The 61,999-nt window shown below is 34.5% G+C and overlaps 1 protein-coding gene across 1 annotated transcript; it reads left to right on the top strand.

The window, feature by feature from the left end:
- Positions 1-17,498: 17,498 nt before the first annotated feature.
- On the top strand, positions 17,499-42,065 carry LOC108367977 (alpha-tocopherol transfer protein-like). The gene is made up of 3 exons (XM_017622699.1): positions 17,499-17,693; positions 40,636-40,940; positions 41,027-42,065. Exons 2-3 carry the CDS (start codon positions 40,636-40,638, stop codon positions 41,646-41,648), a joined length of 927 nt encoding a protein of 308 aa, XP_017478188.1. The 5' UTR covers positions 17,499-17,693; the 3' UTR covers positions 41,649-42,065.
- The last annotated feature ends 19,934 nt before the right edge of the window (positions 42,066-61,999 follow it).

Genomic DNA, 61,999 nt, shown 5'->3' with positions numbered 1-61,999 from the left:
TTTCCATCTGTCTTTTTGTATACATATCAACTGCATGAATTGATTGCGTTATCTCACAAAATTGAAATTTTGAAATACTTCATTATATTATTAAACGTGCGATATTGTGCATAGAGAAAAATTACTGGGTAGTTAAAAAGCGTCATTTTTTACACAAGAAACGTCCAAACGTCAACAGGATACAAAAAACGTCCAAATGGCGTTAAAAACGTCAACCTGGCAACGCTGCCCCCAACTTTTGCTGATGGGCTTACTCTCTTGCATATCAGGGTATCTCTTATTACCCCATATGACGTGTTGTCAAAAGCCCTTGAAATGTCAATGAAGGCGCAAATGTTTTTAGACTCCAGAACCTTTTCAATTTTCCTCATAAGGCTATGAATGGCAGTCTCAGCGCATTTGCCTGGTTGATGGGCAAATTGGTTATTATTCAGTGGTTGTTCCGTTAGGTTGACTTCTGTGATGTGTTTATCCAAGAATTTTTCCACGCCTTTAGGATGAAGGCTTCTGCCCAAGTTTACCTGACTTCAGTAAAAATAAGACTTTAACATCTGTCCATCTACTGGGAATAGCATAGTAAAAATTAAAAAAACAAAATGGAATACAAATTTCCAAGTCACTTTTCTCGAAAAGCCCTGTATGTATGGTTTTAATTTTTGAGTTTTTAGAAACTAGGAACAACCCTATAAACATTTTGGCATATCGAACTGAGAACGAACTCATAACCAACTTTGGTTTTCCAACGTTCAGAGTAAATTTGAAATACACTCGAAATGGGTTCGAAAAAAATTAAAACCGTAGTAAAAATGAAATCTAGCTCATTCTCGAAAGAAAACATAAGACAATCGCTCTAAAAATAAAATTTCAATTCGAAAAGGAAAATACATTGGATAACGAAGGTGCCGTTTTGCTGGAGAATGGCTTAGTTCTTGAATCGAATACTAACCTATTGCACATTCGTTATCGAAGGTTAGACTCGAAAAAAAGATTGGTTTTCCAATCACTTTCGAATTGCTAACCAAGCCCAATGTTAACTGGGAATATACTTTAAAAATTTTAACTTTCATTTAACCTTGTTTCAGACGCGCTGCTACAGCTTGGGCTGAAGCAATGAGCATAAAGTGTTATGCGAAAAGACTCACACCTGTGTACCGGCTAGGTGCTCTAACAACTTAGTATTTGTGGATTCTGAACAACATCTGATGAAGCATCCTTCTTAATTGCCGCACTGATTCCAGTAGATTGTATACGCGTGTATCTGTGGGAAAAATCATCGGAAAGAGTAGATGGATGCACAAACTCATTCATTAAAAATTGGCTGGAAAGAGCTCCCGTGGACTCAAACAACTACCTAACACANCCAACTTTTGCTGATGGGCTTACTCTCTTGCATATCAGGGTATCTCTTATTACCCCATATGACGTGTTGTCAAAAGCCCTTGAAATGTCAATGAAGGCGCAAATGTTTTTAGACTCCAGAACCTTTTCAATTTTCCTCATAAGGCTATGAATGGCAGTCTCAGCGTATTTGCCTGGTTGATGGGCAAATTGGTTATTATTCAGTGGTTGTTCCGTTAGGTTGACTTCTCTGATGTGTTTATCCAAGAATTTTTCCACGCCTTTAGGATGAAGGCTTCTGCCCAAGTTTACCTGACTTCAGTAAAAATAAGACTTTAACATCTGTCCATCTACTGGGAATAGCATAGTAAAAATTAAAAAAACAAAATGGAATACAAATTTCCAAGTCACTTTTCTCGAAAAGCCCTGTATGTATGGTTTTAATTTTTGAGTTTTTAGAAACTAGGAACAACCCTATAAACATTTTGGCATATCGAACTGAGAACGAACTCATAACCAACTTTGGTTTTCCAACGTTCAGAGTAAATTTGAAATACACTCGAAATGGGTTCGAAAAAAATTAAAACCGTAGTAAAAATGAAATCTAGCTCATTCTCGAAAGAAAACATAAGACAATCGCTCTAAAAATAAAATTTCAATTCGAAAAGGAAAATACATTGGATAACGAAGGTGCCGTTTTGCTGGAGAATGGCTTAGTTCTTGAATCGAATACTAACCTATTGCACATTCGTTATCGAAGGTTAGACTCGAAAAAAAGATTGGTTTTCCAATCACTTTCGAATTGCTAACCAAGCCCAATGTTAACTGGGAATATACTTTAAAAATTTTAACTTTCATTTAACCTTGTTTCAGACGCGCTGCTACAGCTTGGGCTGAAGCAATGAGCATAAAGTGTTATGCGAAAAGACTCACACCTGTGTACCGGCTAGGTGCTCTAACAACTTAGTATTTGTGGATTCTGAACAACATCTGATGAAGCATCCTTCTTAATTGCCGCACTGATTCCAGTAGATTGTATACGCGTGTATCTGTGGGAAAAATCATCGGAAAGAGTAGATGGATGCACAAACTCATTCATTAAAAATTGGCTGGAAAGAGCTCCCGTGGACTCAAACAACTACCTAACACAGTTTCTTTTGGGACATAGCTTTAAACGGAGATATCTAAGAAGATTTGAGCACACTACCCGACTTGCGCTTACACAGATTATGGAGCTCAAGTGACCTGGAACTCGTACAAAAGAGCTGATTATCAACATTCGCTGGTGTGAACTAATAGGCTTTTTTGCCCGAGTGCCCGGTCATTACCATAACGATGTAGCATTCTTTTGTACTCGCTATGCCCCTGTAACGCGAAACAAACTGCAAGTTAGCAGCATTGTAGACTACACGTTGACATCACCAGACAAGTAGCATGAAATACCACGAATTTTTAAAGATTAAAGACGGTCTGAGCAATCTTGAACCGGTTAAATAACGTAGCGAGAATATTGTCCAACGAGGCCCGTGAGGCAGTAGCTGGAATAGCAGAGCCACGGGGAGGGTAGTTTGTGGAGAGACTTTAGTACGGAGGTGTAGATGTGAGGCTGCAAGTCGTGAATACTACATACTACATATAAGAGTTTCCTATTCACAGGCGTCAACCAAAAAACAAACAAGTGATTGCGCCTGGGCCACACTGTAGAAGTGAAACTTACGTTACATACATATCTTTTTTTCCTCTCATAACCAATATAGGTACATACATCTGCTTTTGCATAGGGTTATATATATTTTTTTTTCAATCTAGATCCCTACCTCTGCCTCTGTTCGTTCTAATTACATTTAAGTTGTTCTGTTTTCCTTTATCTTCATTTTTATCTTTATACAAAATCGATAACAAAATCGGTAAATAATCCGTAACAAAAATCGATAAATATATCGATTACAAAATCGATAAATATATCGATTAGAAAATCGATAATATATCGATTAGAAAATCGATAATATATCGACAAAAAATCTATAAAAATATCGATAACAAAATCGATAAATATCGGTAAAAAAATCTATAAAAATATCGATAACAAAATCGAGAAAAATATCGATAAAATAATCGATAAATACCGATAACAAAATCGACAAAAATGTCGCTAACAAAATCGATAAATGTCGATAACAATATCGATAACAAAATCGATAAAAATATCGATAGCAAAATAGATAAAAATATTGACAACAAAATTTGCAAAAAATATCGCTAACAAAATAGTTAAAAATATCGACTACAAAATCGATACTACAAAACCCATAAAAATATCGATTATTTCATCGATAATTCCCGAGAATCCCGAAAATTTCTAAAATCCCAAAATATTTCCCAGATTGAGTCTCTGTGCCTCTATCTATATCCTTTTCTCTACAACTACCTTTATTTTAATCATTCTTCCCATATCTTCATCTTTACTTTAATCGGTATCCTCATCCTCATCTTGGTTTTTACTTTTATGTTTATCATTTTCTTCATCTACATAATCCCCTTCACCTTTGCCTTTATATACATATATAAGAAAACTGTTTAAATTTACCTAGGTCTTCATTTTTGCCTTTATCTTTACGCATCTTTGTTTTTGGTTTTATTTTCACTTTTGCTTTTATCCTTTTCTTTATCTACATATGTACGTACATACTCACCTTTCCTTTTATTCTTGTATTGGTCTTTTTTTACGTGTTATTCTTTAACCTTTTACTGGCAAATTTTTGTTAAATTAATACCATATGCATAATTACAAGAAGCAATTGCACCATTTCCGTTGCACCATGTGCAATTTCCGTTGAATTTTCCAATTTACTCCCAACCAACCAACCGCCGCTAAAGAAGTTTCACTTCAAAAATTTTCGGTGTGGGTGATTGCTTTACGTTTTTGGTACGAGTGAATCGCTTTTAAACAGAAGTGCGGTTTGTGCCTGCTGCACTTTGATTTATGACGCTCAAACACAAGGAGTGCACTTCTTTTCATAAACAACGAAATTCGGCTATATTTATGTATTTCAAAAACTGTTCTACATACTTTTTTATTTTCTTATTATATTTCGCATGCAGATTCCGTGGAAAATTTTACATTAGGATGTACATACATATATAACTACAAATTACGCAGGTGAGGCAATTTTTTTTCTGTAAGCTGTTATTTGAANTATTTTCTTATTATATTTCGCATGCAGATTCCGTGGAAAATTTTACTTTAGGATGTACATACATATATACAAATTACGCAGGTGAGGCAATTTTTTTTCTGTAAGCTGTTATTTGAAGCGCGTTTATCTTCGCGTAAATCTTTTTTATGTGTATTAAATTTTGTTAATAATCAATTTCTTACGAGTAAACATACAATGCATTTCAATATCGACACGCTGTTGTAGTTTTTGAGTTTAATGTCTGCGCGTACAATTTTTTTCTGCACCACACATGCATGAAGGATGCTTCTGTAAAGCATCGGCATCACTTTTTTTTACTTCTTTGTCTTTTTATTTACGTATTGCAGTTTTGGCTTTTGCTTCCAGCCAGCAGGTAATTAATTAATGCATAATCGTACGTTTGCCAATTTACGCGGTTGAAAGTGAGTCACTACTTTGATCCGACTTGTCTTGGATGGTTTGCTTTGTGCGTTTGTGTGTACATATGTTTGTGTTGGTTAGTTTGTGGTTAATATAGTGTTGCCAATGAACTTGGCGTTAATCATTCACGTTTCTCTTTTCAGCACGATTTCTTCAGTGTTTCTGCAGCATGCATATATACATAGATTTCATTATCATCTGTGCATTTGTTTGTATATTTACCGTTTTCTAGTTCAATGCAATTTTATTATACTTAATTATTTCTGCATAATAATAACAAAAATAAAAAATTTAAGAAATCGCATAAAAAAATGTATAACTAATATTTTAAAATCTTGTATAACAAACAATTAACGAGCTTGGCAATGCAACGTTGTGCCGCCGCAGCCGCTTAACATAGTTAAATTTCTTCAATGGTCTCAAACCGTTTTAATGCCAATTAAGCTTTTAAAGTTAACCTACATAAGTATGTAGTTATATTCTTAATATAAACGTGTTGAGATTACATTTTCCAAATAAAATATAGGGTGTGTGCATTAGGGTGGTACAAAAACGCACGTGGGGGAGGTGGGAGTAAAGTCCGAATATCAATGCTCCCACTCTGAATAAGTCAGTGAGAGGGGAGACCAGTATATTTGCATGTATGTATTAATAAAAAAAATATTTATAATGTGGACAATGGTAGCTTATAGGTAACAAAAAACTCCGGAACAATGTCCGGAGGATGCATCAGACTAGGCCGAGCATAATTTGAACTACATACCATCAACTTATAACTTAAGAAAGTTTTATTACATGGCAGTTGAGAAGTGCGTGTGCAAAAATTTCATTAATGTAATGAAGGAAATTTTTGCACATGCAGCAGTGCATAGAATGTATTTAGGCGCCTGGTGTTAACAGTCGCGCCTAAACACACTCCCTTGAACTGTTCTATGTATATCGAACAAAATATACAACTATTTTTGACGAAATCAAGAATTATTTAGAGGTGGCTGCGCTCAAAGTTTTCCATGTACTTTATATAGCAAAAACCAATTTTCATAGAAATGCTATAGAATTTGTGAAAATTAGTACGTTTATTTTACCATTTTTTAATACTAGCGATTTTTTATCGATCCGTCATTGTATTTTTTTTTTAGGGTTTTAGATTACCTATAAAAATAATTAAATTTTAAAATGGTTTTATAGACAATTGGTTATTATTAACTATGGAAAACCTTCTAAGGAGAAACAAAGTTTCCTGATTGAAAAATATTGATTTTCAAATTCCCACTTCACTTTCTTTTTTGCCACCCTAACCCGTAGTTTGTTTATAATTAAAAATTCACGAGTAATCACAATCTACTCAATAAAGTCAATATTTCATTCGTACTTTTATAGTTAGTTAGCTTCTAAAAAAAATCTGTTATCTTAGATTTTAGTAGGTCATTCGCTCGATTGTAGTTCAACTACCGGAAGCTAGCTATTAAAAGCTTAGTGAACAATTAAACGCATTCGTAGCGCTGTAGTGTTTGAAAAGTGAAACCCCTCAGACTTTAGGTACAAAGAACTCTTGTTAAATGAAATTCAACAACTTTTGGTAATCAGTGGAATTATCAAAACGGTTTGAGGTGCGCATACGTCTCTGCCGCAAAAAAAAAAAAAAAAAAAAAAAAAAAAAAAAAAAANAATTCGCTGTTTCAATAAGCAAACATTTTTAATGCGCATTGCACAACGGAGAGATATAAGTAATTTCATCTAAAAAAATAAGCAATTGCAAAACAAAAGTATGTAAACACAATAATCAAAATGATATATTGAAACTTTGCACTTTAGACAAAAGGCATTTTTGTATTTTAAAAGAAAGTGAATATGGGCAGGATATGATAATGTGCTCAAATAAAATTTTTAATTCTTTTTTTTCACCTCCAAGATATTAAACTGGAAATGTTGGGTCTTTGTTCTAAACTGGTTGCGATTGTATGTAACTAATATACAATTTCAATTATAAACAATTGAACAAAAGCTAAATTATCTGAATAAAAAAGTATGAGTTTCATTTCTAACAAGTTTAACTTTCACCAGGGCCGCCTGTAGGGCGGGGCAAGCGAGGTTGTCGCTCTGGTTCCCAAATTCGGGGGAGGGCGGCGCAAAATTTTAATGCACTTGTTCGGCTTATATATATATATCGATTTAGCAAGAGTCTCCAGATTCAATCGAAGACAGTCATCTTTTTTTGCACTGTCGAAATGTCGAGAGTTGAGCACCGCTCTCACAACTGAAGAGGATTCGGACATAAATGGTTTGGAGCTTTATGAAGAGTTGAAACAATCACGGCGTATTAAACCTACAGCCATCAAACGGCCATTGGAGATTCTTCAATTTGTTGTCAAGTAAAACGTCATCGATGTATTTCCAAATGTTTTGCATTTTCCTCAGCATTTTGTTGTCTTTGCCAGTGATATGTTGAGCCGATACTTCTAAGATTTGATCGATACTCGGTACCGATTTAAACAGTATCCAATACTGTCAATACTCGGTACCGAAATGTTAAGGCTTCGAATGAAAACGAATGTAGACCAAAAAGAAAAACGGTTCAGGAGAGCCTAGCCCATCAAAAGCCAAGTGTAGGGGCTAATAAAGATTTTAGTGCTCATATAAATGAAAAATATACACTTAGGTGCAAAATTTAGTCAATAATAAAAAAAAATCACAATTTATGAGTTCTTCGGTGGTTCTTTGGCAAAATTGTAATGCATTGTTGTGATATATGTGTGTTAGAGTATAGTTTTAAGCACTAGAGTCCACCATAAAAATATTAAATTTCGCTAACGGGCATGCACTCCATCATTCTTTGTGAATTAACACATTGATTAAATTTTGCACCCATAAAATTTATAAAGATATTGCCACCCTGCAACTCGCTGCAACCCGTTTTACTCCGTCGAAGGGTCGGATTTTGCTATAAATTAGTAAGTAAGTTGATTATTGATTATTAAAATACCATGAAACGCGTATTGCAAATAAAAATATTACTCAAAAAGCTATGAATGGGATTTCAAGCCCTGAAATAGCGAGAATAACGCATGTGAGTCAATCGACTGTTAGCCGTGTTATTGGAGGCACTACTGACATGCAGATTGCAAAAAAAAACGGTGGAAGTAGACCGAAAATATTCGAGGTAGAAGGACAAAAAACGAGCCGTTTAATAGCGTCAGACAGAATATCTATCGCTAAGGAAGCTGTGGGGTGCGTTAGTGCAGATGCTAGTGTATGAACCGTGATGAGAATGCTTCATAAAGTAGAGGTCCGACGCCATTCACTGTAATGCAGCCCCAGCCCCTCATCGCCCCACCTTCATGCTTTACTGCCGGTTGAATGTGTGAAGGCTTAATCGTTTTTCCACTCTTATCCCTAAACCAAGATCTTCCATTGTTTGGAAGCGGTTAATTTTAGTTTCATTTGATCTTTAATTTTGTATAACATTAAGGCAAAGCTTGTAATGACGGACATTACAAAAATACCTGGACCTTTTCGATTGGATCAGTCCAACTTCAAAAAGTTAAACTCTTAATAGCTATATTAGCTTTATGACACTCTTGACCATCTTATATATAAAAGTATTAAGCCCGTTTCTTTAGCTTTAAAATGACGTTAAGATTAAGTCTCTACGATGGGCAGAACCCGAGACATAACTATTTGAAGAAGTACATGATTAGTCAGGATCACGAAAAATTGCAAACTTTGACAGATCATATCTCCGAAGAAAAACAATAAAAATAAATTTCCTCGAATACGTATTAGCTTATTTCATGTATATAACCCATAAAAAAATTTTAAGCCAATCGAAACTGTGACACCAAATTTAGTGTCCGATATGAAAAAGAATGTCTCATGTACATTTTCCGTCGCCACAATGCAAGAAACTTTTCCTTATTTGAAACTTTTTTTCTAGATGAATCGGACGATAGAGATTATCTTTGTTGGCCTGAAAGACTTCTCCATCTGTCGAAGCATTTTTCATTAATTTTAGATCTACGAAGATAACGAAAGAGGCGATGAGTGTGTTGTTTGCGACATCAATATTTTCGATATGTGGTTTCCTCATTATTCAGTACAAATTGCTCAACTTTTGGGAAAGTATCGTCTTATTCGTACTAATTGTAAAGTATATTCATATAGTCCAAATAAAGTTGATGCAGTTCCCAAAAAGCTCCAACTAATTTTAGTGTTGACTTTATTTTGACTTTGAATACGCCATGTTGTTTTTTAAGCGATATATATCAAAAATCAAATATCAATAAATTTTTTATTTTCTTTCCATTTTAATTCAAAGCGAAGCAGATTGATATTTACTCGGAAGTGAACTGCAGGATCTGCCAGATTATGGCGAAGGTTTAATATATGTATAGAATCGGTGTTGGGTACCGAAAAGAAAGTATTGGGAACCGAAATCTTTCTGAAGTATTGGGTACCGAGTGTTGAGCAGCGTAGAGCGCAGTTTTCCGCAGTGGAAGCTCATCAAGACGCACTTAAGATCTACTATGTCCCAATAAATGTTAAACGCTTTAGACATATTATCGAATTCGAAATTGCCATTCAGATTGAATTGCCCAAAACCATCAGGCCAAACCACGCAAAGTAAATTTTTTGTGATTAATATTTGAAAATTTTGATTACAAAAAAAATTTAAAATTCTTAAATTTCGACTACCTTGCAATACATTGATTATCCTATAAACAAATAAACCGAGGTGATAAACATTAGTATCAAAGGGCGCCTGGTTCCATTTACGCCCCGGGCGCCGACTTTCACTCAAAATGATTCTTTTTTTTTTTGTTTAATAAGTATAAACTGAGACAAATATGAAAAGCAAAGCACAGTGGTTCAGCCGAGATCAAAACTCAAAAATATGCATATTGTCTAACCTGCGATTGATTGACAGCCAATCATTCATTATTGGTGTTAAGTACTTCATTGTAGTGTAAATACTTTTGCACTAAAAATTGTTTAAATTAAATTGAAACTTCTTAATCAAGTTCGGAGATCTGTGCATTAAATATTTAGCACCACTTCATCAGATATGTAGCGTTCGTTCGGTTTTCAAAAATTAATGTGTAAAGTTAAAGGACATAGGACATAAAGGATTTATTTTGTGAAAAACGTGGATTTTTTTCAAGATAAACACTCTGTAATGTAATTTAAAGATTAAATTTGTATTATTTATACGCGTGCTAAGCAAAACTTAATTCTTCAACAAAGCTCGTCAGTCGTTTCTCTTCTGTGTCAACTGACGCCAATTGGAAATTCCAAGTGAAGCCAAGCCTTTCTCCACCTGAACCGATATTAAGAAAAACCTTGTTGCTTTGACCACGGATCGAACCCACCACAGCGGCCGCCGTAAAGCTCGTACAACGTATCGTTAAATCGTCTGCGGTATTCGCCATCGCCAACGCGTAAAGGCCTGTAAATCTTTCGCAGAATCTTTCTCTCGAAAACTTTAAGAGCCGCTTCATCAGATGCAGTGTTACCGTTGTGCGACTAAAGTGTCAAATTGACACTTTTTGGAGATCGATGCCCCCTGACACCGACTTTTTAGAAATAGGCTTATTTTGAAACTTAACTAACTGAAATCATGCGATGTTTGCCCCTTTTCTTTGATTAAAAATTGTATATACACATTTTGATAACTTTTTCATAAAATATGTTCTTACGTATTTGAAAAGGCTTTTAGTATTTGCCTACTTTTCAAAGGCGCTTAAAATTTACATCTCCGGCAAAATTTTGACTGATTTCATCCTTTTTATTATGTCAAAATTTCTCCGCAAAAATGTCCAGAAATAGCAACAATTATGTAGTTGTAGTTTATTTTCGTAGCTCTCGGTACAGACAAATAATCAGCAATAATTTATATACAAGCTTAAAAGGCTAAACTTTGTTATAATAATTGTGATCTACTAATTCTGCTTTTGAGTTATATTGATGTAAGTACATACTTTTTCAACTGCAATTTTCTTTTCATAATTAATGCAAAATATGCATATTGCGTATTTTTAATATATCCCTCATCAACAGTTTATTATTTTAAGAGAATTTTTTGCCAGAAAATGATCTCTGCTGGCAATTTATTAAAAATAATGCGGCATACTCATAGATAAAATGTAGTCGAGTCTAATATAAGGTGCAGCTTTTTTGACAGATTCCATTGACAATAATGACAAAAAGCTGTAATTAGCCTAAGAGTCGGTTTTATTTCGACTATTAATATGCCCCAATAAGTTTCGAGAGATAAAATAATGAACGTGAACATGGTATAAAAGATTTGAATTACTTGAAGACCCTTTTTTTCGGCTGTGACACTTTTTTTTGCGACTTTCGAAAAATTTTCAGCGGCAACACTGATCAGATGGTTATAGTGTCCATGCATCCGCGCCATACACCAGCACGGCCATGATCATTGACTTATAGAGTGTGATTTTTGTACGACATAGTTCAAAGTAGCACTTATTGGCAAAAGCGATTATCCGTACGATTTCAAGGCTAACGTTAATATTGGTGTTAATGCTGGTTCCCAAATAAACGAAGTGGTCTACTTTTTCAAACTTGTAACTGTCAACAGTGACGTAGGCACCAAGACCAGCGCTGCAGATTTTTAACAAAAATTGGTAATTTTTTTCTTTATTTATCAAGTTTGGAAATTTGGTAATCAATTTTTCAATTTATTAACTTTTTCGATTCGGTTTTACATGTCAATTAGGTCAATATTGGTTCTGATTCCACATTAGTAAGTGGCCCGTAAGCGTTTCCTTTTATAGAAATACCAGGTAATCCTGAAAGTTTCGCAAGGTGATCTTTAAAAACCTGCTTGAAAGTAGCTATTGGTATATCCACCATGTCCTTTCCTGGAAGGTTTCGGATGGTCCTACCTTTCCCTGTCAGTTCGTCAGCTTTGCAATAACCATCAATTTTCCGGTGTACCCGGCAACCTTATACATATATGAGTAGAATTCTACGTAAATATGTATGTTCTCATTCAAAAAGCTACGGCATTCATATGTCTATGTGCGAGTCGAAAGCTTTCCTTCAAGCGTTGAATTTTTGATATATTTTTTTGTAACTTGTTTGGGGTCGAGAAAATATTTTGACAAGTTTTTACATATATATTCTTTTTTTGTAATATAATTTTGGTTATTTTTTATTAAAATATTGTCCTTTAACAGGACTCAAAAAATTCTACTTTCAAACTTTATTCAATATTTAAAAAAAATCAACAAACTTTCTTAAAAATTTTAGGTGAATGGAGCGCTAAGTACCTAAAAAGCTTGGTATCTTCGGACATGGGCAAATCTAAGAAACGGTAACCTTTGTGTTATTTAGCTTTATTTTCACTGTTGTAAACTATATCAAACCAAATTTTAGTAAAATAACTTCAAAACTGAGGGAGTTATTTATATAATATTTAAAATTTAATCAACTTTTCAAGTACCGATATCTCGAAAACGGGAGCCAATCTGGTAAAACGGGGTATGCCATTGAATTTGAAACATCCCAATTAAGAGAGCTCAACTTTTAAAATCTTTGCTCAAAATTTACAACTTGAACAGCGTTATGTGAATCCAGCTTATTCTTTTGTTTTCTATTTCATGTTTATTCCTCGTCTAACTTTTGAAGCACTTGATGAAATTGAATAACACTTATATTAATCGATTTACTAAGAGATATATAAGTGATATATAAAACATAGGTGTGCTCACAAATTTAAAAATTCAATTTTTTTTTTTTTTTGGAAAGTGTACCTATCTTTTAGATTTGCCCAAAGCCCTAGCTGCCAAAATAACGTTGTCGACAATTTTTCAAAATGCATTTGCTCTAGGAATACTTCTGCATCAAAAAGAAAATTTTGGGGAAATGTCGTTTACGTTATTTTGGCGGTTAGGGCTCGATATGTTTCTTTGTACAGTTGTGCCCATAAAATAAGTTTGGTAATTTTTTGTTCAATTTGGTAATTTTTTCCGGTGACTTTGGTAAAAAATAAAAAAATTATGTGGCCACACTGGCCAAGACGCGTATGCTCGTCTGACTGTTTGTGTGATGATAGGAGATACTTTGTTAGTGCCAAAGCATTTCAAATTTCACTACCACTACTCGAATAGTGGTAATGAAGTGCATTAAAAATTTAGTGCAGCGTGCCCAACCCTGGTAACAACACAAAGATACTTTCAAGGGACAGTGAAGCATGCCGGGTATTTGCTAGCTAAAAATAAAAGTATTTAAGAACAATGAGAGTTAAAAATTTTGAAGTTATAAGGAAATGGCATATTACATACAAAAGTCTTCCTGTTATAGAGGTTTCTAATTGTAGCACCGAAAAAGCGGTACGAAAATTTTTTCACTTTGACTTTTTGATTTTAAAGCCCAGCAGGAACTTTTATTAACAGTCTCTGATCGCCATGCCTAACAGAACAACAATTATTTAGCAATTATGACAGTGGGTAATTTTTTTAAAATCGTTCCACATAATAGTTTTCACTTCCTGCTTCTCGCCCACTTCCTCACTCTCTCTCGCTCCGTGCGTTAACTGAAAATAACTCGTACCAACGAATTACCTTACCTGGAAGTCTAGCACCCGAAATTGTCTACTTGTCATTTACAGACGTTCACTAAAATTAAGAAATAAAAATCAATTTTCCAAAAGCAAATCAAATTTCCGTATCAAATATAATTACCAAAGCTAATATCGGCGCTTGCATGACTTGTGCGCTTGCTTTACTCGAGATTGATTGTAGACATATGTACATATGTATGTATGTATGTGCATATGTTTGTATGGCTCTACTAACCACCATATGTTTATGTACATATACATATGTATGATTTTTCTAATTGTATATGAAATTATTTTACAAAATTACATATGTATGTATATCGCTGCATATCTGGACGTATGTAGTCCTAATTGTAACTTTGCGCGCATTGCAATAACAAAATAACTAACTACATTTTTCAGCCATGACTCAAATACGATCAATGACAAAAACAATACCGGCAGAAGCTTCATAGCGTACAGATGTAGACAAGGAAAAAAGAGGAAAATATGAAAAATTCAAGCAAAAATATCTATGCTCTACCAAATTGTTAAAAATTATAAAATCATGGGTGCATGAAGGAAAATCGCAGACATGTTTTCGTAGACTACTTCGATAATGGGAAGAGGGGAGGGAGGTGAGCATTGCAGCCACACGCAAGCTACTTCAAGCATTATGGCTATATCTAAGCCAGCAAGCGCTTCTTACTAAAGTAGAAAGAAGTTAGTACATTCGTATATATTAACATTCATAAGTACACAAATTTCTATATAAAATATATATCTATGTATGTACATATCTATAACAAGCGGCGTTCACATTTGGCTGGCGGCTATTGACTTTCGCGTTTGGGCTCGTTATGCTGCTCCGGGCGCCGCACAATGGGGCCAAAGCGGCCAATAGTAGATACTAAAAACTGACTAGCGTAATCTGAAAAAGCAATTACGCAGATACATAGCAAAGTGTCCAGCAAAAAAGTTTTAATAAAAGACGCATATTCGCAGTATATGACGTACTCTAATGTGATTTCATGCCATGTGATGTTGTATAATGTGATATCATTTTTTTTAGAGTTGGTGAACAATAAGATTACCGCTTTTCTGGTTAAAATCAGCAACTACTCTGAATTTCATCAAAATCGGATAACATTTATCATTTCCGCCCACAAGAGCGTTTTAGTGTTTTCCACATTTCTTCATTTTTAAATGCGGAATAGAGCTTAAACGAAATTTCAGCGAATTTTTAGTACGGTTACTGCTTTTGGTGGTAGCCTATGTGGGGAACTCTGACTGTGCGCTGAATAGTGGTGCAAATCCAGAATTGAGTTAAGAGTCTATATCCTACAATTATGCACCGATTTGATGCTATTTTTTACATGACCCGATTGTTTAATATTTATTTGCATACACTAAATGTTTTAGTAAAAAGTAGCAGTCAGAGAAGGTATAAATTTTGAAGAAAATCGATTCTGCTGTTCTTGTGACACAATCATAGGGTTCAACTAAAAAAAAACGCAAAAAAATCACAAAAATTAACTCTTTACTTAAAAAAAAAAAAAAAATTGTGTATTGGCTGACATTTCGAGCACACTTTTCATATGTGCCTAGCACGTTCATAAAAAAATATACATATATATAGATCGAAAAATGTTGTTTTCTTTTTTGGGGAACCCCATAATTGTTTTCAAATAGTTTTTATTATGTAACATTCATTAACAGGAATAGGAGAATAAATTTTCTTAAAAATAGCTGCTTCCCATGATCCAATAATACAAGGTTATGTAAACCTAAAACCTAGCTGATCAATTTTTTGTCAAACCTGTACCAAAACAATAAATAAAACAACTTGGTTATAGTGGAAACTCTATCGAGAAAAAAACGCTTTTATTGCTTTTTGAACACAAAATCACATTCATATTTGCATAAGAATTTGTTAAAGAAGATATCTGCAAATAGATATAAAATCAATAAATTAATTATAAGCATATAACGATTAATACAAACATATATGTATTTAATTAATTACAAGTTTTATATTTTGAAAGCTTTATAAAATTTTTTACGACGAAAAAAGCTTACTTGAAAAAAATGGACTTCCGATTAAAAAGTTGTTTTTTGTTACTCAGCGTTGGTTCAGTCCTTTTCTTCGCATGTTTTTGTTCAAATGCTTGATGCGGAAGTGCATTCGGCATTTGACAAAAAAAATTTTCACATCTTCACCGAGACCAATGTTTTCAGTGCAGAAGAGAAGAGTTTTTTTTATATGGCTTAATTATAAAAAAATCTTTACAATACAAAAATTTACGAAAAATGTTTATGTAAATATATGTATAAGAAGGCTGGTGTTGTGTTGTTGAAGGAAATTCGATTAAAATTGTAGTGGGGTAGTCTACGCGGTTGTGGCGATTATATGAATAGTATTGGTTACAGTTGTGTAGAAAAAAGTACATATGTGCATAAAGTAAGCACTTGAGAAAGGGCGCTGCTGCACTTGGACAGGCAAAACCAAAAGCGAATAGGAACCTGTAAGCGAAAAGGTTCACTTATAAGAATCTTGCAGAATAATCACTATTTTATAAGTAAATAAATACACGAAGCTTACGTGTGTGTGTGCGTTTGGAACCAGTGGCGTATCGATCTACACTTATCCCTTTTCTTCTCATTAGCTTTCTTTAAAAAAACAAGTATGAAATTGGTTCATAATTGTAGACTGTAGGCCCATTTTAAACACAATTTCTGGATTTGAACCACTGTGCGCCGGCTATTGCTTTTTAGAGCGCATGGATCATACACAACTATACGTATGCACGCACATCTAAACGTATGTACATATGTGTGTTGTTATTGTAACGCCAACTGCCTATGCATTCAAGTTAGTACACTTTAAATGTGCAGCAGCGACATGTTGTTGTTGTTGTTTTCAACTATTATTATCTTAGTGAACACAGTTCATTCGCATCTTCTACGGTCTTATTCGCTTATTCTTCCTCTTCTTTTTCCTAAGCAACAACAAGTATAGACTGACGAAAACCCAAAATCAAAACGCTCATTGCTTTGGCAATTTCGTGCATTCGTCAATGGCTCGCTTCAAATTCGTCTATTCGTCAATTCGTCGATTAGTTTATTTCGTGAATGTTTCGGCTTTGAGTTAGTGATGTGGAACTGAACGATACCGTGGAACACCGTTTAAAAGCTGCGCAGCACGCAGCGCACTACCCTGCAAAAATCATTGGACCATCTAGTATATTTTTGGCATATTGGAGTACTTGCAAAGTGCTCCTCTGTCATGCTGTAGCGGACCAACTCGAGGGTTCGAATGCCATCAGAGGCAACATGTAATTTTTTTATTTTTATTTTTGTTTTCAGTTTTTATTAATTACTAAGAGGCATCTGTGAAGTGAAGAGCAAAATCAAACGGCGAGAAAATTCATTCAAGTTGAAATTTTTAAACCAAAAATTACAGAACAGCTGTAGCTGAGTGTGCAGAAATTCTCGCTGTTATTTACTAACTTCCAGAAGGTGAATCTCGTTAGAGACATCGCGTTAAAATGATAATAAAAATTTTGTTTTGTGTATTCGAACAATGAAAAAGTATCTGTGAAGTGCAGGACGAAAGCGTGTACAAACGAAAAAATATATAGCGTTATGCTACTCTGATGTGATGCAGATATGGAGTATATGGTCCTGCTCTAGGATATCGCAATGTTAATTGGACCACATTTTATATATGCATTGCGGTTAATTTTGGAGCACTCCTTGACCCTTAGGGAGTAATCGCGATTTTTGCTGGGTAACAACAAGACACATACTCACAATTTTACAGGTGTACGTCTGTATGAATTCAACAACAAAGTGGCGCGATGTGGTGCTTAGATGGCCGAATTGATGTGGATGTCCCAATACAAATACATGGCAACAGCAACTACGGCAGCAGACCGCATCTAGACCGGACTTATATAGCGGCAAAACATGTTTGGCAGTGTTCAGTTGCAGATTTAGCCACCAACGAAGCGGTTGTGGTCGTTGTTGCTAGCGGTCGTGACATTTTCAATTCTTGCCAAAAATTTAACAAAGCCAAATACATAAAATACGACGCGCGGCTACTCGAGTGACGTGACGTTATTAAAAGGATTAAAAACTCAATTTTTTGGATTAAATTAAAAATAATAATCAAGGTAAGAAAACGCTGGAAGATTATTAATGTATATATTTCGACACAAACACATTAATATAATAGAGGCAAAAGGAATTTATAAAGAAATGCAATTGTAAACACAATGAATGACTGAAAACAAAAGACTTAAGCAGAGAACTCGCCGGTGAATACTGAAAGGATACATTCAAGCAAAAATAAGTTTCGATTATTCAAATCTAAAGGACATGAACTGAAAATATTTATGCAAAAACAAGCTAATTTTTTTCAAAAAAAAAAAATCAAGTTTTATGAATGGCTAATCACTGCGAGAGATAAAAACTGTGACATTTGTGCTTAGCAAGCGAATACTTCAATGCTATAATGAAAAAATTAAACGTTAAAACAAAACAGGATTTCTCTACAAAATAAAAAAAAAAATAAAAATAAATAAAAAATAGATAAACAAATTGAATACGTAAAAACTGTTGCTGGTGAAGAATACAAATTACACAAAGTTTAAAATAAATTTATTTAAAAAAATTAAAAGGTGAAATATCTATTGAAAATTAAGTCAACTTGAAAATTTTTTCCTATTTTATATCGTTAACATTTGAAAAGACTTTGAGATACAATTATTCAACAAAAATTAAAAACAAATAAAAAAGAGATTAAAATAAATAAATATTTTCCGCTTACACATTTGCAAGCGCTTGCCACACTGCATTTGCCATTACTGCATGGCGGAAATATACTATTACAAAAAAAGACATGTTTATATTTTTTTAATGAAAACGTTAAAAAAAAATGTTTGAAAATTCAATTTTCTTTTTTTTTACCATGGCATGGCATGCTGTCATAGACATCCATGTAAAATTTTACTAAAGACATGTTTATGTTTTTTAATGAAAACGTAAAAAAAATTTTTGAAAATTAATTTTTTTTTTTTTAACGTGGCATGCTGTCATAGACATCCATGTAAAATTTTACTCTAAAATTTAAACACAACTTAAAATTTTATTGAAAAAATATAAATAAAACATTTTAACGGAAGGTTACAATTTAGCTTAAGAATAAATAAAAACTAAGGGATGAAATTCAAAAATAGAAGTATTCTTTTAATTAGCAAGAAGTAGATTTTTAAAGATTTTTTTGTTTAACTTTTCATGATTCCTGTTATAATAGTTTGCAGACAATAAGTAAAACTTTACCATTTTGAAAGAGCGAAAATTGCACTTAGTTGTGTTGACAAATGACTTAGCGAATTTAAGTAAAATACTTTGGAAATTTTAAAAATGTGAATTTTTCTGAAGGGTAAACAATAAGAGGAATTGAAAAAATAAAAATATTTGAAAAATTATCGGAAAGCAAAAAAAAAATTAAGACTTCATTGAAAGCCTTTCAATTAATATATTTAAAAGCCAAGATACATCTAAAGAAAAAATAACAGTAAATTGACATTTCAAAAAAATATTTGAAAATTAAAAGGATTTTGAAAGTGTTTTATGTCATTTCTGTAATCATATCACTGACTGGAGATGGCAAGTAAAAATAAAAAATAAAACAAAATATTTTAAAAACTATCGAAAATTTCAAAGCTCAAAAGCTGTTCAGATCCATGATTCAATAATTAAATGTTTGCTCATTATTGACATTAGAGTTTTGACACTCCCTTAACTCCCTTACAAAAACTTTGCACACACACACGAACCCCCACGCAGTGCCTTGCTAAGGGAGCCGATTTTATCAAGAGGGAGCGAGAAAACTGTTTTTTGAGCAAACCTTTTATTATTTAATCATGGTTTAGACCTACGTTTTTAATAAAAGAAAATACCATAAAGACTTTTTCGTAATAAAGGAAAAGTAAGTATTATTAGGAAACTAAAAAAAAATAATATTTACATAGGGGTGTCTCATCAAAAAGGTTTCGGTTTAAATCAGAATTATAAAATATATTATATTTTGAGATTTCTGCCAAAATATTTCGGGAAAAATTAAGATTTTCTCGAGCTGCACCAATTTTAACCGTGAAAAAATTTCTAACTATTTTTATTCAGAAATTTTAAGCTTAAACTTTTCTATCAACTGAGGTATTTTTATTTTATTTATAAAACGTTCGATTTTTTTACTTCTTTTTTTAAATGGCTGCAGCTCACGGTAATATAAATGTTTTTCTGAAACAGTTTGGCGAAAGTCTTAAAATATGATAGGTTAACTCGGCTGCCCTAAACCTACAGGAAAAGGGGCACACTTAGGCCACCATGGGCCCGTTGTGGTGCCGTACAAGAGACTCCATGACACATTTTATAATTCCGGTGGAAAAAGAGTACCGATTTTATTTTGTGTGGAGGATGATGCACCCTAATTTATTTATGTATGTTCATTAAATGTACATGTATACAAAAAAATATGAAGTAAAAAATTTAGGAAGCGCTAAAAGATTTTTAAATAAAAGGAAATCTCATTAAAAAACTTTTTTCTTTGTTTTTCGTGATAAATTGATTACAGCAATTTTGGCAAATTGAATAAAAAAAACGAAAATTAAAAAAGAAAAGTTTTTAAAATATTCACCGACAAAATTTTCTCTTATGAAAATTACAGAATAAAAATAAAAAAAGATTATGAAGAATTTCAAACTTTAAGAAATGGTAAAATCATTGGCATTGATACTAAAATTTTATTGAAAGAGATCACCATAAAATCATTTTTTAATAAACTTTTGCAGTGCTTGCCAATGGCGAAAAAAATTTTAAAATTTTTAAAAATTTCACATTTTATCTACGGTAACGAAGAAAATTTAAAGAAAAACTCTCAAGAAAATATTTACAAAATCGCTGAAATGTTTCTAAATTCAAAAACTTAATTTAATTTTATGGTTGCTTTCTTCAATTTTTGAGGCTAAGGATTAGCAAAACATTTTTAAGGCTCAGCCATCGTAAAGTCATTCCGAACGGAGTGTGAACTGTTAGCGCCCCATTAAAAACGATAGTTGTAGCTTTGCAATCACTAGCAGCTTATTTGATCACTTCCAATCCAGTTTGGACCAGAAGCATTTTAATTGCAAATGCAACATAGCTTTCACCCAACGTCTAGCCCAAAAGGCGGTTTTGAAAAACATCGATGATATTTTTTTATATAATTTTTTGTTTTAATCAATCACAATCGGCAGATTTTGGTCTTATTTTTTTAATTTTTTTTTTATGCTTATTTCTTCGATTAAAAATATTCATTATTTTGGATTTTATTTTTTTGATCAATTTTAAGCGTGGCGAATCTATTGTGATCGAAAAACTTTAATCTGAAAATAACGGTTATTTTATAATAAAAAAATACGATCAAAATTCGTCAAAACTAAAAAATCCAAAAATAACGATTATTCTTGGTCGATAAATAGAAATCCATTTTAACCGTTAAATTATAATTTTTGTTATAAAGTGTTACAGTCACTTTTTTATTTAATTACTAAATAGTTTGCACGTATTTGAAGTTGAATAAAATTTCTTTGAAAATCTTAATATTTTTTATGTGATTAGAGGTAAAATTTTTTCTTAAAATTAACAGATCATTATTATTTTAAACGTTGTATTATCTAAAAGCTGTATTATCAAAAGCATAAGAGACTCCTTATTCAAGTTGCGCGAAAATTGTCTTATTTAATTAAAGGAAAAAAATGTAAGCTGTAAAAGTTGTTTTTACATTCAAAGTCCGAAAACTTTTTTAAGAGGTAAAAAATTTAAATAAGATGAACGCTTCATATCAATACTTGTTCGTGTAATCCAAAACATTTCTATTTATTTTTTCGTTTCTAAAAAAGTATTTTTTACCGTAATAATGAAATTGGCAGTCATTAATTAGAAAGTACCTTGAACCACAAGAACAGCACGAGATCATTAACAGTCTCGTCTACTGCATCAAAGATAAATAACTTAACATAGAACTCTTTAATTGTTGAGCAGCTTTAATCAACTCGTAAATTCTGAAGGTCGCAAAAAAATCCAAGTATTTAAAACAAACGAGTTTCAAAATTAATTGGCGCTTTTTACATACAAAGTATATGTAAATTTCGCAGATACCAATATACCGTTAAAAACATTATTTCTAAAGATAAAAACAAATTTAATTAAATACGGCAATTCGCCAGCATTTCCAAATAAAATTAATTTTTAAATGAAATTGCTTTCGTTAAACTGGATGTTAGTGTTGTTATTTCGAAGCACAACACCTCGTTGTGCATTGTTTTTAAATGCATAGGAAAAACAAACAAATATATTGTAGTTATGTGCATTTAAACGTTGACATAGGAACATACTTATATACGCATGTGCAAAGATATTTATGAATATTTGCACACCATACATGTCCCTTATTCGCTCTATGCCAAATAGCCTTAAATTTTAAAAGTCCCATGCCTTACTTTTTAATGCACTTTCTAAATTACAGGAATTTTTGTTAATACGTAATTAGTAAGTACAACACCCAAGTGCTTCTCATTAACAACTCTTCAAATCTAAGTTACAAAATACTTTCGAGCAATCAAGTTAAGCGTAAACTCTCCATATTTTTGTTTAACAAACTAAAGTACAGTATATTATATGTCAGCGAAACACTCTCCATATATACTTAAATTCCATTGCAGTTGCTTATTATGTAAATATATTTGCTATATTTGCTATTTTAAAAGCATCTTAACTTAGCTGTTGCCGCATTTTAACATTTCTTTTAACCACTTTGTCTTCCACGCAAAAGTTGTTGTTTGCAAAGTAAAAAAAAAAAATGTTGTGTCAGATATCAAGCACAACACAAAGCCTTGAGCAATGTCAAGTTCGCTGCTTAAGTCTTTCATTGATGTTGCTGCGAAAAGTAGGTGAATTTAGTAATACACAGTTTGTTTTTGTTGTTAGTAGCGCTATGACAACTTGTCTTTAAAATTTTCAATAAATTTTGCACAATTTTGTAGGTCAACACGGATGTATTGTTATGCGAAAGTTTATATAATATTATTTAACTATGAAAACTAGTAGCGAAGTATATTTTTTGGCAAAGCGGCAAAGACCCGGTTTTATTTGATTTGCATATTATGATGCAAAATTATTGGTATTGGTAAATTTTATCAGTTATGTTATTGCCGGCTTAAATGAAGCGCATAAATATATGCTTGCAAAAAATAGCGATTAATTTTTGCTTATTTAGCACATATACATATGCATTTCTCTTTCCAGCACAAAAATCATTTAAACTTTTGCGTAGTATTTTAAAAATTAATTTTTGCAACCTACCTTTATGAAAATATTTTTTTATGCAACAGTCGAGTTAAAAGCTATCACAGAGGAGTTTTGCTTGCCCCCTTATGTGTTTGAAATTCTATCATAAATTTTCCCATATATTTCTACTGATGAGCCTATATATTCAAATATTATGCTAATATATTTGGCTTATAATAGGCAGGCTTACAAGTGGTTTAAACATTAAAGATAATAAGTATATTTTTCTCACCATAGCTGGTATAAAAGTTGATTTCCCCCAAGGCTTAACTTCAGTTAACGCCTATTGGGAAAAATTGGGAATACAACTCGAAGTGGGTAATTCCACCGATTCAGTAAAAGCATACGAAAGGAAAAAAAGCAAAAATTAAGAAATAAACCTTGCCGATCACCCTATGCTACAATTTTTGGAACTTACGTGAGCTCTTAAGCCTTTGGTGGAAAAAGGCTATCAGAGTATTGTCTTCTAGAGAAATTTTAATTAACTCTGGGTTTCACAAAGAACGTAGCTTCTTTTCCCGCTCCTCTTGAAAGCTTTGAATTTGCCATTTGCAATATGGTAACCTTGTTGCTTTCTTAGTAGCCTATTACTGTTGATTGGAAAGTGATGAGCAAAATTTTGTTCATTGAATGGGCAATGTGAACTGAGTCGCCTAAATTTTTGAGTAGAACGGGATGAGCTTTCATAAAGGGGCTGTATGTGGGCTTTCCCTTTCCCTCCAGCTAAGTGGAACATGCTACAGTGTCAGGCAAGACCGAAATATTGTAGCCATTTTTATTTTTTTTGTATTTTTTTTGTCCATTGGAAAGTACAGCCGCGAATATGCCGTCTTGCCCCCGAGATTTGAAGAGCTTAAACGACATATTGGCCCAGTCTACTTTTTCAAAGTGGATTACTTTTTTGATTACTGGGTCGAAGGCTCTTCGCTGGTATGGAGTTACCATACTGTGCGTATTTTCCCTCTACATTGTTAGCCTACAGTCAGAGAAGTGAGTCCTTAGAAGGAGCTCTATGGTTGCCCCAAAAGTTTATGTAGGGGATCCATCCAATCCCCTTAGAGTTCAAATGAGAGTGTATTCGCCCTAAGAGAGAGAACTTTGGATCCAAGCAGTAGCTGGAATGTCCCTAAGGCCCTCACAGAAATTCTTCCGAGAATTTCTCTTGGCCTTGTTGAACTCAGTCGTCCTACGCAGTTTCTGCGTAACCAAATCCTCTTTTGCAGATATGTGGCTGGTTAGTGTGCCCAGTTTTGCTGAAATGTTGACAGCATACCTGCGCCAGTCAGTATTTTTAGGGTTCCGATAGAGTGTGGCGCTCTTTACTAGTCCCTTTATTTTAAACAGAATATGTTTATGATCAGACATATAGTCATCATCTGAGACACCCCAGTTCCGAATCAAGTCGAATCAGTTTTTAGTGACTAATGTCTTGACGAATAGCATTTATAAATGTTGGCTGGTTTCCCTTATTTGCTACTGCTATGTTACTTTTAATAAAAATTGTAAGAGTGACTCGCCTCTAGTGTTTGTATTTTTGCTGCCTCATGTTATGCTGTGAGCATTGGCATTACAGCCGAAGATGAGGACTTTCCTGTGGTTTTTGCAGTACTCCTCTAGTTTCTTTACTAGATCTGGTGGTGCGTCATCTGATTCGACGGGAGAGTAAGCTGAGGCGATCACGGCCTCTGTCTTTCGCCCGTTAAGTTCCGCTTCCACTCGTAATGTGACAGTGTCGCCGTCTGTAAAGTCATAGAAAGGCAGAAATTTAGTGCTTGTGTCTATGATTATCGCTGCCCTTGGTTTGTCAGCCCTTGAACTCGCAGCAGATATTTGGTCCACTGACAGGACTAGCAGCAGGCTAGAGCCCCTCTCGACTCCCTTTAAGTTACACTAGGATCCGTTGAGACCGCTGTTCTGCCCTTAAATGAGATTCAGTACCTTCTTGGTTTTCATGTCAATGGAGTTTGGAATGTACTTCTCTGCGACGCTGGAATGAGGAGTTTTTGACCTCCTTCCCAAGGCGCCGAGATAAGCACGGTTGCCCTAAACCAGTCTGAAGTCGTGTTCTCCTTACGGTGCCTTGTAAACATAACTCAAAAAGGCTGATATTATCGCCAGGTCCTTATGAGCCACTATTTTGTCCAAAAGGACAGTTTTGATGGAGTCCATCTACTCGGTTGTTAGGACCTTTTCAAGGTAGTCCCTCGCAAGCATTGCCATCTTCACTCCTGCAACAACATCTTTAAATTAGACAGTGGGCTGTCTGTAATGTGTCGGAGCAGCTGCGGCCCTCGTTTTTGATGGGTCATGGTGCATCGGCTTTTTTGAGGCCAGCGTCAGGCGGAGTGCCTTCCTCTGAACGGTCCCTTTTCGAGGTTTTTTTCCCCTGGTTTTGGCCTTTGGCTATTCCATCCACAGTAGTTATGTACCTCTGTGTAAAATCCCCCGTTTCATTAAATCCGAAATGATGGCACCACCTAGTTGTTATCTTGGAATAATCCAAAAAAAATTGATTCGGATTTTCTTGGAGTTTCCGTACACAAGTGGTCAGATATAAAGACACGGCGTGACTACTAGGAGAACCTTGGACTTGCTTAATAGATAAAGGACAGAAGGGTAACAGGACCTCAACCAAACGCAACACAATGGTAGTATTTATTTACGTACTAGTCAAACCACGAAAGGCTGCTCCTTCTCGTAAGAACCTTTTTTTCTATTCTATTATTTTGTGAGTCATATTATGTATTTACTCTTCCGTAATCGTTTTCGGAGACCCATATTAAAATTTGATGCTTGAAAGTTTTGTGTGACATGTAAACCCCTAACCTTTCTTAGTTAAAATGTCTCATGAAAATATTTTGCCCAATACTTTTATAGGTCCTTTTGACTCAAAAATAACGGAGATTAGATAAAGAAAAATCCTATTGCAATGTGACAACAACTTATGGAAACTAACATTAAGACATTCATTGATTGCAACGTTAAACTGACTGCTCCTCTGAGTTGGAAATAAAGTTTACTACACTAGTGGCGGCGATCCTACCCTCGAAAGCTACAAATCAAGTTCTACTTAATTTCCTTGCACTAGCCTTATTCTGAGTATTCAAAGAGAAATAACCATCATGCAAAAAATCATAAATTTTTCGTAAATTGGCTGTTCTATTAGACAAAATTATAAAAATATATATAAAAAAGTCGTTTTCTCCTGAAAGTATTAAGTCAAACATTTTAAAAATCAAAAGGAAATCATGTTCTAAAATATGAGAGGTTTATAATGATACTAAAAAATCGGCGTGATATTTTTCCCCCAAATCTTTCTGATTTCAAAATCTTGAAATAATTTTTTTACGGTCACCAATTAGCAGAAAAAAAATTTTTCTTCAAGGTTGCAGTATTCTCGCTAAAATAATACGTCTGTATGTATGCATATTAATAAACAAATAGTTTTTTATGTATTTTTAATGAACCCAGCTAAATTTTTTACAATAACCTTCCTTGTTGCAAAACCCAGTCCCTCTCACAAACGCCTATCGAAAAACACAATTTAAATTCAAAGTGCATTTTCATACATACCTACATATATATATGCAAATACATTAGGGTGCCTCACCAAAAAAAGTTGTGGCTTCTCCAACAGGTTTATAATATTTACTATATTTAAAGATATTTCGGAAATATATTAAGATTTACGTGAACTGGGCCATAACTGGGACCCTCATAACATTGTATTGTTCTTAACTAAAAGTCTATATTTATTTGCAAAGTGAAAAAATTTAACTGACATACTCGCAAAACTGTTTATTACCACTTCCTCGGTTTTAGAATGGCAACAACCGACAAAGACGAAAAAAACTAAAAAATAACAATTTTGTAGGCAAAGCTAGTGGAACGCTTACAAGCTTGAGCCAATAAACAAGTGTGCAAGTATTTTTGTTTGCGCATACATATGTATGTATGTCTGTAGGTTTATCCACTAGTAACACACAGCTTTTGGACAATAGAGTGGCTTGGCACTAAGCAAGAGCGGTCAAACCAGTTTATCCGCGATTTTCTAAAAAAGATGTTGCAACATTTAGCAGCAGCAAAAGACCTATGTACATTTGTACGTACATACGTAAAATGTACAGCAGACAAACAAAGCGATAGCACATTGACTGGGAATCGCTGAGAGCAATCAACTTGCAAATGCAGTGGATTCTAGTACAGCAAAGTATAACCGCGGAATAAGTATTGATTTGAGCGAAGTATGTTTACCTATACGTTCAGGAATAAGCAATTAGGATATTTTTATTTTTCTGTAAGCCCACCTGCAATATTTCCGACTCTACGAAGCTTCCGTATTTGGTTCTGCAATTCCATTCCGCCAAAATTGGCTAACAGCAAACTAAAAATTACCATACACAAACGCATGTATTGCATGCAATCGGGAGCATAGCAAATGCAAAGAAGCGCGCGGTCGACCAGTCCAGTGTTCATATTTACTAGGAACAAAATGCATTTGCGCATGCGCTCTGTCGATTATGCGCTCGCCATTGTAGTCGTCTATTTGCTTTTATTTAGTTTTCTTATAAAGAATGCAATCGATCGATTTTGCAAGTGATTGCAACACATGAAATTGCTACCCAATTGCTTTATAATAACAAAAGTTGCACTAAGCCGAAAAACATTCAGCTAATATGACTCGCGATTTGCTTGCTCGCTGCCACATGTGCCTATCCCCTCCTGGTGGAAAAGCAAGTTGTTGCAAAAGTGCGAATGCGCTTGCTTTGTTCATATTAGCGGCAGCTTACACAAAGTGCAATGCGTTTTTAGAGCACAAAGTATAAAAAAAAACAAAATACACAGCTTGTTTAGAAATCGTAAACATTACTAGGAAACTGGCATTTTTGCCCGTTGGCTTCTGATGACCAGCTCGGTCGGTCAGGCGTGCAGCCGTCATTCATTTCTATAAGTCATACATAGCTTGAAAACGTGCGCCTCGCACTGGCACACAGCAGAAAACAAAATGCGAAAGTGGTGTTGCGAAAACGTGCAGCGAAAGTGCTCGTCTGGAGACTAGTATATGCATTTAGATTTAATAACTGCTTTTTTATATTACTTAAATCGCAACTCGGCTGGCTGGCACAAAATTTAATGGAATGCTGAAACTAAATTATTTTAATTTTGTTTTTCGCAACAATGCAAAAACACACAATTAAAAAATGGTGCTGCTTTTTTACCAATTTTCACTCGTCCAAAAGATTGGTAGTGCAGCTTAATCTATTAAAAATACATTTTTTATATGAGACGTGTGTTCCTAATAGATGTTAGAGAAAAAATTAATTAAATTTTTTTAATTTCATTTTAATTTTTAAGAACTTTTTTGTTTTTTTCTCCTTGATTTCAATCCATTTTTACATTATATTATTTTAAAAAGTAAAACATTTTTTTCAATTTTGTTTAAATTTTAGGAACATATTTTAATGATTTTATTTGACTTTCGTTTAGATTTCAGATTTTATTGTTTTAAAACGCAATTTTTTTTATTAATCATTTAATTTTAAGAAATTTATTTTCTTAGTTTTTTCCCTTTTTAGTCGAATTTTTTTTAATTTTTTTTCCTTTGGCAGATCTTTCAATTTGTCTTTCGAAAGACGGAAACGAGCTTTCAAGATAGTTTCCAAAATTCTTACCAAAGACTTTTGTCTTTCGAAATACAGTGGCCCTATTAGAGTAGGGTTTCGCGAGAAAACTCTTGTCTGGTCAAATGACAAAACATTTTTAACGTCAGAGCAAAATTATAGTAAAATAATTGTATACATGTGTCAGAGTGTCTACCTCACTTTCTTGAAGAATGGAGTGAAAGATTTATAGCTTGGCACAGATTGTGGTATTTATGTACATCATTGACCATAAAGATTACATATATTAGATTTGTTTATTACATTTCAAAAACGAGGATGTGAGTGTCAATTTCTCATCTTCTACGTTATTCACACGACAGTTAACAACTAACTTTCTTTATTGCTAACTTTAAAGGTCATTTCAATCCACTTATATAAGCTTAGTAACTTTTATTGTTACTTTGATGTAAATGTTAAATGTCGGCGAAGAGGGTAAAAAAAATTCAGCGTCTACTGCTGAAAGATTTTTCTTTTTTTTTAATTAGCGTATAAGGTCTTTTTCTTTCTGCCAGCGCTAAAAAATATAATTTCGTACGCATACTTTTGAAGATACAAATATACTGAAAAACATTCGTTTATTTATATTAATAGCATAGTTACGTACTTATGTATATGTATTCAAGCATACAGCATGAGTGCTGTTACTAGTCTGAATTAAATTTTTTGTGTTGCAACAGCAAAGTAATAAAAACGCCAAAATGTACAAATAATATCGTGGTTGGTAAGGTAATAAAATGATGCGCATACATATCTGCATACGTATACGTATGTATCATATGTATAGTGCACATACAAACATTTACCTATATTTTCATTAGTAATGCTTGCGAAACAGTCACATTGTTATGTAATAGAAAATTTATTTCATAATACATACATATGTACATGCATACAATAGATATTTGCAAAATTAAGTCTTCTAGCTTACGCAGTATACAAATTTGTTCACTAATTTTTTACCATTCACCTATGAGTTATACCCCCAACCTACCTTTATTTTCTATTGTTAACTGTATTTTACCAGGAAGTTATGCCAACTTCAATCAAACATCAACTATTTCAAAATCTTTCAAAATAATCGACTAGTTGAAATCTATCTCAATTTAATTGAAATATGTTTAAGAACCTAACCCAGTAATGATTTTACTCGAGCATCGACTCAAGGATTTTAAAGTGAATATCGGTTTGTTATTTGTTTTAAAAATATATTTCATATTTTAATGAAAACCACATAAATCAGACTTCGAACTTCCACACAGACAAATTTTCATCAAAATTTTTAACTTTTGAATCTGAATTTTTAGAAAAATTTTGGGTATGCAGATAGTATAACTGAGTGCAAGTTTTAAGCCGCTGAAAAATTGCATTGTATTGTGTTCTCATTTTATTTTTTTGCAGAAAAAACGAGACAATTTTTGGATGCCTCCGGAAGCAATCGCAAATTCCCACTAATTCCACTTTTAATCTCTTTATATGGAATAAACGTTTCCCTTTTATTTGAGCATGTCCTACGAAGATACTAAATGTTGTCTTTTATACTCGAATGGGTATGCAATGCCAATAGTCGCTTTTAAAAATTAAAAATTAAAATTTGCGCCGAGATCGAAAGCTGTACTAACAAAAATTTAACTTTTATGTTCATACATTAACAATCTACAATTTTGGGTATAGAAAAAATTAAAAAAAAAGCGAATGAACTTCACACTATCGGCATAAAACTGGGCTTTTATGACCGAATTTCAGTTTAAAAACGCATTAGCATCGACATTTTTTACATTTCAGTCGCTTAATCAATTATGAGGCAAACAATAAGCATTATTTTTTGATAATCCTCTGATAAAATTTTTCCTTGTATGTTTTTTGTTATTTTTTTGGCCATTTAACAATTATATTCAACAATTTTATAATGAGCTCGGTTCGAATCCTACTGAAAGAAGTCTGATGAGGAAATGTGGTGATTTCCGAAATAGCTATCACTTCTACCATTTTTTCAAATTGTTGTTGCTTTTCCACAATAAATTTTTCATTTAAAAAATGGCCTCGAGCTCATTATAAAATTGTTGAATTTTTCCTTGTAGAAAAGTAAAATAAGAATTCTCTTGTTTAAAGTGTTTAGACTAACTGCATTTTACACAAAAGAGAAATACATTTTGCGAACTGTGCCTTAAGTAAAAACTGCCAAAATATAAGGATTTTGCTAAAATTTCAAAAAGCTTGTAACTACTTGCAAGGTTAGCGTTTTCCTACTCAATACTAACTGTATTCAAAGCTTCAAAGAGCTTTACTAGCGGACAGGCCGAAATATAGTGCTTCTCATAAATATAAGATATCCCCATACTGAAAAATTTTGACTCTTTATTTTTTGTTCAGTTAATTTTAATTAGTTTTCATAATAACGGAAATCCAAGTTTTAACGTTGTACAAAAATTTAAAAAACAAATCAACAGGCTCACTCAAATTTCACATTTTTTATTCAGAATTTTTAGAGAATTTTTGGCAATGCATTATTATAAGTTTTGCAGCTCATTTAAAACTATTGAAATAAATAAAATACGCCAATAGTCAAAGCTTGTCAATATGTGGTTGTCGTATAGTTATGATAAGCACTATATGTTTAATTTCAGCCGAAAAGGCTAACGCTCTTTTGCATCTAGCGCAAAGAATATCAACGACCGCCCTCCAACTCCACTCTCAACCACATTCTTTTGTACATAAAAACGCCACCCTGCATAATTACACCAACTCGCCAGAAATAAGACAGTCAACTATGTATATATGTATGTAGTAAGCTTGCGCAGTCAGTTAAATCAAAGTCAAAGTGATTAATCGGCAATCAAGCGATAACAACATACTAACTTGTGCCTTCGTGATCTGCCACTTAGGCAGAGTTGTGCCAAACTATTTACATTGGCATTTGCATAAGTGTTTAGTGATGATATGTGTGTATGTATGTATGTATGCAGTTGCATGTCACGCCCACACTTTGCATTAATTTCCTTGCACGCCATTCGCTTGCAGACAATAAGCAGACGAATCAGCTCTGATGAATTTGTAGCTGTTGCTGTTACCATTATTGTATTTTTTCGCACAATTTGCATAAACACGTTGTCATGCTATGGAAGTATGTATGTAAAATAGGGGTATTCACGACCCGGTGCATACTGTCTAACATAGTGCATAGATAGCATAAATAGCATGATTGTTCTTGTTTCATGTGTTCAAACCACAACAAAATTAGCCAATCATGCTATTTATGCTTTCTATGCACCACTGCACTGGATCGTGAATACCCTTAATGTATTAGTGTTGGGAAGGGTCGGGTACTTTTGAGGATCGAGTTATTTAGTATCGATACTTTTAAGAATTGGGTATTTTTGGGAGTACTGAGCATATGTACACGTGTTGGTAACAGTTCAATTCTTAGAGTAGAAATCTCAGCACTTTATTCAGATTAAAATGTTAATCCAAAATTACGTCAAATCAATGGCTAACTTCACTGGGTGCAAGTATTGTACTTGAAAACTATTGGAACTTCAAATTGAGAGCAACCATTTCTGAACACCGGTAAATATAAATAAAACTCAGTACTTTTAAGTATCTTGTCGTCACTTAATACTGGGTACTTTGAATCAATCCTGAGCGCATGCATTACAGATTTGAACACCGTATTTTTAAGAACTGAGTACTTTCGATTTCTTACAAGTTCTGAGTACTTTTGAGTTCTTTTGTGAGTACTGAGTACTTTCGAGTTCTTTTGTGAGTACTAAGTACTTTAGAGTACGCAGTGTAGATGCTTTCGAAAATCGGGTTCTGTCTATCCTTTGGTGAATCGAGTTCTGAGTACTTTTGGTATCGATACTGCCCAACACTACAATGCAAGTATGCCGCGCTTGGTTTTACGCCTCACATTGCACAGCCCCAAATACGCCCGACCTGTCTTCGGCTGGAGTTNTCAGTGTAGATGCTTTCGAAAATCGGGTTCTGTCTATCCTTTGGTGAATCGAGTTCTGAGTACTTTTGGTATCGATACTGCCCTACACTGCAATGCAAGTATGCCGCGCTTGGTTTTACGCCTCACATTGCACAGCCCCAAATACGCCCGACCTGTCTTCGGCTGGAGTTGTGAATGAACTGCCGTCTTGGCCGCTATTGGTTTTTTTACATGCGTACATACATACATACATACATACATATGTTTGCATTCATATGTAACAATTTGTTTGTAAACAAAGTGAAAGCAACAGTCGTATTTACAAATTAATATTGCGCANACATGCATACATACATACATACATAAATACATACATATGTTTGCATTCATATGTAACAATTTGATTGTAAACAAAGTGAAAGCAACAGTCGTATTTACAAATTAATATTGCGCAAAAGTTTTTACTCTGTTATTTATTCGTATTGGCTATAATTTATTATTTGCGGCTGTTTTTGCTTCAAATCAATTTCGAATCCATCCAATATCTCATAATAATACTTATTTGCCGGTTACCGCTTCACCCTTTTCAAGTTAATCGTTGTTAAATATAACGCATGTATCTCGAACAGACCTACCATGGCCTTCTTCTTTCACCTGGAGAAGTCCACTGTTTTAATTCTTCCTTGGTAATGGTGTAGTGGTGATTTGATTCATGTTTCGTCCATGGTTACGAACTGGCTGAATTCATTTGAACGATTTTGCGCGTTTCATCAGAGCTATACTTGGCTTGGCTTCTAAATTAAAAGAGCTGGCGTAAAACGTCTGTAATATGGCTTCATATTGTGCCCATGGTCAGGCGACCACGATAACCTAACCTAATCATTGCGATGGAACATCGCGAAACACTGATTTTAAGCGAAAACAGTGAGAAAGTGTAAGCAATCGTGGCAGCCATCGGATAGATTTTTGATGTGCAATTATTTATCCATAAATATGTCTTTAGCCTCAATCACCTCACGCATTTCCTCCCTCCGATCTTCCACTTGCTCCATTGATTTTATAGACGATTTCTGGCGTGAAAGTTCGACGATAACAGAATTCGGTAAACCATTTTTGAAGTCTTGCACGTAGCACAGATTACACGAAATGCACAAAAACTATTCCAAATTTGCAAGAGTACGAGAGCACCGCATTGCAAAGTGGTACCTTCTGTATCAAATACAATAACAAGATCAGACGTGGGCACTACCACAATCCCCTAATATTTTTTTGCAGTTCTGTAAAAAAAAATATGAAAAGTATGAGTAATAGCTGAATCAGCCACCGACTAAGCGGCCTTCCGTACCCGCCATCTGTATCAACCTACATATGAAATTGCTGTTGATAAAGATAGAAAGAAGCAACGGCAATGTCACCATCATGCGGTGGTGAGTTTCCATTAACACGAGAATCCCATAAGATATGTCGTACCAGCCGTCGTGCCGTACAGATTTACGTCGGTGGCTGGTTGAGCTATAAGACCGTCAAAAAAGTTTTTGAAAAATCAACAGTAAGGCCTAGCCAATTTAAACTTGCATTTTGTTATACTAGAATTGAATAAATTGCATACGCCATTCTTAATAAGAAGTGTGAATAATAGGTTAGGAGGGCGTGTGTAAATGATGACATGCTTTCACTTGAAGACAGAATTGTCCATTGTGAATGCTCTCTTTAAGGGAGCGTCAGAAGGGGACATACATATATCTATAATCGAGTGAGTAGCTTCAAGTCATTATTCTACTAAAGCAATCACTATCCCTTATGAAGCCGAGAAGAAAAAAAGAGCAAAAACCCAAGTTCTTGAGGCGCTTCGTCTGTAGACCTGGACAGCGCGCAGGAAGTGGTCAATTGACTCTTCCTCATCCTCAGAACGGCAGCTTCTGCAGAGAGTACTTGTTGGTATTCGCCGCCATTGTCAGATGATGGCACCGGTAAGGGCTCGTACTGTAGAGTTCGATGTATTTCTCGTTTTTCCCCTACTAAGCCGGTTTTTCCCCTAATAATCTTGTGATCTCACAGTCGTTCAGTTTGTTCCACAAGTCATAAGTCGTGGCCACGGTATATTCATCAATTTTCCTAACGTGATCACTAAACGGTGGTAATATGAAGCTATCCCCTTCTTATATTGGTATCTCTGAGCCGGATCTGGCCATCTCATCATCCGACTCATTTCTTTCAATATTGATGTGTCCGGGGACCCAGCACAGAGGGACGTTGACACGGCTCAGTGGCGCCAGCGTGGTGCGACATTTCCGATTTCTCTATTTTAGATCAAATTTCCTTAAATTCTGCTTGACTGTCGACAAAGATGGTGGCTCTTTCATCTAAAACCATCCTGCCAAATAAAAGATTAGCACTGCAGTCTTTCGATAGACGAAACGATGGGTGGATCTGCAGGTCCTTCCGGGAGTCAACGGCTCCGGTTCCTTGTTCTATCTTTGAACCATCGGTGTAGATGAATATGTTGAAATTCTTATTCGAGAGTGTTTTGATGGCTCTGTAATTCGTTTAAGAGAAATTCATTTTGTAATAATAATTTTTAATAATCAACGATCTCAATAGGCTTTTTGTTTATTTTTATTCAAGTTTTTAGACATTTTTAATTATTTAATTGCATACCTGCTGCCTTTAATAACCTTCACTTCACAAAAAAAAAACACGCTAGTATTATTGCTAAAGTGACCTTTCCAGCCTCATCTTTGATGCTCAACTCAAAGGTTGCAAATAATTTCATGCTAAAGTAAAAAATATTGGCAACAAGAAAAAACAGTTTGGTAATTAAATCACAATGTTATCATCGTGGTGTCATCAAGCGTAACGTCGCACCCACAAAAAATTGGCTAATAATCGCGCAGAGTAATAAAATGAAAATATATATTTTTTTTTTTTTTTGAAGTCGCATACATACAATTAAAAGGCAATTACTGTTGAAACAAAAGAAGTAGTGTTTATTGCTTATTAAATTTTTATGTTAAATTAAATAAAATATTTTTTTAGTTTTTACATTTTTTAAATACCAGCACTTCACAAAGCTTTCCGCACAAACCGTAACAATTCCTGCTGAACTTGTTTGAGTTGACAGATTTCAGCGCGTGGCTGAAGACATAATTAACTGAAGCATAGCGTGTAAAAAGCAAAAAATAGATAAATATTTATTATTTAAACTAGTCGCCAGTTGAACTTTGCTCGGTTAGTTATTTGCACAACTTAATAAGTGCATGTAGAGTCGGCAACACTTAAATTCTATTCCGGTTAATAATGGTGTACAAAAAAAAAACGTTAGCAACCAGAAATGTTACCGCTAGTTGACAATAAGAACGTTTCTGCTAAACGACAGGAAAAGAAAGAAGGCACGAGTACTTAAGAAATTTAATGTACAAAAATGGGTGTGTTCAGAAATGCATCAATCCAAAGCATCATACGTATTTATTTCTAAACTGTAATTGATGGAAATATGCGCAACCACGGTTAAATGCCTAATTGGAACTTAGTTGCGTATATAAGGCATTTGCATCAGTTATAATTTAGAAGTAAAAGAGACTGATGCTTTGGCTTGATGCATTTCTGAACGCACCCAATCTACGTACGGCTTGGCAAAGCATTGGGCGATTCAGTTATATACATAAATGGATTAGGTTAGAAATTAAAAATTTATTTCATTTCATTTTATTATTTTGTCAAGACCTGTAAACGACTTTTTCATAACCAATTCGGAAATAGTTCACGACTATTTCTTTAACTTTTCGTGACTACTTCAAAACTACGCCAAAATCATCCCGAACTAGTCTATAAAATTGTCCGGAAGTAGTCCTAAAGTGGTTCTGAAAAAGTTATGAACTTCTCCCGACAAAATTAATAAAATGACATGAAATTAAAGTTTAATCTCTAATCTAACCTATTTATGTATGCAATTGAATAATTTCGAAGAAGTCTTGAAACGTTCCCGAAAAGTTCCTTTACTAGTCCCAAACTTATCTTGAACTAGTCCGAAAATGGTCCTGAAATAGTTCTAAAACATTTTTGAAATGATCCCGATCTAGTCCCGAAACGGACCTGAAATAGTCCTGCACCCGTCCCGAAATAGGTCTGAGCTAGTATTGAGATGGTCCAAAAACGGTTGAAAAAGTCGTGGACTCTTCCCGAAATAATTCCAAACAAGTCTTGAAACGATCCCGAAATGGTCCTCAAATAGTAAAATAGTAGTAAACTAGTTCCGAAATGGTGCCGAACAACTTTTGAAACAGTCCCGAAAACATTCTGAAGTAGTCACGAATTGGTCCTAAACTTGTCCCGAAATGGGTCTTAAATACCACTGAACTAGTCCAGAAATGTTCGTTTGTACACGCAGATTTTCATTAGCTACATTAGAAACAGCAACAAATTGTCTGCTGGATTAACGGATATCTTACAAATATACATCAATACAACTTTTACTGCACTGATCTCCTGAAAGAAAGAAGATTGCCCCAAATAAGCGCGTGACACTAAAAAATCTTCCTGCTTCGAGATGCTTAACCTTCGGAGGACACACCTTTGTTATTTGACGTGAACGACACACTGGGGTAAATTGCACCCCAATTGAAATGTTGCTTTTAAAACACACAGCTTAAGCTTTTTTGGCATATATTACGCTGGAAATATTTAGATAAAATAAATTTAAAATGAAATGTCTTATTGAATTTTTCAAAGGTACAAGATCATATAATTGCATGGTTAGCTTTTATTGACATAACGAAAAAGTTTATCAAAAATAGGCTTTGCACTGGGGTGTCTTACACCCCAGTGTGTCTTCTGAAGGTTAATTAAGAAAATATGCTTTTTCGACATTATGCAATGCGTGAAACTAGTTAAATATTCAGCTGAATATCAATCAAAATCAAAGAAGAAATATTTAAGTAAATGAAAATAAGGCGACTACGCAAGTTTATTCCATTTAGCTCTGCAGCCAACAGGTTTTCTTATACATACGTCGTCCAGCAAGAAGACAAAATAACAGATTAAATTACCACTCAACGGAAGTGTTTATTATTGTCAATATTAGCACTTCACATGGCATATTGTTGCTGGTGCTTAATTGCATGAAGCATCGTCTTCATATTTTTCTTCCATTTGTTTATTTTTCTTCTTCCCTTGCAAACGTAGTATTTTCCTGTACTTCTTGTTTTGAATAGACAATATTTTTTAAGCAACAACAAAACAAAAAACAAGCAAATATTAATTTCTTTTGTAGCTATTCATTGTCAAAAAAAAAACTTCTCACAACACTTTGACATTTGCAGTTTTACGCATACAGTATTCATCAATGTTGCGAAACATTTGCATGCTGCGCAACATAACTGCAGACACGTCTTGCGAAATGTGGGACACAGCAGTCTGCTGCTAGCTAACCTCTTGCAAATATTTGTTTTAACGACGTGTAAAGTTGTTAATTCCATATTTTGGAGGTCACTTGCTATTTTTTGCTTTCAGTTTTATTGATTTCTGCAGTGCTTATTACTTATTATTTACTTTTTGATTCGTTTTGGTTAAAGTATTGGTGTAATATTGGTACTCAAGCTTCATTTTTAACTTTTCGGTAGATTTGTTTCTATTCAAAATGATGTACATACATACGTGTGTACATTAGCACACATTTTGGAACGAATTTCCGATGTCTGTGTTCTCTCGTACATACCGGCTAGTATGATACAAAAATAGACCAAGATAAAATTAAATAAAATCTCATTTTTTCGAGATACATACCAAATGCATAGTGCATTTTCCCGAACCGGGAAGGTGGTTCACAGTCTTCTGTTTGTCTACTTACTTACTTTTACTTAGCCAGCACCAGGAACCATTTCGTATTCCTGCGCATTATGACAGGGTTCGCCACTCGTGTTAGATACATCTTTCAGCTCACGTCTTCCTAACTACTGCAGTGTTTTATGGCGAAAAAATGGGCTTCTCAAAGGCCGTATATTTACATTTTCATTGACTTAAATCCCTGGGGGAAATGTCGCTGCCCTCAAAAGTAGTTTCTCTATGTCATCGATCTCTTAAATATGTAGATGACTTAGATATTCTCCACATGCATGGTGTAGATTCCTGGCTATTGTGTCATCAAGAAAAATTGCAAGGCTGGCGAACTTGCGTGTCATAGAATGGCACGTGTCATAGAATATGAGGGATACACAGGGTATTTCTCTTCACAGATGTAAACTTGTAAGCTCACCAAGAATCATAGAATACAAGATTGCGCATTCCTGCGGGTGATGACGTCAAGATAGCAACGAATAGGAAAGAATAATTGTAGATGGAGGAGAGAAGGAGTGTAAACTGTCAAACCATGGAGGTCGCCATATTTACATATATATAAACATCTGTGCATACATACAATCAGTTTGCTAAAATGACGTCACACGAACAGCTGATTCTGTCAAATTCGCCAAGAACAAAGTAGCGGTACTGCTGATTGCGCCACCTCTGTCTCCCTACATCGTGTAAGCTCACTGTTAAAATTGCCTATGAAAGGTGGCACATGGAAATAACTTGGCATATTGACGAACACTCTGACCAGCAATAAATGCTAAATGCCCAATGCCTTTAACTACTTCGGCGAAGGAGGTAAGATAGTAATTGGAGCTCTTACCGGACATTGTCTGACTGGATTACACACAGCCAGAAGGCGCGCCGGGAAACGACTACTGCAGAAGTTGCATGGATGAGGATGAGGAAATCATTCACCTACCACCTACTATTTCTTTGCCCGGCACCAACAAATAGGAGCAAAAGAGCTCTTGGCAGTTATTTCTTCGATGATTTTGATGACCTCAAAGCGTATCCACCCTTTTGTAAGCACTAGGAGATTAATAGAGGAATGAGATACATTTAAGATCCATGCGATTTCGCAAAAGGGCCTTGGGTCTAAGTGAGAACCACTGGGGACTACTGCCAAACCTAAGTTCAGGTTGCAGATCTCTATTGCCGCCATGAGTTAGAGGCCTGCAACGCGTTCTGAGGATTCCTTAAGAGTTGTTAGCTTTGTCTGGCTTTGTTTGGCCCTCTGCTTTCTGCTTTGAGGTTTTTCGTTGCAACATAATTTGTATCGGAGGTCTAGGCTTACTTCCTATGGGATTCTCTGATTTCTTGCGCTCATCTTTGGTTGCATCCACATTCTTTATCGTAGCAGATTTTATTTTCCCATTGCCGTTCTTAGCATCCATGTTCACGTTTTTGTGGTCTAGGCGTAGACTCCTTTATCTTTTTAATAACTACTCTATAATTTTCTGAGGATTATCCTTTAGCAACCCTCATCATTGAAGTGAATTTATGTCTATCTGTCATGTAATGGCGACGTGTGATGTGTCCCTTAGTCCTAAGTTGAGAGATGGATGTTTTATATCTTTTCTGAGTATTCTAAGTTTTTGGGTTTAAGTCTGGACGTGATTTAAAATGTGTTTGTTAGTGGTTTGAAAATGTGTTTTGCAGAGTCTTGAGGCGAACTCGAAAATCCCTATATTTTTTTTGTAGTAGACTAACAGTCTAAATAAACTGTGTCCCGAAACAGAGCTATTCGGATAATTAAGTAGCGTGGTGCAAGAGAAAAGACTATAGGGACAGGACGTCGGAGAGCAGTCCAACGTACAGGGCCGTCTGATATTTCTGCTCTCCGAGGTTGAAGAGGACCATAATTTAAGAAGGACTCGGACTTGAGGCTATCTAAGCCGAGCATTCGATCTCTACCTTCAACGTAATGAAGAGGTGGGATATTTTAACCACAAGCGAAGTAATCTGAACGGCTTAGGCACGGTTACACTGAAGGAACTAGCTGGAGTCACCAAGAACTGAGGAGGGTTTAAGTACTAATGGGGTTAGATCAGGAAAAATGCTATACGGGGCATAACAATGTGCCTATCAGCCCAACGGATGAAGTCTTGAATAAGCCGCTCTGCGTAAATAATAATTTTTGAGCTCTTCGCCTGCACGCCCCAATCTAATTAAATTAAATGCTATTTTTTTATGTTTCCAATCAATTTATTAGTATTAACATTTGTTAACTTTTTCCTTTTTTACCTCTCACTTAACGCCACTTTTCTCCTTCTCTTCTTCCAGATGATGCTCATGCAGCCCACACCCCAACAACGCGTCACAATTCGCCAGGAATTGCGCGAACCCGAAAATCAATCGGACATCGATCGCGACATTAAACTTGTACGTGAATGGTTGGACACACAACCGCATCTGCCCAAGGATATGGACGACGGCCGTTTGGCCACTTTCTTGCGTGGCTGCAAATTCAGCTTGGAGAAGGTGAAAAAGAAGCTGGACATGTACTATACGATGCGCAATGCTGTGCCAGAATTCTTTGCCAATCGTGATATTAGTCGACCTGAATTGGCTATGGTATTGGATTACTTGTAAGTGAATGCATTCTAAATACACATACGCACAGACACAGTAACTCTCTTTCATTCAATTTTTGCTCTCTCTCTTCATCTTCCAGACACTGCCCTACTCTGCCTGGTCTCACGCCTAACGGTCGCCGCATCACCTTTGTACGCGGCATCGATGTCGATTTCCAAGCGCATCACATCAATGACGCCGCCAAGGTGGCGCTCATGATCGGCGATATTCGTCTGCTGGAGGAGAAGGTCGGCATTGCCGGTGATATTTTCATTGTTGACGCCACACTCGCTTCGGCTCATCATTTTGCCAAATTCACGCCAACTGTGATTAAGAAATTCCTCATCGCCGTGCAAGAAGGATACCCGGTGAAGGTGAAAGAGGTGCATGTGTTCAATATTTCGCCATTGGTTGACACCATCTTCAACTTTGTGCGTCCCTTCGTAAAGGAGAAGATCCGCAATCGTATCACCTTCCATAGCAACATCGAAAGTCTGTACAAAGCGGTGCCACGTGACTTGCTGCCCGACGAGTATGGCGGCAAAGCTGGTTCGGTGGTCGAGTTGAACCAACAGTGGAAGAAGAAGTTGGAAGAATACACTCCTTGGTTCAAGGAACAGGAAGATAAGAAGGCCAACGAAGCGCTGCGCCCTGGTTCGCCGAAGACTACCGATGATCTGTTCGGCGTGGAGGGCACTTTCCGGCAACTTAACATCGATTAGGATGCTCGGCTTACTCGTAGTTGAGATTAGTGCTAGGATAGAACGGTTTACGGATACGGTTGCGTTCCGCGGCTTTCTCTTGCTTTCGCCCTGGAGCTAGCTGCTGCTTTTTGTGCTCAAATTCGTATTATAACTTAAATAAACCACTGACATCGCTCGCTCCATATGTATAAATGACATTCGCTTTGTGTGTGTATACAAACATAAATACAATTTATTTTTTAATACTTACTTATTTTTTACCATTATGATTATCATGTTTTATTAATAGTGATCCGTATTGCCTCGTTCTTTTTTTGCTTGAATATGCCTTTGTGGACATGTTTGAAACAAATTATTAGCTACATTTATAATTTTAATTTTATTTCATTTTGTTATTGTCTTAAGTGCGCTTACCTATGTAAGTGCACTGGCCTCATTTTTCTTTTGTACTATTTTTCGTTTATGTTTAATTGAATAAAAATATGTTAAAAATTTTTAATTGTGTTTTTGTGTGGTTTTTATGTTAAAAATTAACAGAATCTGCATTTTTCCTACCCCAAAGCCATTAAAAAAAAATAATAATAACAATAATTTTCTATGATAGCTGACTAATGAGTGCACACTTTCCAGAGTGTACTGTGGAGTCTGGCAAGGCTCTCATCGCCTCTGGACTGGAATCTATGGATTTCATTGATGTAAAATGTGTAGACTGAGCCATAAGGTCCTTCCAGCTCTACAAATCCCCCGGAATGTATGGTATTTTCCACACCGAACTTCAGTCTATATACATCAAACATTTTATGTCCGCCGCTTGTCTCCATCTATAAGGCTTGTCTTAGACTTAGTTTCATACCTAAGGACTGAACACTGGCGAATGTTGTGTTCATTCCCACGTGAAGCCAAGCGACTTTCTACCTACAAGTCTTACTTCTTTCCTTCTCAAGGTTCTGGACGGACTACTGGACTTATAGATCCAACAGGAAATGGATATGAGTAAACTATTTAGGTGTCGGCATGCCTACTGGAAAAACAGGTCTGTGGACACAGCTCTTCATAGCACCATGAAAAGGCACTAACATTTAAGGGATTTGCATTAGGCATATACCTATATATCGAGGGGGTCTTTAATAATGTTCCCCCAGAGGCTGTTCTCCACGCCCTAACTAACCTCTCCGCCTTTTAGACAATAGATTTAAGGGTCAAAACAAAGTGGAGCGGCGAGCAAAGCGAAGAGCTAGCATCGAACAAAGCTTCAATTTCAAACGTGTATGTACGCTTTGCTCTTCACTATGCGTTTTCCCATTAAAAGATATGCTTCTGAAATTGACGCTTTGCTCAATGCTCTTTGCTCGCCGCTCCACTATGTTCTTACCCTATGGCGGTGTCCTTTCCCTACTCCTTTGAAATCTAATGGTTGCCTGACAGCAATTGGCAAGCACCCCCAAAAAAAAAATTTATAAAAAATGGCGCGGACCTACAACATGACAATGAGCGTAATAATGGCAGCAATTATTATGGATACTGGTTAGGTAATGGTAGCCAATATCATGGAATTGGGTGTTAAAAACCATTATATATATGTAAGATCTACAAACACTTCCAAAANTAATAATGGCAGCAATTATTATGGATACTGGTTAGGTAATGGTAGCCAATATCATGGAATTGGGTGTTAAAAACCATTATATATATGTAAGATCTACAAACATTTCCAAAAAACGTTGTATTTACCTTTTGTAATGCTTCGAGAGCATTTCGAAAAGGGTTCTTCTGAAATTCGTTGTTTCCACATTTTTACCTCCACAAGAAAGTTTTGTTTCGAACATTCGATTACTCTTTCATAGAAAGCAATCAATCCTTCAGTTTTTTCGTTAAAATCGTACTTTGGAAAGAAAACACAAAAATTATCTGATNCTTCCAAAAGACGTTGTATTTACCTTTTGTAATGCTTCGAGAGAGAGAGAAAAGGGTTCTTCTGAAATTCGTTGTTTCCACATTTTTACCTCCACAAGAAAGTTTTGTTTCGAACATTCGATTACTCTTTCATAGAACGCAATCAATCCTTCAGTTTTTTTTTCGTTAAAATCGTACTTTGGAAAGAAAACACAAAAATTATCTGATTAAACGGATTTATGGTTTAGGAACCGGCTTTTCAAATGAGCTATATTTGTATGTCTCAAGGAAGGGGAATGTAAAAAGCAATGCCATGGTGTGCCTCGGCGTGTCCGGTGCTTTACTTTCAAAGTGTTTACCCCTGGAAAATCCAAATAAAGATTAAAATTTTAGAACTAATTAATAAAATGTAAGTAAAATCTGTGGAAAATTTACAATAAAATACTTTCTTCGCAAAATCTATAAAGGAGCCTTCTATTTCAAAAAAAAAAATCTGTAACAGTTATTCGTCGCCACGCTGTATAGAACAAGATGGCTGAACTTTGCTCGGAGCGCGCATACTTTTTAAAGTTTTCAAGGGTTTGGCACCAAATAATGGTCATTTGGGTAGCTTTAATTTATAAAAACTTTGTACGTAATATTGGTAATGGAATTCATTATTTAACATAACGAAACAAATTACTTGGCAACCCTAATTAGAAATACGCCAGGACGGAGAGTACACATCGAGGGTTTATATTCAATACCCTCTATCTGCAATTTTCCCAAAACCACCTTTGTGATATTAAAACCTATCTGGAACTTGCCTGTCATCACTGATGTCAATTCTGACCTTGCAATTTATAAGTAAATTCTTCTGTCAAGCGATATACAAGGTCAGCATTAACATCACCGATGACAGTTAAGTCTTACGTGGATTTTTGTATCAGAATCTCATTTTTGTGAAGAATTCAGATAGAGGGTATTGAATATAAGCCCTCGATATGTATATGCTCAATAAAATTACTAAGATAAAAGTTTGCATTATTAAAAAACGTGACAACACTCATATAAAATATTTCTGGATTTAAATTCTCAAAAATACCTTTCATTTGATATCAATAATAAGTTGATTTTAGTTAAAATATATATTAAAAATATTGGGTTAATTGGGTTTTTTTTTTAAATACTTTCCATTTGATACCCAAGATGTTATTTTATTTGTAAGAAATTGAAAATACTAAATGCAAACCGTTATCTGAATACAAAAATCATCAAAATCATTACAGCCTTTTCCGAGAAGCCTATGGACGCACATATGTATATATGTACAAGAATTTATCGGTTAAAATAATAAGAATAAGGGGCAAAAGTTCCCGCAAAAATGTATTTATGCATCTTGAACAAAATATAAAATATAATGAATTAAGAGCGGAATTTAAGATGCCGTTGCTTAGATATATATGCATGTATATTAGATGAATAAACCAATCATTCGATAACAAAACTCCGGTTTATTCGATATTTGATAAATAACGATATCAAAAATTAAAAAAACCGAGTCAATCACCCTACTGCATGGTCAAAAATTTTCTTATGGTGTTTTCGTTTCTATCAAAAAATTTTGGCCTTCTATTGCCTCTTGCTCTTTTCGTGTTCGATTCTAAACATTCTAAGGATATTATCTGCCCTTTGAAGCTTTTTCAGGGGAGAAGGTTGCCCTGAAAACCAGATGGTTTGCTTAAATAAAAAAACTATTTTATGAAATTATTGAGCCAGACAAGGACAAGAGGGCAAAAACACGACCTCTTACAGCATTGAGTGTAGCACCAAACACATTTTGTACCGTGGAAGGGCAACATTTTTTGGAAGAAACGAACCCACCATTAAATTTCTGAATAGAAAGTGTGTAATGTCAATCATGCAAAATACTTGAAAGAAAAAAATTAAACTGACGAGCAAACATACATAAAGGTGAACAAAAACACATACTTGGTACTCGTATACCGCCACTTACGCTTGCATAACAATAAGAATGCTTATGTAAGTATAAAAAAACGGACAATAAAATTCAAGCCCTCTCTGGACACCGAGATCCTGCAACTTTACTTTGTGTGTGTCTGAAGTGGCGCACTTTCGAAGTTACACACAGAGAAAAACTTATCTAAAGTTAACTTAAATTCGGGTGTAGCACAACTTCAAATTTAGGTTTAATTACCGTCTTAAGTTTTCTTGTTATCGTAGCCAAACTAACTTCTTAGTAAAATCTTCATAAGCTTTTTTATTCGGAAAATTTTACTAAGTAGGAGGTAATTTTCCTAAGCCGGCTAATTTAAACTTGACGAAAGCTCTTTGGCAACTTTGGCANCTCTTAAGTTTTCTCTCTCTCTTAATCTTCATAAGCTTTTTTATTCGGAAAATTTTACTAAGTAGCAGGTAATTTACCTAAGCCGGCTAATTTAAACTTGACGAAAGCTCTTTGGCAACTTTGGCAGATTGCAAAAGCTTCCCTGTTATTTTATCCCATATAACCTTGGAAATATTTAGCGAAATTACTTTGCTGATTTGTGAAAGTTTACCCTGAAATATGTCGATAATGCAGTAAATATGAACAATTTAGGGACAGTTGTTCAATGTCTGATTAGCACAGATCTGAGATAGAAGCTCTGGTGCAATACAACGACTGCTTTATCGATCACATGCATATAAACGTCGAAAATGATGTCTAACCGGCAAGTAGTGATAACCAGACATTGAACAACCGGCCCTTAGATTTTAGCCTGCCTCACTTTTAATACCACAATTTAAGCAACAAAAATGCTCCATAAGAGGAGCGGTATTTTTGTTATTTAAATGGAGATATAAAAAGTGTTGTTGAGAGAAATNCATTAGCACAGATCTGAGATAGAAGCTCTGGTTAAATACAACGACTGCTTTATCGATCACATGCATATAAACGTCGATAATGATGTCTATCCGGCAAGTAGTGATAACCAGACATTGAACAACCGGCCCTTAGATTTTAGCCTGCCTCACTTTTAATACCACAATTTAAGCAACAAAAATGCTCCATAAGAGGAGCGGTATTTTTGTTATTTAAATGGAGATATAAAAAGTGTTGTTGATAGAAATCTAAATGGTTCCTATTAACTGGATTATCGGAGCTTTTTACTATTTCGGTATTTAGCAACAACCTTACGCCATCTCACACACTAGGTGAAATTTGAATTTTATAAAATTATTAAATTTCTTGAGATTTCTTATTTTTAGGATAATTTCCAAAATTTTAAAAGCTATCGAAATCTGGGAGATTCCAGAAATTTTGATAAAATGAGAATATTTTGAAATGTATAAAATTATTGAGATTTTAGAAATTTGTATATTTTCCAAAATTTTGAGAATTTTATTTATTCTAAAATCCATCCTAAAATTTAAAAATGTGAAACATCACAAATTGTTGAAAAATTCTTATGTTCATGGTACTTGTGTATAAAAAAATAGAAAATTCTTAGAATTCTAAAATATATTAACATTTTTGAATAATTCCAAAATTTTTCCAGTTTTCAAAACTTTTGCCAAATTTTGTATTGATATAACAAATTTGAAGAATTTTAAATTTTTTTTAAATTTTAAAAACATCAACGTCCAAAAATTTTTTGAATCTTCAAGAGTTACGAAATTTTTTAAATTTTCAACAACGATGAAATATGAAAATGTTTTCAACATTAGAAAGCTTTTAATTTCTTTTGATCAATTTTGTATATTCGACACTTTTACATAGAAAAAATTTGTTCGAATTCCTACAATTCCTACTATTCTCAAAATTTTTGAAAAATTTTTCTCAAATTCACAAAGTTTTGAAAGTTAAGAAAATTTTGGAATGCCACTCAAAAAAATTACCCCCTCCCCTAATTTAAACATAGTTTTCAAAGTCCATATAAAAAAATACAGCCAAAGTGCTTAGGTTATAATTATCTAAACTTAGTTTTCTATTGTCGGGTATAAATTGCACAAGTACTCTGGTTGATTGCGCAAGTTTCTTGGACTCCATACAAAAATTTTCAACTAAGTCAACTTTGTTCGATTTAACTATGTTTTTTCTTTGTGTGTAGAGTAGGAGTTATCCCATTCAAAGAAATTTGCCTGTCAGAGACGTGAAAAGGCATTCGAATGTGGATTTGATTGTCTCCCACTTGGCATGCATTTGCCCATTCGTTGTCTACACTTGTCAATTGAAGAGCATTTCATACAAACTTCAAAAGGACAACAAATTGAATGTAATAAAAGTTCGCATAGTTTTCCGAATCCAGCTGAAGCTTTAAAAGTGGAAACGTACAATTTAATACTCATGAATTCTTACATTGATTTAATAAACGAAATTCATGATACTATTTATCTATTTATATATTTAGACCAACTAACTTTGAAAACATAAGAATTATCCAAAGGGTTATATCCATAAATTATCCTAAGTTTTTGGTGGGTTTCAAAATAACTTTAATTATGCCTCATTCCTTATGCATTCATACATAAATAATGGCATTAATCGGCGTTTTCGACAAAAGTAACTATAATCACTATATAAGAAAGTCAAAAAGAAAGTTTCATAGCATACGGTATGTGAAAACTTAAACTCTACCGCAGAAAACTAAAAATTTAGTTTCATGAAAATAACAGGTCAAAAGCAAGTAAGTATAAGTCAAGCATTTTTGGAGGAAACCAATTAAGTTAAATTTATTATTTATAAAAAATGTATAGCGATATTAAAGGAAATCAAATTTGATTATGTCCATACATATGTAGTTATGTATGTGCCAGTTACTCATTGGGCTTTAGTTACAGTATCCTATTTAAAGTTTTGGTCCGCTGCGTGAATAATCCTTTTGAAAGTTTTCTTTATGAGGCCCAAGCATAAACTTTTGTCTTTGCTAACAATTTTAATTGAGCAATTATTGTCACACGAACACTCATTTTAGTTCGGTTTTAGGTGTAAACAATTCAACATTTTATTGCAATAGGAAATGGGTAGAAATGTAAAGCCCTTGTGGAAATACATTTGAAATCAAAAAAATATATGGAGAACACAAAAAAAGAAATTAATGCAAATAAATGCATGCCATCAAACCTGCATAGTGATAAAAATCCGCAGAGACTTTTCATATGGCCCAGTATTTAGTTGTAATATTTTTGCAATCGCTATATTTTTATTATCTGTTTTATGATAAATTATCTAGTTTACTTATTATTCGTTGAAAAATTTTCTACGTCTTGTTCTCAATTTCAACACTTGGTTTTAGTCCTTTCCGTGGATTTGTCGAATATCATATGGCTTCTACTAAAATTCGACTGACTAACTCCCCTTTCATATTCTTCATTTTGTATTTATCCTATTTTCTTTGAAAAACTTTATATTTAGTAGCATTCTAGAAATTCGTTGTCACAAAATTAGTTTTTATAGTTTTTTTTTCAAGTTTTAGTGTTGTGACTATCCTACAGGTAAAAACTCGTCTTTCTAAATTCAGAGTATAAGCTTTCCAAAAAAAAGGTATTTTTCTCATCTTTGGGGGGTTCCTGACATACAAACTTTTAGATTTTAAGCTTACCGTAAAATTTTTTCGACACGGAACTAACTATAAATGACGCTGAATATGGCACAACGCCCAAACCGGTTTGTCTGCAAGCCAAACTCGACAAGGGATGACGAAAATTCGTTCCAAAGTAAATCAGGTTAAATATATCTTTACTTTTATCATAATCTTTATTTTTGACATAATTTTTACCACTTCCTTGTATACATCTTTATCTATATCTTTATTTTCACCATCTTCTTTATCATTATTTTTATCTATCATCTTCTATATATTTATCTTTGTTCGTATTTTTATCTCTGTCTATATCTTTATTTTAATCTTTATCTTTAACGTTATCTGCCTCTTCAACGTTATCATCATCATCTTCTTCGTCTTCACCATCATCTTTATCTTCATATTCATATTTACCTTCATCTTCACCTTCGTCTTTATCTTCAACTCCATTTTCATATTCATCTTCACCATAGTGGAACTATACCAGGTAGAGGAATAAGTGGAAGAAAAAAGATTTTGACACTGCCGTATTTGCATGTATGGAATATCTTCCTCATACCACACTTTTTAAATGGTTTTCTTCAAGTTTTTAGTCAGTGTCTGGAGTATTTTTATTTTGAACCCGTGCCAACCCAATGAAGTAAATCCGAGTTCTCCCTTTATTCTGATATCTAAATAATGCAAAAAATACAAAAGATTGCTCATATGAATCTTGTTTATAGCCATTAGGTCTGGTGTTATTCGAAGAGAGGGCTCGATGGAGAAATGTGCAATCATTTTGAAGAACAGGATTTGGTTCGGTTAAGTACTGCAAATTTAAAATTTTATGTACATTTATATTGCCTTCTATTGCGGTAGGGAGAAGACCATTTTCTGTGGACCATTCGCATTGTCATACCCACTTCATTTAACGGTTTCGTATAGTGAGAGTTGCTATATTAATTGAAAATAAGTACTCTCGTTCCCACTGATCTACCTAATGACGACGAGCTCTCTGTAATGAACTTAATCCTCAATTTTACGAATGTAAACTAGTCTCCCCGAGTGTCTGATGTCTAACCAAAATGTTTTTCGTTTATACAGTAAAACCTTAACTCTTAGGTCCAGCTAAGAGAAAACGGTGCATTGTGTCGGCAGATCGTACAGTGTGTTTCGGTCCTTTATATATATTTTTCTGAGTGCAGGTGTTTGAACGAACTTATTTCATAGTTGTTCGGATCCTTTGGCGAGATATCTTAGACTCTCCCGCTAACAATCTCCTTCAATTCATTTTTTTTTTCACATCACACATTTTCGTGCATTACTTCCTCGAGTATTAAATATACAGAGTAGCCCGAGGTTAATGCTCAGCTTCCGGTACGATATTTGGAAATATTTTGTCGAAACTGTTATTAGTAGTTTGCAGCTAATCTAAGCATCTAACTTTATACATATTACCGGTAGACCCGGCGAACTTCGTTCCTCCCAAAATAATTTTTTATTAAAACATTTTGGTCCAAAATTTTGGCTAACAATTCACGATTTTCTACGGCACATTTATCTGCTAAGAATATGGTTTGGGGGTTGTCAGAAGGCATATTTCCATTGCCGACGTTTCATAGCACGGTTAATTGCAAAACGAAATAAATTTGAATAACTATTTCTTCCTCACTCCCTGGCGTCAACAATGATCCGGTTGGATATACATAGACTTATNTATTTTTCTGAGTGCAGGTGTTTGAACGAACTTATTTCATAGTTGTTCGGATCCTTTGGCGAGATATCTTAGACTCTCCCGCTAACAATCTCCTTCAATTCATTTTTTTTTTTCACATCACACATTTTCGTGCATTACTTCCTCGAGTATTAAATATACAGAGTAGCCCGAGGTTAATGCTCAGCTTCCAGTACGATATTTGGAAATATTTTGTCGAAACCGTTAATAGTAGTTTGCTGCTAATCTAAGCATCTAACTTTATACATATTACCGGTAGACCCGGCGAACTTCGTTCCTCCCAAAATAATTTTTTATTAAAACATTTTGGTCCAAAATTTTGGCTAACAATTCACGATTTTCTACGGCACATTTATCTGCTAAGATTATGGTTTGGGGGTTGTCAGAAGGCATATTTCCATTGCCGACGTTTCATAGCACGGTTAATTGCAAAACGAAATAAATTTGAATAACTATTTCTTCCTCACTCCCTGGCGTCAACAATGATCCGGTTGGATATACATAGACTTATTTCAGACGAAATATCTTAAATGTCTTATAAAGCAGCGCAATGTTTCTGGTGATCGATATAAGGGTTGTCATTTCAGATTGACCCCAGGACAACTCAATCCTGGTGTCTCCGAATGACGCTTTAACGCGTAGTAATATTGGCAAGTCACATCCATTGAGTTCGATATACTCGTCGCCCAGTACGTCAAGGTAATCGGACATCCACGGCACTTTTTCTCACTTGGCGATTTTTAGTAATAACTTGACTCCGGTGCCACCTGGGGGCTCTTTTTTGCAATAGTATTGCCCTTGCCGTCAATGCATATCTCGAATATACACCAAATGGGATCATAAATAATATTTTTAGTAATAACTCGATCCCAGCCCCACCTGGTGGATCACACACAAAATTTCGTTTAAATCGGTCCAGCCATTAAGGAGGAGTTTTCTCACGAACACACATGCAGAAAAATTAGACATGTATACACTAACGGTCAAAAGTGGGTGAATGGTGATTTGTTTTTCTACAATCTGTCATCTAACTTGGTCTCTATGTATGTTTGCAATCTATTTTTAACCACCTTCCCGATGACCTAGAGACATGAATCTTTATAGTTGGCTCAGAACCCGATGATAGTGCAATACGAAAGTTGAGTAAATCCTATAGGTGGCGCAGGAGTCGAGATATTTGAAAAACACATATTTATAGTCAGACTTGGCTCATATTTAGAACGTACTAGCCGAGCACCCGACGTCGTTCAGGGTAAACAAATAAAAATATAAAACAGTAATACAAATATTCAGTTCAGCATAATTTAAAGGAGACAAACTATTTTCTTTGTTTACATTAAGGCATCCTTATGAGCCACACTTTTAGTTTTATCGTGCTTTAACTAATATATATTGATCACCACTTGGACTACAAATCTTGTTCCATTATTAATATTAANGTAACTAATATACAAGTATATTGATCACCACTTGGACTACAAATCTTGTTCCATTATTAATATTAANAAATATACAGAGTAGCCCGAGGTTAATGCTCAGCTTCCAGTACGATATTTGGAAATATTTTGTCGAAACCGTTAATAGTAGTTTGCTGCTAATCTAAGCATCTAACTTTATACATATTACCGGTAGACCCGGCGAACTTCGTTCCTCCCAAAATAATTTTTTATTAAAACATTTTGGTCCAAAATTTTGGCTAACAATTCACGATTTTCTACGGCACATTTATCTGCTAAGATTATGGTTTGGGGGTTGTCAGAAGGCATATTTCCATTGCCGACGTTTCATAGCACGGTTAATTGCAAAACGAAATAAATTTGAATAACTATTTCTTCCTCACTCCCTGGCGTCAACAATGATCCGGTTGGATATACATAGACTTATTTCAGACGAAATATCTTAAATGTCTTATAAAGCAGCGCAATGTTTCTGGTGATCGATATAAGGGTTGTCATTTCAGATTGACCCCAGGACAACTCAATCCTGGTGTCTCCGAATGACGCTTTAACGCGTAGTAATATTGGCAAGTCACATCCATTGAGTTCGATATACTCGTCGCCCAGTACGTCAAGGTAATCGGACATCCACGGCACTTTTTCTCACTTGGCGATTTTTAGTAATAACTTGACTCCGGTGCCACCTGGGGGCTCTTTTTTGCAATAGTATTGCCCTTGCCGTCAATGCATATCTCGAATATACACCAAATGGGATCATAAATAATATTTTTAGTAATAACTCGATCCCAGCCCCACCTGGTGGATCACACACAAAATTTCGTTTAAATCGGTCCAGCCATTAAGGAGGAGTTTTCTCACGAACACACATGCAGAAAAATTAGACATGTATACACTAACGGTCAAAAGTGGGTGAATGGTGATTTGTTTTTCTACAATCTGTCATCTAACTTGGTCTCTATGTATGTTTGCAATCTATTTTTAACCACCTTCCCGATGACCTAGAGACATGAATCTTTATAGTTGGCTCAGAACCCGATGATAGTGCAATACGAAAGTTGAGTAAATCCTATAGGTGGCGCAGGAGTCGAGATATTTGAAAAACACATATTTATAGTCAGACTTGGCTCATATTTAGAACGTACTAGCCGAGCACCCGACGTCGTTCAGGGTAAACAAATAAAAATATAAAACAGTAATACAAATATTCAGTTCAGCATAATTTAAAGGAGACAAACTATTTTCTTTGTTTACATTAAGGCATCCTTATGAGCCACACTTTTAGTTTTATCGTGCTTTAACTAATATATATTGATCACCACTTGGACTACAAATCTTGTTCCATTATTAATATTAAAACACGGTAACGATCAAATTTCTAAATTAAAATTAGTATACTACGGTACACTTTTCTTTTAGAATGCTTAATTCGGAAGGAGTTTTATTCATTATGAAATCAAAAACGATTTAATCTTTCCATTTCAAAGTAATCTAAAGACGGTAAGGATTCAAAAAAAAAACCACACACAATTCTAAATATCCGAGTTATCTAATAGATGAATACATATATGTATATCCCCCTTTTACAAACTCATTTACATATACTTTACTCTGAACTCCTCCCATTGATACCTATGAACGAATACCAAATTTCAAGTTCATGTGACTTATGGTTCCCAATTTATGGCTTATTAAAAATTTATGGCTTATTTAAATTTTTAATTTAAATAAGCACCTACTATTGATATGTCTGCATACCGAATTTATATTTCATGTGACTTATGGTTTGGAAGTTATAGCTGATCAAATTTTCCACGCCTATAGGATGTGCCACGCCCCCTTTTGCAAACTCGTTTATATATACCCTCCTATAAGCACCTACCGTTAATATGTCTGCATACCAAATTTCAAGTTCATGTGGCTTATGGTCTGGAAGTTATGGCTGANAGACATGAATCTTTATAGTTGGCTCAGAACCCGATGATAGTGCAATACGAAAGTTGAGTAAATCCTATAGGTGGCGCAGGAGTCGAGATATTTGAAAAACACATATTTATAGTCAGACTTGGCTCATATTTAGAACGTACTAGCCGAGCACCCGACGTCGTTCAGGGTAAACAAATAAAAATATAAAACAGTAATACAAATATTCAGTTCAGCATAATTTAAAGGAGACAAACTATTTTCTTTGTTTACATTAAGGCATCCTTATGAGCCACACTTTTAGTTTTATCGTGCTTTAACTAATATATATTGATCACCACTTGGACTACAAATCTTGTTCCATTATTAATATTAAAACACGGTAACGATCAAATTTCTAAATTAAAATTAGTATACTACGGTACACTTTTCTTTTAGAATGCTTAATTCGGAAGGAGTTTTATTCATTATGAAATCAAAAACGATTTAATCTTTCCATTTCAAAGTAATCTAAAGACGGTAAGGATTCAAAAAAAAAACCACACACAATTCTAAATATCCGAGTTATCTAATAGATGAATACATATATGTATATCCCCCTTTTACAAACTCATTTACATATACTTTACTCTGAACTCCTCCCATTGATACCTATGAACGAATACCAAATTTCAAGTTCATGTGACTTATGGTTCCCAATTTATGGCTTATTAAAAATTTATGGCTTATTTAAATTTTTAATTTAAATAAGCACCTACTATTGATATGTCTGCATACCAAATTTATATTTCATGTGACTTATGGTTTGGAAGTTATAGCTGATCAAATTTTCCACGCCTATAGGATGTGCCACGCCCCCTTTTGCAAACTCGTTTATATATACCCTCCTATAAGCACCTACCGTTAATATGTCTGCATACCAAATTTCAAGTTCATGTGGCTTATGGTCTGGAAGTTATGGCTGATTAAAAATTTCACGCCTATGGGAGGTGCTACGCTCCCTTGTCGGTTCCCAATTTTTTTCACCCTATTATAGGCCCAGGTGTCATGTCAATACTCTGTCAAAATGTTGTTCGATTCTGTCCGTCCGTTTAGACTGCAACATGGCACATACATACATACATACATACTTTCACAAATATATAGTAGATACCCTGCAGGAAATGTGTCTAACTATAAGCTAACTTTATGCTGATTAGGAAGGAGCTAAAATTCACTTATTACCTGTATATTTTCTTTAACGAAAGCTAACTATATTTCTATGGCAATGGCCGCGAAATAGTGAAAGGTGGTTTACCTCTGCATTAGATGTAGTCAAGGGTGGTTACCTCTGCATTTGATGCAACTAACTTGTAACTAACTACTTTTGGACTTAAAAATCAATAGGAAAACAAAATATTTTATTTTTATTTACTTTATTTATTTTATAACATTTCACATTTGTTTCTATATTCTGCTGTAGGTGGTCCCATATTCGAACTCCGTCAGACATAACTTCAAAATGATGATATGAAATTTAATTCTCCCTTTTATTTGTACTCAATTCGAAAAAGTATTTACGAAGTGCAGGATATTTAAATAGAAACGCGTTAGAAAAAATAATCTCGAGCTTTACTCTGCATTACTTGTTCACTTGTTTCAAGTTAGCTTTTTGTAGCCAACCACAAGTTATATATTTTATAGAAATCCGGCAAAAAAGCTAACTACAAGTAGGTTATTTTTTATCAATTGATAATTTTTTTCTGCAGGGTATTAACTACAAGAAAAGGAATAACTCCGCTAAAAATTTTGCCGATAGGTAACGCACTGGTTGATATATTTGGTAAACCACTATTTATGGTTCAATTTCGTTAATACTGCGAAAGCTTGCTTTAAAAATATTTGTTTTCACTATTAACTGATTAATATTTGCAATTTTTTTCAACTAAATTTTTATTTTTTTTTGTAAAAATATTGTTTATGCTTTATAATATAAATCACACTTTCAAACTTTATATTACGTTCAATTAAATTAAAAAGAGCTTTTTGGAAAACACGATCGTCCACGTTGAACATTTGGAGTTAACTTTGACGGTTGTTTGATTACCAATAAAAATTCGAAAAAAGTATTCAAAATCAAGTTTTTGTGCTTCAATTGGTTTTGTACGAATGTCTGCTTCAAGATATTAACGCATAGGGATTATTTTGAGACTTCAAAATGTTTAGTACGTATGCACTATTTATCTCTGCGTACGATGAGACCTCATGGGAAATTACTAATTACCGCCTCGGTCTCTTTTTTGGCGGGAATATATGCATACAATTTTGATAATTTTTGATAATTTAAAATTTTTAATATTTTTCAGAATATAAATTTTTTGAAAGTTGGCATATCAAATGAAAGCTTTTGGATCTTTCTGATAGGCCGGAGCAGAAAGCTTTCTGATACAACTCTGCGCTGAACTGGTTTTCANAAAATTTTTAATATTTTTCAGAATATAAATTTTTTGAACGTTGGCATGTCAAATGAAAGCTTTTGGATCTTTCTGATNAAGCCCATTTAACATGTTTAGCTCGTCAATTTGAACGTAGTATTACACAGAATTTAGAAAAATTCCACAAATGTTTATCTAAATTTCGAACTTTTTAATCAGAATTTTTATTAACTGTTTGGGTATGCGGTTATCAGGCTTATACAANCAAATTCCACAAATTTTTATCTAAATTTCGAACTTTTTCATCAGAATTTTTATTAACTGTTTGGGTATGCGGTTATCAGGCTTATACAACTGTAGTAAAATAGGTGCAAGTTTTGAGCGGCTAAAAAATCGCATTGATTTTAAATATATTTTTTTTACAGCGTTTTGCACTTTTTTCATATAAACCTGAATTTCTTATGGAATAATATGCGCAAGACCGTTTGCGAAAAAAATAGAAAAGTCAGCGCCAGTTTTCCTAAATTTCGCTGTTTATATGAAAAAAAAACCTAAAAACCGTCAGCAAAAAAAAATATTACAAGTCAATGATATTTTTTAGCCGCTCAAAGCTTGCACTTATTTTAGTAAAATTAAAAATCTCGAAACTTAGATAAAAATTTGTGGATTTTTTTTATCTATATATATAAAAATGAAATGTCTTTCGTATGACGGCGANACTATTACAAGTCAATGCTATTTTTTAGCCGCTCAAAGCTTGCACTTATTTTAGTAAAATTAAAAATCTCGAAATTTAGATAAAAATTTGTGGATTTTTTTTTATCTATATATATAAAAATGAAATGTCTTTCGTATGACGGCGATGCCTGACCAAACGGTTGAACCGATTTCAATTCTGTAAAAAGCACATTTTTGAACCTTCTGTGTGGAAGGTTCTTTTATTTAAATAAATTTAAAATTTTTGTTGTTGTTGCCGAAAAATGAAGAAAGCTGAGACGTGACGATTTCACAATTTCACAGAGTTTTCCGTATATTGAATGTCACTAAACTACTAAACGGCTGGACCGATTTCGTTTATATTTGGAACATATTAAAGCACCTTGAAGGGAAATATTTCGGCCAAATATTAGCCAATTTTAAAGAAATATTTGGACTCGAAACTTACACTTGGCCGCGGCATCCCCAAAAATTATTTTACGCTAAGAGAAGGATATATCTACTATATATTTGTGGAAGTATGTATGTGCCAGGTTGCAGCCTTAACGGACGGACAGAATCGAACAAAATTTTGACAGAGTATTGCCATGACACCTAAATGACTTTGGGCGTGAAATTTGTTATCAATCATAACTTCGGAACCACAAGTCACATGAACTTGAAATTTGGTAGGCAGTCATATATATGGTAGGTGCTTATAGTATGGTATAAATAAATGAGTTTGTAGAAGTGGGCGTGGCACATCCAATAGGCGTGGAATTTTTTATCAGCTATAAATCCGAAACTATAAGTCATATGAACTTGAAATTTGTTATTCAGTCATACATATGGTAGGTGCTTATAGTAGGGTATATATGAATGAGGTTGTAAAAGTGGGCGTGGCACATCCCATAGGAATATTTTATCAGCTATAACCCTGGAACTATAAGCCACATGAACTTGAAATTTGGTATGCAGACATAACTATGGTAGGTGCTTACAGTAAAGTATATATAAAGGGGTTTGTAAAAGGGGGCGTGGCACATCCCATAGGCGTGGAAATTCTTATCAGCTATAATTTCACAACCATCAGTCACATGAAATTGAAATTAGGTATGCAGACATATCTGCGGTAGGTGCTTACAGTAAGATATATATACATGAATTTGTAAAAGGGGGAGCGGAACGTCCCATGGACCTGGAATGTTTTATCAGCTATAACTCCGGAGCAATAAGTAGCTTGAACTTGAAATTTCGTACGCAGCCATTTTAATGGTAGGTACTTATATTAGGGTATATATAAATGAGTTTGGAAAAGAGTGCATAGCACATCCAATAGGCTTAGAATTATCAGCTATAACTTCGGAACTATAAGTCCCACGAACTTGAAATTTAGTATGCAGATATATCAATGGTAGGTGCTTATATATAAATGGGTTTGTAAAATTGTATCAGCTATAATTTCAAAACCATAAGTCAAATGAGATTGAAATTTGGTACGGAAACGTATCTATGGTAGGTGCTTATAGTAGGGTATCTTTATATATAAATATCCCGTAACACTGTGTTCGTTTACACTAATCTCCTATACCGCTTAACCGATTTCAATGAAATTTTGTGGATGTGTATTAAGGTTGCCAGACGTACTGCTTTTGGGAGTAAACGTACTCCTTTTTATTGCAATGTACTCCCATGTAATATCTGGAAATGTACTCCTTTATTAGTTTTGTACTTCTTTTGTACTCCTTTTTCCAGCTATTAATATTTTATCATATACAGGGTGTAAAATAATAACTGTTGCACAGTTTTTTTTTAATAAAATTGGCCTTTATAAATTTTGCGAAAAAAGTAGTAGTTTTACTTCAATTTAATGAATTTGTTTTTAAATTTTAACCTTCATTTGGGTTTACTGGCGATAAACACTTTGAGAGAAAAGCGCAAATAAAAAAAGTCGTTATTGTATAGTTTTTAAATTTAACCTCTTTGGGTTTCACCAGGGGGTTTGGGAGAAAAGCGCAAGCGGCACGCAAGTCTTCGTCGGTTACTTTATTACATATCTTCTGTAACCATAGGCTAATTTCCTCCCACTAGGAAGGAATTCATTCGACCAACCCTATACAGTTTGTTTTTTTATACAAAATTTAAGAAAAAATACACCTGAAAAAGAGGTGTGTGCCGCATGTACTTATCTCCCAAAGCTAGCAAATGCAAATAATAGGTTTTGCGCATGGTATGATCGAAACTGGTCGAAGAATGTCAGACCTCTCTCCCAATCGCTTCGATCTACTTAAAAAAAAGGTAATTACGTTGCCAAAAACTGTATGCCTGATAAATTGGATAGCCATATCTCCAGGTTAGGAGCGAGTAGGTGTTCATGTGGTAATCGGTGCATTATACCTGGATAGAAGGGCTTACATATAGTCGCGTCAGCGAGTGCTGAGCGAAAACCCTGGCATATAAAATTACAAAGTGACAGCAGGCGGTCAAAGAAATGTCTGCAGATAGCTTAGCGCCATTAGGAGCCCATGCGGTATGACTTAATATCCTATCGTGCTCTTATTGCCGCAGCTGCTTTGTGAATGACGAGGTGAAATCTTTTCAATAAATCCTTCTTAGCTGGCCTACTTTGGCTTGCCTAAGGTTTCACTTGTGTTACTTTTCCTAACAACTTCATATGGATTACCTACAGTTACCCATCCAGGAACCATTTACTACTTAGTGGTAACACAATGGACAATATAAGTGATATCTCGCTGTCACCCAGGGCTTCGGAGCGAAGCGGAGCAAAGCAGCAAGGAGCTAAGGAGCAAAGAATTTTATCTGGAGCGGAGCTAGAGCAAAGAGCTAAAAAAATTAATTTGCTCCCTAGATCCCAAAAAAAATTTGTATTTTTTCCTGGACTAGTAACGATTTATTTTTAAATATTTATGTTAGTTGTTTTTTCACAAAAATTTTCAATAATAACCTCCCCAAGCTCAATAGCAATTTAAAAAAACTTTCAGTTAATAAATTTGCAATTCTGTTAAATAAATTTCCATTCTTGTTAATGAACTCGCCAATTTTATTAATTTTATTTTGGATGCAGCAGTTTTCCTGAAGAATCTAGATGAATTTCTGCATCAAAGCGGGGAGTGGGGCAAGAGCGCACAGTGGTTCGGATCGCAAATCTAGCTGGACGAAACTATTTAAACAAATACTCGTTTATGGATCTTTACACCACTTCTTACCTAGGGGATTTTTGAGTCGCTGATTACGAATCTGAAGTCACTTATCAAAAATTCAAAATGGCGGATCCAATATGGCGGACGAAAATTTAAAAAAATCTGGTAGATTTTATGAAACTGGGTATCTGGGAGTTTTTTTGGGTCGCTGATTACATATCTAAAGTCATTTACCAAAAACTCAAAATGGCGGATCCAATATGGCGGACGAAAATTTAAAAAAATCGGTGGATTTCTATGTAACTGGGTACTATTTTTTTTTAACTCTTTCATAACCAAAGGTTTTATAACTCCAAGTATTTTTCTGTTTAACACACAACCCCTCCCCCCTCTTCCCCGTGGATCTCGCCACTGATCTTATATTTATATTCAGATACATTCCTGTTAATAATTACTTTTGAATGATTTGACATACTGTCACTAAAATGTAAATATCTAAGCCAATTGGTTAGACTTGGTTATCGAACTTACCCTCTGCATTTGCGAAGGTGTAAAGAATAATATGCAAGTGGTTTTATAACGGCCTTCGGCGGCCTTTACTTTTCCTACTCTTTAATTTATTTTTTTAATTAATCAAAACGACGATTTTTCAGAATAAATTTGCTTATACCAATGTGGACATAAATTGCGTTATGACCTCTGAATCTATAGCGGAATAAGTGTAATTTTTTGTTTATAAAGTCAATTTGCAATTATGCAAATATTTGTGAGTGCAATTAGCAATCTTTTAAGTTAAATTTCAGCTTTTAAAATAGAGTTCTCAACTAGGCGGCGTTGACTTACCTTTTTTTGTTTGTTTTCATATGTTAATGCTTTAATAAATGCAATTTCTATTTGAATGTATTGTCAGGAATGTATTCCAAGTACCATTAAGTATTTTAAAAACAAAAAAATTTTGACTTTCGTCCAGCTAGATCTGCTATCCGAACCAGTGTGGAGCGGGTGTTGAGTTCGCTTACGCTTATTGTAAAGTTGTAATATGTATATCATTAACATAAAGGTTAAGGCAGTAGTGTTTACAAGGGTTAACTTTGCGACTCTAAACAAGAGTTAATACCAGTTGTTATTTGACATTTTGGCTATTCTTTCTCTTCCCCTTTCGTTTTTGCATTGAACTGTAACTAGCTTTTTAGAGTACTTGGTTTTTCGCTCGCTCAAGTTCTGGTTGGATTTTTACAGCCGCTTATTAACTTTTTTCGCTACGATCTCCCGCTTTTTATATACGTTAATCCGCCTTGGATNGTTTTCGCTCGCTCGAGTTCTGGTTGGGTTTTTACAGCCCCTTATTAACTTTTTTTCGCTACGATCTCCCGCTTTTTATATACGTTAATCCGCCTTGGATAATTCCGCATAAAAACCTATTGAATCTATTAAGTTAAGTATATACCAAATAAAGGAAAGTGAATTCCGAATAAACTGCCTTTTACTTAATCCGCATTGGTCGCTTAGCTTTGATGCAACCATATATACGCAAGTAATCCGCCGCAACA

Source organism: Rhagoletis zephyria, unplaced genomic scaffold, assembly GCF_001687245.7.
Source record: "Rhagoletis zephyria isolate East Lansing unplaced genomic scaffold, Rhagoletis_zephyria_1.1 Rzeph_scaffold_02895, whole genome shotgun sequence".
NCBI lineage: Eukaryota > Metazoa > Arthropoda > Insecta > Diptera > Tephritidae > Rhagoletis > Rhagoletis zephyria.
This window is presented reverse-complemented; position numbering and strand designations above follow the sequence as displayed.

Excerpts from the sequence above, each read along its gene's own strand:
- LOC108367977 (XM_017622699.1), top strand. The coding sequence starts at position 40,636 with ATGATGCTCATGCAGCCCACACCCCAACAACGCGTCACAATTCGCCAG. Across the intron at positions 40,941-41,026 it reads GCTATGGTATTGGATTACTT|ACACTGCCCTACTCTGCCTG; the intron begins GTAAGTGAATGC and ends TTCATCTTCCAG.